Source organism: Quercus lobata, chromosome 11, assembly GCF_001633185.2.
Source record: "Quercus lobata isolate SW786 chromosome 11, ValleyOak3.0 Primary Assembly, whole genome shotgun sequence".
Classification (NCBI taxonomy): Eukaryota; Viridiplantae; Streptophyta; class Magnoliopsida; order Fagales; family Fagaceae; genus Quercus; species Quercus lobata.
In genome coordinates this window covers 35,128,893-35,189,840 of record NC_044914.1, presented here as the reverse complement: position 1 = coordinate 35,189,840, position 60,948 = coordinate 35,128,893, and the positions used below count along the sequence as shown (strand labels likewise).

At 32.1% G+C, this 60,948-nt stretch overlaps 2 protein-coding genes across 5 annotated transcripts; one reads left to right on the top strand and one right to left on the bottom strand.

Annotated features, from left to right (window-relative positions):
- Positions 1-13,939: 13,939 nt before the first annotated feature.
- Positions 13,940-15,394, top strand: LOC115966287 (U-box domain-containing protein 26-like). The gene has a single exon (XM_031085545.1). The coding sequence runs from the start codon at positions 14,116-14,118 to the stop codon at positions 15,367-15,369; it is 1,254 nt and encodes a 417-aa protein (XP_030941405.1). The 5' UTR covers positions 13,940-14,115; the 3' UTR covers positions 15,370-15,394.
- A 6,267-nt stretch (positions 15,395-21,661) lies between these two features.
- On the bottom strand, positions 21,662-25,433 carry LOC115968705. 4 transcript variants are annotated; one of them, XM_031088184.1, is made up of 8 exons: positions 25,228-25,433; positions 24,886-25,056; positions 24,398-24,531; positions 23,864-23,924; positions 23,611-23,746; positions 23,173-23,503; positions 22,552-22,680; positions 21,662-22,451 (listed from the first exon to the last, which is right to left on the bottom strand). In XM_031088184.1, the coding sequence occupies exons 2-8, from the start codon at positions 24,891-24,893 to the stop codon at positions 21,991-21,993; spliced, it is 1,260 nt and encodes a 419-aa protein (XP_030944044.1). In that variant the 5' UTR covers positions 24,894-25,056; positions 25,228-25,433; the 3' UTR covers positions 21,662-21,990. The 4 variants fall into 4 exon arrangements, with proteins under 4 accessions (XP_030944044.1, XP_030944045.1, XP_030944046.1 ...); XM_031088185.1 differs by having other exon boundaries at positions 24,886-24,963; XM_031088186.1 differs by lacking the exon at positions 24,886-25,056.
- Between the last annotated feature and the right edge of the window lie 35,515 nt (positions 25,434-60,948).

Below are 60,948 nucleotides of genomic sequence, written 5' to 3'. Positions count from 1 at the left end.
GGGGAAAGCTATGTTACATCAAGTTTGAAATTCTCATCAACATAAAAACTATAATATTTTGTTGATTTACTGTAAAAATGGAGAACATATTCCCTAAGCCACCAAATTTTTTTTAAAGGCATTTATACACACACATATATATATATTGAAAATATTTTGATTAAACTATGTTTAAGTTCTAAGAATGATTGATATGCTTAGCTATGCTGGGAAAAAATACACCACATTTTGAGTGTATGTATTCTCACAATTAGTGGGACCCACTCAATTGTGAGTGGGAGGAAGCACACATCCGAAACAAAGTATACTTCCTCCTAAGTTAGGATGTTACTTTCAGCCGACACAAAAATGACATAAATCATATAATAAGATTTAAATTCATGTTAAAAAAAAAAAAAAAATCATTAACCTCAGCTTTTCCAAAAAGTATAGCAACGGCCCAATTATTTCTGAGTTATAAAATTACCTTGGAACCTATAGTCTTTCTGCCTATTGAAAAGGCCTACTTTTAGTGGATTCAATTGGGCCTATTGAAAAGGCCTATCTTTAGATTTGACTCTCTAATCTCTAGGTTGGCTCAAACTTATTATATTTTAGGTTTGATTAATTGGTGTTTTTAAAGTATTTGTTAATGGGTTATTTTAAAAAAAAAAATTAATACTAATTTTATGATAAATATATAAAAGAAAACTGCCCAAAAAGTTAGTTAATTTTTCTTTTTGCTATAAAAAATTTCTTAAAGTTCTTTTAAGGTATCCGTTAACTTTTCTCTACATATAATTTTACTCAATCGCTTAACTGCTACCTTTAGTTAGGGTTAAGAGTCAAAACTCAAGAGTGTGGTGATTTTTTTTTTTAAGATAAATGAGAGCGTAAATCAAGGGCACTGATGCTTAAATAAGATTATGTGCACGGCTCAAGACACCTTAATTTCTTTATTTTTTAGCAATTCAAGGGTAAGTAAGGTTAGATTAAAATGTAAGAAGTTTGGGTTACACATTTCTGACCAAGCACTCTGATCAAAGACATTAATCTCATTTATTTAAGTTTGCTCACGCATTAAGTAATGGAATATAGATTTATAGGTATATAGGGGGAATCACTGACCAAAAAATTTTCAACATCAGTACATTTTTTTAACCTTTTAGTCCATGCATGTATCATAGCTTTTCTATTGTGGTAGATTTTGAAGTTACGTGTCTCGTGAAATAAAAAAAATATTTCACCAGTGAGATAAGATTAATTGACAAGCAAACACAAAGTTATCATCATGGCCTTCAAAGTTATGACCTTTTTCTAAATTTGGTTAGACATACTGAGCCACTGGATGCCTACTCTTTGGTTTCTTAAAAGGATATTTTTCATAAAAGATGACCTATTCACGTTACCAAATGCTTTTTTCTTTTTTTCCTTTTTCATAAAAGATGACCTATTCACGTTACCATATGCTTTTTTCTTTTTTTCTTTTTCATAAAAGATGACCTATTCACCATGTAACAATAAGTCAATTTTATGCTCTGGCTAAAGAGGTTTATTTCTACTGCTTTTCATTTAAGTTTGTATTTTGCTAGTTGCGAGTTTTGTTTAATTAGGAGATTTTTTTTAATGCTTTTCATTTAAGTTCATTCTGTTGCTAAATTTTTTTGTTATTCTTGAAATTATTATTATTATTATTTTTTGGTAATAATTGACTGCAATCTGCCTCCTGCGGTTTTGGAAGCTTGCAATACGTTTGTCATACTAGTTTTTAATTCTTAATTAAATTACAAGTTATCGAAAAATAAGCCAATGTCCTGAAGATAGAAGTTCATAAACCTTTTTTGAAGGGAAATTTTCAATCAGAAAAAGGAAAACCACAAAATTTTTTTGAGGTAAAAATCACAAATCCATTTGAGAAACACATACAGCCCTCATAAATCCCTTTGACGACATATTGTGGTTGGATGGGATGGAAATTGGCTCTAGCTTACTTGTATTTAGTTGGGGATTTAATCTTTGGATCTAAACTCGAATGAATGGACAGAATGTCATTAAGTCATAGGGCCACATTTTCAAATAACAAGACCAAAATAAGTTTTGAGATTAATTAGATGGCATTTTTAGGGTCATCCTTGAAGTTGTAGCCATAGAAATTAAAAAAAAATAAATAAATTATATATGACAATAAAGTTCATGTATTTCTATAATTTATTCTTGAAAACAATTTGTGGATGAACCTTACAAACATGATAACAACATGCCAGCTATAGTGTCTCTTCTCATGAACTGCTTTCTATTCACGTAGTTTTCAACCAGCTATTAGCTATATTTAGTTTTATTGTATTTGTGCCATGACCCAAAAAAAGAAACATGATGGAAAAAAAATCAAAAAATTGGTAATTGGTAATGCCCATGCACAGAATATAAATCTAATAGAAAACCTAATTTTCCTGAACCTCACGTACGTAAATAGTATATTTAGCTAGACTTCGAATATTTTCTATGAAAACATGTTTACAATAATTAGTGCATCTAGGTCTTCTAGAAGTCGCACATGAGTATAGTCTTTGTCCAATGGCAACTATTTATATAAATTATTTGTTTTTATTTTTTTGGTTTGAGAAAACTATAAATTATTAGTTGGATAATGAGTTCATTTACACAAAGGGCACCGATTTCTTCCGTGATTGGAGTATAGATTTCCCACTCACTTTAAATGCACATCATTATAAGATATGACATTTGGGTAACAGTCGCCAAGTTTGAAAGCAACACATATTTTCTTATCTAATTGGCTAGTACCTATGACCAGTCTCCCAATCCCTTAGGGAACATCCAATTATATGGCCAAATGGGGCCAAGAATTATAAAAATAAAATAGGGTAGCTTTATTTCATTATATTATGGTTTAAATACAACTAAGTTAGTGATTAGGATAACCATAGTAAACGTGGGGTTAAAGAGTAAACTATATCCTAAAGTTTGGGGTTTTTAGATTTTATATCTTAGAATTTCAAAATTTGAATTTTACCTTTTGAATTTATATCTCATTTGCATCAGTAATCTCTCTGTTTATATTTTTTGCTAAATGTCACATAAGTTTGTTATACGTGTTTAGCTTGTCCAATAAAATAATATCACGTTATTTTCATTATGCCATGTGGCATCATTTTATTAAAAGAACTAAACATGCATGGTAAATTTATGTGGAACTTAACAGAAAATATGAACATCGAAAGCTGCTGAAGCAAACAAATTGTAACCTTACGAGGTAAAATATAAATTCTAAAATTTCATTATGTAAAATCTAAAGACCTCTATACTTTAATGTTGTAGTTTGCACTTTAGCCTAACATTATTAAGTCCAATGATCTCAGTTAGCTTCATTAGTTGCAATTGGAAATCAAAATAGTGTAAAAAAGAGGAAGAAAAATCAAATAAGATCAGTCTATACTTCAAATAATTCACAATTTAACAATCCTTTTTATGCTAATAATTTAACAAAAAAATTGATGCCATACATGAATTTCACTAGATACGATCTTGTCAAGATATAGTCAATGTTTTCTTCTACATAAGCTAGTTCGGCTCTTTCTAGCTTGTTGAGGTGGATTTCGTCCTTATCTCTTTCATGCGTGCCAACCATGCCTTGTTTGGCTCACCCATAATAAGATAGAAAATGTTCGGCCAACCATTTCAAGGTGAAAAATCTATCCAAGAGAAATAAAAAGTGATGTTTAATAGTAATAAAGATTATGCATTTGATAAGAATAAGAATGGCTAGAAAATGGTCTCATATCAAATCAAAATCACTTTATATTTGGTTGAAATTTTTTATCGACATGTACACTTTTCCTTGTATCTTAGCTTTTGGGTGGAACTCTTTAAAGGCGACAGGGAGAGCCATAAAACCATATAGAAAAAGTAGCTATACAATATAATTGATATTTTACAATTTGTTAAAATAATAAGTTGTGAGGAGTGCAATATTATTTTTATATGGGTCTCATTGTCAATAACATTATTTATATTGTATACTAATCAGGAGCCAAAAAAATATTGTATACTAATCACAATATATCATCTTAACAACTATGAAAATTTTTGTGTTATTACTTATACGGTTCAACGGGTGTTCTTAAAGGTGTTTATTAATGAATCATTTTAGGAAAATTTTTATACTAATTTAACGAGAAATATAAATTAAAAAAATGTCAAAAAAATCAATTACTTTTTACTTTTTTCTTAAAATATTACTAAAAATATTTTCTAAATTAATGCGTTAGGGCATAGTTAACTCTTACCTTTCTTAGCCTTATTGAAAAAAAAAAAGGGGGAGGTTGACAAAAATGTTTGGTTATGGACCACGTCAGCATCACAATGAGAATGGACACGTGCTGGATGTGTGGACCACACACTTGGAAAGTAGAATCAATTATTTGATTTAGAGGACCACAAAAGATAAAAATCTTAGGCCGAATCACAAGGCCAACTAGGTTTTTCCCCTTTACACTCTAATGGGTGCCTTGAAAATTACTAATAAAAGTAAACAATAGAATATAAATTGTAATTTCTCCTAATAAAGGTAGATTCTAGAGTTTGAGATGAGCTTCTTACTAATATGAACTATGACATGAGGAGCTCCGTCATCCATCAATTAAACTGGTAAGATATAATCTCATTAAAGTGATTTATGAAACACTTTATATATATATATATATATATATATATGAAAATAGTTTGCTTTAATCGTGGTATGCCAAAACATGATTGGTGCTTCATTACAAGACATTATGTCATTAGAATATTGAAAATTTGCTTCAGTGGGAAACGAACAATCATATACACACTTCAAATGTTCATTTTGTAGTTATACTTTGGTTATGTAATATATTATAAATCTGGTTTAAAACATTAATATTATTATTTTCGTGTGAAATTTAATAAGTATTATTGTTTACTAAAAAAAAATCCACACTTTGAAATAGCTCACTAAAATTTCAATCCAACAAGTCCTTTTACTATTTCTTTGCATTTCTATGAATTTCTATCGAATCAAATTCAAGTTTCATTGCTATATATTGTCCAAACAACGCATGGAAGTAGTCTGTATCACTCTAATAAAATCATTGCTTTATGCATTTTTTTTTTTTTTTAACTGAAATTCATGTACTAAAGTCTAAAAGTCTAAAACCAAAGTAAGAAATGTGACAAGGACTCCTTAGATTATAGGGTTATTTTTCTTTCTCAGTGTGAACTTTAACAGGTAGTTGATTGTCAATTTGCAGACAAATGAAAAAGGAACATATGATGTCTGTATCATTGAGAAGCTTTTTTAGACGAGATTCTTAATTTATAACATAATGGGGTATATAAAAAAAATAAAAATTTACATTTGGGGAGAGAAATTCTCTCATTTGGATTCCGATGTGACCATTAAATTGATTATTTATCAAACATGATGAACTTATTATATGCTTTTTAAAGGATCTATCAACTCAAACCTAAGAAAATTAGGTTGAGGAATAATTTTTTTTAATATATATATGGTATAATTAATGTACTGTAGATTTGATTGACTATTTAATTCAGATTTAAATTTTTACAAAGATGACCATCACCCCATTACCCCAACATATATTCTACCTAAAATTGACTAGTGGCGATTTGGAGAAATTATTCTGTCTCCCAGTAATACCACACCAATTAGCTAATCAATTAGTTATGTGATTTTTCATTCCAATAATATGATAATGTTGAAATATTCATGTTGAGTAATGTCTTTTTTTTAATTTTTTTTTTTTTTTATAGAATTTCAATCTATGACATCTGTTTTTTATGATTGTGCTCTTTTATTATCAAATTAAGACATCAATCAAAATTATTATATTGAGCAGTGTGGTTAGTTAAATAGTAAAGATTTAAAAGTCTCGTATTAAATAATAATGATAAGACTAAGTAGTTAATATAATAAAAGTGAACTAATGGAGCTTACAATGAAGGAGGGAAGGAAGAAGAGGAGAAAGAGATAAAAAGAGGAAGATTTCCATTTAAATCTTTTTAAACAAAAATGAAAAATAAAAATATTTTAATTGTTTTATATGTTGAGAAAAATTAGCAAACGCCTAAAAATATTTGCTTATGAAATACTTTAAAAAAAAATTATAAGAAAAAAAAAAGTAACGATTTTTTTATATACTTTTTTATATTTCTTACACAAGTTATATTAAAAGTTGTATCAAAAATGGTTTATTAATAAATTCACTAAGTGCAACAAACCAGAGTATATTCTTTCTTCAAAAAGATCACAAAACCGTCCAAACTTGTCCCTTTTAAGTCGACTACTGTTACATTTATCATCAAACCAGCTTTCTAGGTAAATCATTATCCATTAATCTACACCATAGCACACCATACGATATCTAGATTCAGCAATATTAGTATCTAAATAAATTCTAATGTCATAGATGTTGTTGTTCGTGTAAAATAAATATATATAATAGAGGAGGCACACATATCTATGATATTCTCTCGAGTCTCGAAACTAAAACTGGTAAACCCATTGGATAATGTTCACTGAGGGGAGACTTGGAATTCCGTACGTAGGGTGAATAGCCAGCCACGGAGACAACACACTTACACACACAGCACAAACAAATACAGTGGGTATGGTCAAGACTCATGACTCAAGACTAATTTAATTATTACAATAAAAAAATGGTTGCGTATATAATTATTAATAAATTATATTTTATAAGAAATATAAAAAAATTGTTAATAATTATTTTATCATTTTTCTAATAAAATATTTCTAAAAATGGTTTTTATATCTATGTCTTAAGGTCATTGGTTTGCATTTTCCTTTAAAAAAAACTACTACTATATTGTGCAAGAGATCAGTTGTTTGTCACTTTCACACGTACTTACTATTTTTCTATTTGTTACAAATTATAAATCACACATGATCTTGCATAATAAACTAATTATCAATCACTTTCGTATAATCTCACTATTTTTTCTCTATTTGTCACAATTTATATATGAACATTTGTAGTAAAAGTCACAACTATCTAGCACAAAAAACAAGCTATTTGTCACTTTCAATCCACCACTTTTTCTCTACTTGTCACAGTTTACACATGAACAACTATAGTAAAAATTGTGACCATTCCTAACTAATTTGTGCAACAAATTGGCTACCAATCAATTTCTTATAAATCCACCGCTTTTTTTTTTACCTCTCACAGTTTACAAGTAAACAATTATAATAAAAGTTTTAATTTTTGACGCAGTATTAAAATCTTGTTCTTGTCAAAATAAGCAAACAAACGGGTCAAAATTTTATTTATTTTTTTAATGTTAGAAATAGCTGGAAACACGTGCGAGGTTGGAGAAGGAGCACGTGCATTGGGGGAAGAATATAGTAAAAAAAAAAGAGAAAAAAAAAAAATGAAAGTAGTGAGTGAGTGAGTGAGCGAGTGAGTTGTATTGTATCGGCAGGCAAGGTTGTCGGGTTGACCAGAGACAAAGAAGGTCACAGTGAGAGGGCGTGGCTCGTGGGACGCACTGTCTCTCTCTGTTAGTAACCCACGCGTGTGTGATTTGCGCCGCTAAACGACACCGCCTCCCTTCCCTCTTTACCTTTGCCTTTCCTTTGCTGCTTCTCTCTCTGATCAGTACCTTCTTCTGTTCTTCTCTGACTGTCTGGCCTCTGGATCTCTCTTTCTCTCTCTCTCTCTTTTTTTTTTTTTTTTTGGGTTTTGGATAGTCTGTCAAAGTAGGAGTAAAAGGTTAATAGGAACATTTCCCCCTTTAGTTTCCAATGGGGTTTAAACTTTAAAAACTTTAACTTTCAAACTTTAAAGCTGTCACGGTTATTGTACATTTGTACAACTGGTGGGGGCTCGGCATCACATATGAAAAAGGTCTTTATGAAAGTTTCTTATTTTTACAGGTCAAGTTCAACAAAGAGTTAACTTTTTTCCTTCTTCCTTTTTCTTTTTTTTTTTTGTTGAATTACAAATATAAAACATAAATCCCAGCTCAACAAATTGACAAGAATATTCATATGTATAGGAAAGAGTGTAGAATATACTCCTTTTTTTTTTATCCACGTCAATCTTTTATAGTAAACTTGTAAATTTACATTGACATTATTATTTTGTATTTAGTTAATTATTTTTTCTTTATGGAGATAAAAAAAGAAGGTAGATGGTAGTTGTGTGTACAGAAAGAAATAATTTTTTTTAAATTGATATTTTAATGAAATGTAATGTAAAATAAATAATCTGGTGTAGGATATTTTAAAAATTGAATATATAAAATAGAAAAGTTAAGTTTTCATGTTAAAATAAACAGAAATTTTTGCATAGTTGATAAGAATGTTCTATGTATAGAAACCTACAAAATTTTATAATTACTAAAGTAGCAAGTTATTATTAATTGATAAATAAAAGAAGATATTAGGGTTTGATTTATGTAAAAACAAATAAAAATTTATCAACTTAATTATTATGAAAAATATGAAAATTATAATGTTAATCATATTAATTATTCAAATTGATTGGAGGTCATATCAGACAGCTAGCTTCTTTTTAGTAAAGGCAGGAAAAAAAAAATCCAAATGGGATATCACATGATATAACATTTGAGTTCCATTCCACCCAATAAGGTTGGAAAAGCTTCACTCCTACTTTGCTTCACATTGATTCTAAAAATAAAAATAATGTGGGGGTGGAGAGTGAGTATATTATTCTTTCAAATCAATAATATCTTTTCATATTAAAATTACTTCAACCCAGTTCATAAATGAGGTTATCTAAATTTACCGTCTAACTCTGTCTTTCAAATTTACCATATGGTTAATACATGGAGTTATTTTTCCCCCTCTAAATTTAACATTTTAATCCTCTTCGTAGATGGAGTTTCCATATTAATAGATGGTGTATTTTTCTAATCCTGTGTACCAATTGGAAACCATCTTAATTTAATCCTTTTTAGACCATTGAAGAGTCTTTAAGACTAATGCATTCCAATAATTTGTCAAATACTTTATTATTTTTAAGAGATTAAAATTGAAAAAAAAAAACAAAAACAAAACATTATCTATAATGGTTGTTAGTTGTTACTCGATGGTGACCTATCAAAATGATTTAAGTCTTAAGAAATGTTAATCATTTATTTAGAGCATAATTAATTTGACCACAGTCGTCTGTTTAGCTCATCTAATTACCAATCATTAGCATCTAACCAATTATATTTTCTAAACTGAATCTAGAAATTTGATTGAAAATAACTTAACAACATAATACCATAATTTTGTTGTGTGTTGATTTTCTTGTTATTACAATATTACGTACATACATGAAAGAAAGGGTTATACTTAAATATAGTAATAGACAATGACATTTTCCCCGGTCCTGACCTTAATCCAGCTCTTAATCCTTCTCATCCACACAAGGTTATCATTATGATTATGATATTATCTCTTAACAACACTGTCATTGTGGTTATTTATTTATTTATTTTCTTTTAAAGATAGTTTTAATCTATGGTGTCTGCTCTTGATAATTGATATTTCTGATCAAATTAAGATACTAATTGATTTTTGTTGTAGGCGGGAATTGAACCCAAATTTCTTATTCAACAATAAAAAAAAAACTTTACCAATTGAGTTAACTAAAAGAGCAATGCACTCTGTTTGTTTTGGAGATGATGTTTTCTAGAAAATAAGTCGTTTTTCAAAAAGTATTTTTTATAAAACTATCTCATTTTTTAATGTTTAGTAGTAATTTTAAATGAGTTAAAAAACAATCTCTTAACTTCCCTTATTTAGCTTGTTATAAAATAAAGTTGTTTTCAAAAAAAAAAAAAAAAAAAAGAGTGGAAAACAATCTCTAAAAATAAGTCATATTTTTTTAGTTGACCAAAGATAGTTTTCTGGGTAAATTGCAGTAAACTCATCTGTGGTTTGGCCCCTTTTCACTTTACCTACCCGTGGTTTAAAACTTAACACTTTATCCACTTGAACTTCAATTCGTTTGCTTTCCGTTACCCACCTCACCCTCAGACGTTAGAAAAACATAATTTTATTAAAAATCAGAACATAACACTGATAAAAAATACAAACCATTGAAACTTTTCCTCACGAGCCCCAGAAATACAAATCCCTATTATGAATCTAATATTGAAACCCCAAAAACGCAATTCGTTGAACTCTCTATTTCTTTGTCTCACAATTTATTTTTCCTCTCTCTCTAAAGACTTGGATTAGGCCTTCATGGCTAAAAATCCCAAGTTCTCACCTCCCATCTCAACCACTTGCCACCACCATTAACGAGAATCAAACTGTATACACCATGGACAAATCGAAAGTTCGAAGCTCCGAGCGATTGTTACTTAATTGAACAGATCTGGAAGCTTCTATAAAGAATCAAAGATCTCCTCGTGTTAATGGACCTAGAAGATTCTCTTATACTCAAGAACCAACTCAACATCAACTCGTTGAACAAAATGGTATCAATTTGTTTCTCCGTTAAAGACCCAGTTTCAATTTCACTAAGGTCATCCTTTGATTTTAGGTTGTTACTGTTTGGGTCATTGTAATTACTGCGGTTTTCTATTAAAAAATTGTGTAATGTAATTTTTTGTTGTAATTGCTAATTTTTTTGGGTTGTTGCGAGAATGAAATGTTTGCTGCCTTTGTGGTGTTTGATAAAGTTTCTCAATAAACAAAAGATTCAAAACAAAATTCATTTTATACATATAAGCCACAAACTCAACTATTGGACCTAATAGATCAATGCTCAAAGTGTGATTCAAAACCCAAGTTGGAATGACAAACCTGAGATATTCTTTGTTTCATTTCTCCTTGTATTAGAAATAGTAGTACTATGAAGAGGAGTAGACTAATGAAACTGGGTGGGAACTTTCCTCTACTATGTAGTATTTTGGATGATGATCTTGGAGAGAAAAATGGTTGAGAGTTTTTCTTGAGAGGTGTTTGATTCATTTTCTTTTATGTTTTTGTGTTAAAATTTGCTTTTCTATTGTCTTTCATTACCAGGATTTCAATATTAGATGTAGAATGGGGTTTTTTGTATTTCTAGGGTTCGTGAGGAAAAATTTCAATAGTTCGTGTTTTTTATCTGTGTTATGTTTTGATTTTTAATAAAATTGTGTGTTTTCTAATGTTTGAGGGTGAGGTGGATAACAGAGAGCAAACGAATTAAAGTTTAGGTGGACAAAGTATTAAATTTTAAATCACAAGTAGACAAAATGAAAACGAGTCAAATCACAGATGAGTTTATTGTAATTTCTCCTAGTTTTCCTGAGGCTCATTTATTCTGATACTACCAATTACTAAAAAATATAAAATAAAAAAACTATTTTTACACAATATTTTTCATCAAAATAAATGAAGCGTTTGTTATCTTTTTTTTTTTTTTTTTTTTTTTTTTGAGAAACTAAAGCGTTTGCTATCAGTTAAGTTAACTGAAATTTCTTTGTGGGTATTAAATCTTTTTAAGAAATTATTTTGGCGGGTCACACATGAATGTCTATATAAACATTGTCGACTTATGGTGGGACCCAGTAGAGAGAGCCACTCGTCGAGAGACCACGGTGTGTTAATGTTATCGACAAGAGAAAAATTGAGCCCAAATAAAGAGGTGGAGAGACAACCTGGACCCGCACATTCCTTTGTAATCTGTTCATCTTTGACCTTTGACTACCCACTACCTAATAACAGACAATTGAAACCTAATTAAATATCATATCTACTTTGCATTCCTGTCCCTTTTATTTCACGATATCTCTTTTGTACGCCACGTTTTTCTTCATTCCCTTTTTCGTCGAGGGCTTCTGTGAAGTTTCTTTTCATTTGTGCCCTTGACTGTTGACTCCCAATTTAATTAAGATACAAGTTCTGAGATTTTTCTTCACTTCCTTTTCATTTTTACAGTTTTATATGAAGTTTCTTTTGATTTGTGTCCTGGACTCAAGAAACAAGTTCTGATATGTTTCTACATTTCTTTTTCTTTTTGACAGTTTATGTGAAGTTTCATTTCATTTGTGCCCTTGACTCCTAATTTTAAAAGACAACTTTTGATATTTTTCTTCACTTCCTTTTTAATTGATAGTTTAAGTTTATGTGAAGTTTTGTTTCATTTGTGCCTTTGACTCCCAATTTAAGAAACAAGTTTTGATCTTTTATGCGATTTAAGCTTTTATTATCCATGACTTGATTGCAAAATAGAGTGCCAAATCTACTATAATAGAAAATCATATTCAACTAGAGTCTTAAATGGCATGAATATTTTATATTGTTTATTATCTAGGAGAAATAATTCCTTTCAATTGAATCCTTTAATTTCTTCATATTTTTATCCGAATTTGTTACACATACATTTAAGAAAATGACTCAATAGAAAAGGATTCTTTCTAATTGAATCTTCTAATTTTGTTCCCATTTTTGACCGGATATGAAACACATGATATTTAAGGAAATGAATTAACAAGAGGATATCTTGTCCACATGTCTATACTTGATAATAAAACCTAATTTCTTATGATTTCACTTTTTAAATGTTTACTCACATAATAATTTTGTGGATCGATCAAAATCTCAATTAAAGTAGAGTTTGGTATATCATATTTTACGTATATATTTTGTTTAAAAAATAAACTAAACAAAAATACAATTGTATTTTTAAAAAATGGTTTTAAAAAATTATCTACTAGCATAAGGCAAAGACTAAGTACGTGATTTGCCTTTTATAATACAAGAAATAGCATAAAAGAAACTTTTACCATTGACAAACTTTTGTTATGGATATTTCTCAAAGTTCCTTTAGTTCTTCTTCTTCTTTTAAGTTTTTTTTAAAAAAAAACTTTTTTATTAATATATTAATTATAAAAGGTACTTTAAGTATATGTATGATTACATTTTTGGAACCCACTTGTCTATCAATTTAAACAAATGACTTTTAAATATTTTTACTTTTTATAAAGTAGTTAAAAGCACAAAGTATTTTTTCTTTTCTTTTCATAAAATTCAATCAAGATTTTTTTTTCTTCACCCAATTAACATATTTGAAGGGTTTCAAATTGAACAAAATTTTCTTGTCTTTTGGCCTTTGGTGCTTTTACATTGGGGAACAGCCCGTTGAGAGGTTGAGAAAAGTAATTATAATTAACTGATTTTTCCTGTTGAATCACGGGTACAGATTTATTGAGAATAGTGAAAGTTAATCTCTATTAAAAAGAAGGGTCAAAGAAAATAATTAGACAAAAAAAAGGTGAGTCAGTCAAGAGAAAAAAAAAAAAACAATTGATTACAAAAGATGAAAGTAGTAAAAAAAGAGTGAAAAGAAATCACAAACAATCTACATAACCACAAGGGCACCAGAGCAAAGACCACTCATAATTAATGATGCTCAATCAAATCTTAAAACAGTGATAAAATGACACATAAAAAGACACAAATTTTATCATAATTGTCTTAAGTGATAGGGTAGAATGAGTTGTCTATTACTTTTACTAGAATTTATCATTTTTTTTTTATCACTTACGATCTACTATATTAACAGTGGTGTGTTTTTTGTCATTCTAGATTTTGAATAATTAGTAAATATTTTCAAAGTATAATAATTGCATATTTTCCACCCTCTGGTTCATATCATAAATTAAAGATTTTTCCAAGATTTTTTTTTTTTTGGATTTTGTTAATACAGTGATGTAAACAGGAGTTAAGTAAGATTTTCAATTTTAGGCTGAAAATATGTAGGACCCACTAGTCGCACATTTCATTTGACCAACCTATATATATATTTTTTCCCCTTAACCAGGGTTAGGTCCTCAAGTTAAAATGGGCACCACACGTGTGGCTAAAAGAGTCAGATAAGGGCAGGGAAAGACAGGGTCTGGTCAGGTTAGTCCCTCCAGCTGTTGGGTATGTCCCTATGTTTTCTTTTCATTTCGTATAAGAGAAAGCAAAGCGTAACAAAGTTAAAAGAGAATTTGCAGAGCTCTCAGATTTAGCATTTCTTAGAATTAACACTTTTGGTACTATCAAACACACAACACAAACAAAACTCTTTCTATTCAAAACCAACCCACTGAGTAGTAATTTCCAAAATGCCTGGGAGTTTAGAGCCGTTGGATTTGGGGGTTCAGATTCCATACCATTTCAGGTGTCCGATTTCGCTCGAGCTTATGTGTGACCCGGTCACCGTCAGTACCGGTCAGACTTACGACCGAGCTAGCATCGAGTCTTGGGTCGCTACCGGCAATACTACGTGTCCGGTTACACGAGCTCCACTCACCGACTTTACTCTTATCCCCAACCATACTCTCCGTCGCCTTATCCAGGATTGGTGTGTCGCTAACCGCTCTCTTGGGGTTGAGCGTATTCCCACTCCCAAACAGCCTGCTGACCCGGCGCTGGTTCGCTCGCTACTCACTCAGGCTTCGTCCGAGTCCAACGCGACTCACTCGCGCCTCACCGCGCTTCGTCGGCTCAGGGGACTCGCTCGTGACTCGGACAAGAATCGTTCCGTTATTTCCTCTCTCAACGCGCGGGAAATACTTCTGCAAGTTGTGTTTGCCAATATGGACTCCGAGTTGAGCCACGAGTCGCTCGCGCTACTCGTCATGTTCCCGCTCGGTGAATCGGAGTGCGTTTCGGTCGTTTCCGATTCGGACCGAATCGCTTACTTATCGCGCTTGCTTTTCCATTCCTCGATCGATGTCCGAATCAACTCGGCCGCGTTGATCGAAATCGTAGTCGCCGGGACTCGGTCGCCGGAGCTCCGAGCTCAAGTCAGCAATGTCGACGAAATCTTCGAAGGCGTGATCGAAATCATGAAGAATCCAATCTCTTCGTATCCGCGCGCACTCAAAATCGGCGTCAAAGCCTTATTCGCCTTGTGCTTGGTGAAGCAGACTCGTACCAAGGCCGTCTCAGCCGGAGCAGCCGAGACTCTAATCGACCGTTTATCCGATTTCGAAAAATGCGACGCGGAGAGAGCGCTCGCAACAATCGAATTGCTGTGTCGAGTTCCCGCAGGATGCGCAGCCTTCGCGGCGCACGCGCTCACCGTTCCTCTACTAGTGAAGATAATACTGAAGATCTCCGACCGCGCAACCGAATATGCTGCGGGAGCTCTTCTCTCGCTCTGCTCCGAATCGGAGATGAGCCAGAGAGACGCGGTGGCCGCAGGAGTACTAACTCAGTTGCTATTGCTAGTACAAAGTGATTGTACGGACAGAGCGAAGAGAAAGGCTCAGCTGTTATTGAAGCTTCTTCGGGATTCGTGGCCCGAAGATTCTATCGGAAATTCGGACGATTTTCCTTGCAGTGAAGTTGTGATACGGTTTTGTTGTTCTTAGAATGAAAAAAAAAAAAAAAAAAAAATTAAGATTATGTTTTTTTTTTTTTTTTTTTTTTTTTGTCAATCCGGTCTCAATTTTTCTTTGTTGTTAGTATAAGAAAAAAATTGGAAAAAAAAATATGATAATTGAGGTTTTAGATTAGTATATAGTGAATTGTAATTCTGTATGTAATTTTGTATGTAAGAATTTTTGTTGGAAAGTTGAAAAGCAAATGAAAAGATAGATCTGTTCTTGTTTTTCTGCTTTTATTTATTATATTTAAAATTCTTTACTTAGTGGGGGCCATTTTGTTTTGTTTTGTGTTGTATTGATAGACTGATAATGGTGATTAGTGTGTGGTTGGTGGTTCATTTGTTTTGTGGAATCTTTATGCTTATTGGGTGTGGGATTGATATGGAGAATGAATGTTCATTGCCATTGCCACCACTTGTTGATGATAGACACTTCTACTAATAATGCAAATGGGAAGATATGGCATTATGGGGCAAAGAAAGTGTTTTGGTAATTGAGCAAATTGAGCAATATGCAAATCTAAAATCAAAGTTTTTTTTTTTGAATACTTGGGTTGGGTGTGACACATGTTTCATTGCTTGTTGCTTTCCCTGAATATCAGATTTTGAACGTTGAAGTGTTTGACTGGGATCCTAGATGTGAGGCTTTAAATTGGCCTAGTTGGCTGGTTTTGGAATTGCTGAAATTTTGTAGTACATAGATGATAGACGATAGACCAGCCCTGAACGCAATTAAATGCCATAATAAGCTTAGTTGAAAGTTAGAGGAGTCAGAAACGTGGGTCAACAAAAAAAAAAAGGGTTGTGTTCAAGTAAGATAACAGGAATGTTTTGTTAATAATTTTCCTACTTTGAAGTGAGTGTGCGTGAAATTATATCTGTATAGAGAGGTAAATGGAGGTGTTTGAGTTGGTTTGACCTAGGACTGACAAAGATTGATACACACAAATGCCCCGCGTGCAAGCCAGGGGTCTACAATAGAATTATGGCATATATGCTATCAAAGTAGTAATAAGCAGGAGCTCTCTCTCTCTCTCTCTCTCTATTAAAGGACCTACTTAAAAAGAGTGGAGCAAGAGTTTTTGTGGCTTGAAAATTTAGAAGATAAAAACAGTACTAGTCACATGTTTTTGGAATAAAACCATGGATTCACATGGCTTTGTTCTTATTCTTTTTTCGTTGTTGTTGATGGCTACTAGTGCTCACATGCCAAACCCAACTATGTTCCTACTCTAATATTAGTCACAAGAACTTCAACGTTTGTCTTTTGAAACACTCATGATATCCAGCATTTGGGACCCAACACTCTCAAACGTCCCTCTTTAACCTTTTGAATTTTGGCATATTGTTGGATTTTCCATTATAAGCTATTGATTACTGCCCCAGTTAGGTTCTTTTCTAAACGTTTGTAATTTGGTTTTATAGGGTAAAGTGTGATGAAAGTAAAGTCTAGTTTTCTGGGTTAAAAAAGTAAAGAAAGTAAGAAAAAAGCGTCACCTAATTTAGGTGGTAGTGGTAAAGGAGTTGGTGTAAAGAATACAGTTTAAAAGATGCAGAAGAAAATGAAAAATGTAAAGGAGTTGGTGTAAATAATAATAATCCATCTTAGGTGGATTATTATTATTATTTTTTTTTGGTGACAGTATATTCGAGTTTAGGGTTAAAAACCATCTTCATCTTAATGACAAAGAAAAACTAGGCTTTCTTTTCGTTTAACATAAATATTGCATGCTATTCTTGAAGAAATTTTTGCTTTTGTAATATACACATGAAAATGCAGAGCTTAAATTGCCACCGTCAATGGTACTCGATTACTCTCTCTAGGAGTCGGTGACAAGGTCAACTATTGTGAGCCACCGACCTCTAGTGAGAAGAGTTGGAATACCCTTGGATGGCAGAGTTTACATGCGCACGTGTGCCACTTTAAATTACATGAGAAAACTTGTTCATCACAAAAATTGTCAATAGTAGTAGCTGATGATGAAAGAATCACTTGATTCATATTTTAAAAACACTTGCTTATAAGAGAAATGGCTTAAGATCTTCACTTCAATAGATTACATGAGAAAAACTTTGTTCATCAGAAAAATTGTCAATAGCAGTAGCTGATGAAAGAATCACTTGATTCATATTTTAAAAATACTTGCTTATAAAAGAAATGGCTTAAGATCTTCACTTCAAAAGATTTCACATTTTGTTTTAGTGTGTCAATTGATTTAATTATTAAAATCTCTTGTTGTCGAATAAATAATTTGCGCACAACAAAACCCCGCCTACAATGGTAAAATAAATTTTAAGGGAAGAAAAATGATTTCCTTTTATTGTATTGCTCACAAAACCAATTTGCAATCACGAACTCATGTAAGTATATCCATTGTTTTGTTCGAATGGTGAACTTTTCTTGCTGTTGTGATGAACAACTTGGTTCAAACAAGTTGAAGTAAATCCCGAAAGGTGGAATAAGCAAAGAGAGGGATGGGTGAAATTGAACAGATTCTGCTTATAGGCAATTTGGGTTGGCGAGTGTGAAAGTTTATATTGGGACAGTGAAGGAAAATGGATCAAAGGATATTCTCCGTCTATAGGCTTTACTGCCGGTATTGGAGTAAAGAGATGGCCTTTGAATGACAGTTTTATATTGGTAGTAGACAGAAATTTCTAATCTGCATGATGAACTTAATGCCAGAATATTCCATCTAAGGCTTCATCAAAACCATTCTAATCATCTTATTGAACATCCCAACGATTGCAGGAACCATTCAAGACATTCCCCAATAGCTGCATTGATCATGCTTTTATAAACAAGTGCACTAACATTTTAGCTATAACGAGAGGTCATCACCAATACTCCCTCTATTCCATTTTATAGATATACATATATTCTAGTCAATAAATAAGAAAGATTAAGAGAAAAAAAAAATCATAACAGTAGAAACCACAAATTTTCTTTCTTCTAAAAAATAAATATGTATTGTCCCTATTTCTAATTCTCTAAATACAAAATAAAAAAAGGGGTTTAGGTTTTGTAAAAGATTATAAAACTTTTATGAAAGAGGACTACTTTTCTAGATTTAGAAATATATCCTTAAGTACACTCTAATTTAATGAATTATTGTGATGTCCTGTATTAGTATTATACTAGCTTGTAACTCCATGCATATACATTGTAGGATCACGATTCGTGGCGGACCGTAACAGTGTCGGGTTCGCACGTAAAACGGCCCTAACAATATCATTTGTAGAGCGTGGGTTTGAAAGGCTAGGCCTTGATCGATAGGCGGTGGGTTTTTCAGGGGGTTCATACAAGGTTAAATGATCGTCACCCCTAGAGTACTTCTCATGGAGGTGGGCTGGGAGGCTCTCGTTTCTTGGCCATTTTTTCCCAGCCCCTTCCCAAGATTACTTAGTTTTCCTTTTATATTCGCCTGTATCCATTTATCCTTCATCCACGTGTAGGGTCAATCTTTCCAAGGCTGATACTTGTCCCATCAGTCTATCCCCCCAAAGTCATTGGGGGTGGTTGTAAAAGCCAAAAAATGCGGCCCTGTCGGGTTCAGAACATTAAATGATAATAACTGCAGCTTTCCCCGGATATTTTAGATCTTTTTTCCGAGTTTCAGTTTTATACCATTTTTACCCTTCTTTACGAGGGGGAACTTTGGGTCTGCCGAGGACTGAACTACCCTCGGCGGTACCCAAAGTCTATTTTGTTGAACTTGGGCCATAATCCTCCTCGGCTTGGCCTATAAATCATTTACGCCCTACATACATAAATATACTTAAAGATATACAATAAGATGTATAATATAATTATATATATAATTAAAATACTACTGATAGTCATTTTTATATTTTGTTAACTCTTTGAAAAATTTTGTAAGGATATAATTAAGTATAAAATGTAAATTATCCATCTAAAAAAAAAAATATTGTGAAGCACTTTTTTTTTTTTTTTTTTTTTACAATTCATTTATTTTAGACTTTTTGATTTTTGTACTTAATAACTTATTTGAATGAATATTTATTATGTGGTCTCACATTTGATTCCAGAATTAAGAAATAAAACTCTTCAAAAATAAATAATTTAGGACATATGGCGCAAAATTGAAACTCTAATTTGAAATTTTAATTTGAGTTTCTCTCAGATTTACTTATTATTATTATTATTATTATTATTATTATTATTATTATTATTATAGATTAGTTAAGTATGTGTTGTGTGGGTGTGTGCTTAGTCCATCATTGAGCACAAACCAAGTCTACCTGAGTTTATAAACAACTACAAAGAATCTAAATTGTGACTAGACTAATCCTTTTAGGGTGTAACGCAAATGTGACTAATACTTACTCTTAGATCATCACAAATATATCAAAAGTATACTAGGTAACCACCTATAGGCTTGAAAATATTGTCCTACAATGTGAACCTTAACGAGGACGCCAGAGATATAAGAGAGGGAGATTATCATGCTACATACTGATATTGAATTATAATTAGGTCATTAAAAATATATCAAAGTCAACTAGGCAAGCACCTATAGGCTCAAAGATATTAGCCTACAACGTGAACCTTAACAAGGATGCCGTAAATTTAAGTGGGAAGAGATTATAATGCCACATACCAACATTAAATTAATTGAGAGTATTTGTTGCATGTGTATTTGTTGAGTCTCACATTGGGATATATTGGTTCAAATTTGGGCACTCTAAAGAACTACAAGAAGTCGTAATTGTGAGTTTGTGACTAAGCTAATCCTTTTGAAGTATATATCGCATATGAGATTAGCGTTTTTCTTAAATTGCTAAAAATATGATGTTAGACCGTTAGAGTAATAAGAAAAAAAAATTGATGCATTAATAATTTTACATTAGAAAGCTGTTAAAACTACTACAATTATACTACAAAACATGAAAAAAAAAAAATGATACATTAGTCATTTTACATAAGATAAATGTTAAAACAATCAATTTTACTAAAAAAAATTTACAAACTGACATTGCAATGAATGTAATTAATTTTATATTAACAACATAAAACTTCTTTTGTGAAAGAAAGAGTAGCTCTCGAGTTCCTCACAGCTTCTGTTTGTCCCCTTCCATAGCAACCTTGCTGATATTCTTACCAAACTAATGCATAAAACTCAGTTCAACACCCTTTGCAATAAACTGGTCATATTTCCATGAACTCCTCCCAATTTGTGGGTGAGTGTGAAATCAGAAAATCAAGACTCAGCCGTTAAACATGCAGAAAAGGAAAGACCCTTAACTACAAACTACAAAGGCAGTGTCGTGCCCTTGATCTAAACAAACGAAGTTCAATTAACCAATTTTAATGACACGTAACTGACTAACTGGTTGAAACCAATTTTAATGACACGTAACTGACTAACTGGTTGAAACCAATTTTAATGACACGTTAACTATCATTATTATGGGCCCATTAAATGAATGGACTACAATGAGAGGTTCAACTTGACTTGAACTAGTTGACTAATTGTGCCCAGGCCAAACGTGGCCTAAATATCAAGCTGGTTGCTTAGGTTGGGCCACAATATAGATGGTTGAAAATAGTCGTAATGAATATAATAACAGTCCTATTCTGTATATCTGTGATGGCCTGATATAATCGGCTGTGCCTAGAATGAAGATTTGCAATTACTCTCAACACTTGACAATCTAATTTTTTTAAATAATTTTTGTAGAATTTTTTTGCAGGTATCAAAATTTCCTTAAAAAGAGTTCACACAACACTCCCATGCCACTTTAACACAAAAGCAAAAAGGGTGTGAAAATTTCGGTTTTCAAGTAACATTGTATACAATAGCCTGCATGTTACACCCCAAATCTTCTTCTTGGCCTCCATGATTAAAAGAGCACTCGATAATAGATATTACACTCTAAACTCCAAATTATTGTTCATGTCACTCTCATTTTGTAATATTTTGCTAACTCTCTCACCTTAGTCTCCTCCTACCACTCCCAAAGTACCAGACCTCTGACTTCTCTTTTCAGCCACTAATCTCAATACCACTATTCCACTACTACAAGCATTAAACCTACTTTTATCTGATATAATTAAAACATTAGACGATAACACTCTACCTAATCTTGATTTTGATTTGCACATAGAAGAGCGAAAAAATTTTTAGACATGGACCTCTAACTGGTAAACATTCAGTATTAGATAAAATGAATGAGAAGGCAATACAGATATCCTTAGTTCTTTCATCATCAATTCATGCACAAAAACTCAGGAAATGCAGAGGCAATACAGGCAATTTAAAGACAAGCAAAATTTGGCTAATTTTTCTTATCAATGTCAATCTACATATGAAAGCATTTAACTATTATCACGCAACCTCTACAAGGATTTATATTTGTATCAATGTTTTGGAGAATCTGGGCTTTAACTCTTTGAGCACATCACGGGCATATTAATCCATGACTAACCATGTTGTGCAGTGACAAGAGAATCAGAGAGCAGAATAGCAACACAGGAGATGCTTTGTACATAAACAGACAGCTCATGCCCTCCCAACATAAGATCATGAATGACACTAAGAACAAAATTCAATGAAGTCCAAAGCATTGTAAGCCCATTCCCTGATCAAATTTCCTCATCATTATCACTTTCACCCCCAAACATAGCAGCCATTTTCATGGCTAGCTTTGCTGCCATTTCCCTCCTCTGAAAATCAGGCATCAATCTCAAGCTTTCACGCACATTCCCTATCTCGGACATCAACCGTTCCAAATCCTCTAATTCAAAAGGTGCACTCTCATCCACCTCTATGGCTTGCTCAGATGCATTTGGTATCACACCCTGGTCATTCTCATCCTGCAATGACGCCGTTGAAGTTGAAGGCTTTTCTTCATCAGATCTGGTTCCACTCTCTTGAGCACGTTCAACGACAGAGCTATTTTGAGCAACAAACCCTGCCATCTCTGAGGATGGGGTAACAGCATTTGCAGAAACCCATCCTTTATCTGTGTCATCCCATGGTTCAGCTGAGCCAGCAGAGAGGATTTCATACTCAAATTCAAAATCAGATTCTCCTGAAGATAACTCTGAGAAGAGGGGATGAAAAAATTTAGCTATGTAATTAGCAAATAAAAGTTCAAATTGAATAGCAATACTCTATAATTTTCTAGAAGGGGAGAGGGGAACCTTCTTTTTCAGGTAATGATGGTTCAGTTATCTTATTGCCAGATTTTAGAATCATTCCAGGCCACATATGAGCAGAAAGAGCACCATAGAGGCGTTCAACTCCTTGTGAATCACCATCAACTGATAAACCTGTCAAGAACAACTTCTTTATATAAGTTTGAACACAAACACATACATACATGTATGCACGTACGTATGTAAGAAACCACATAATCTATACCTAATTCAGTCCCTTAATATTTTGAAAAACCATCAAGTTATGTAGAGAAGACCCCATCATGCTCTTTCTTACTCCAATATAAAATAAACATGTAATTCCATCTACTATGTAAACCTCTTTATCAATATAAAAAATAAAACTTCAATCAAAATATGATGTCCATGCAACATCAAAAGTATGGTCGTCTTTCATATCATGTACAGTTTCTATAGAATTTATGGCTTATAGTTTGAAGTAAAACTAATAGTGCAAATTACCTTTATGACTGAGTAAAAATCTTTGAAATTGAGCAAGGTATCTCAAATTGCTCCTTTTTGTATACATGCTTAATTGCAACATATAAAGGCAATATAAGGAATGCAAAATAGCTAATTGCAACTAAAGGCAAAGAATGGGTTTACACTTGTCAAAATCAGCATTGGAAGCACAAGCTTCAATAAATTCAATGTTATGTTGAGTGCACCATTCCAAACAAGACCTCCTAATCTCGCACGAAGGTTCTTCGTCACCCAATAGACTACTTCCTTCAGTTTCTGAAATTCCATATTCAGTAGACTCTGCATAAGGATCAGCAGAGGAATCTCCAAGCTGCTTCTGCAGGTGTCTTCTGTATTCAGCATGAACTGGATGCCCTGGAAGGAGATCCACCTTGTTGCCAATGCATAATAATATTTCAAAATTTTGAATATCAGTGCGAGCTACCCAATCCTTAAGGGCAACAAGAGATGATAACTGCACATAACGAATGAACAGAGAGATATAGTGCATCAAAAAATCACACTGGCATAAAACATCAAAGAATTTGCAATGTAAAGATGCGAAAGGGGAAAGAGTTTAACATCATTCATGTCAAAAACCATGACCAAGGCAGCCAACTGGTTAAACATTGGCAATGTCCCAATAGAGAAGGCATCATGAAGATGAGCCATCCATACAGAAACGTCAGCCGTGTAGTACTTGGTGTTGATAGTCCAGCTGTTGATGAATATCTATTAAGCACCATTTATTTGTGTTCTAGCAAATCTTTTTAGATTAATAATAATAATAATAATACAAGTAACATAGAGTAAGAATGTTGAAGAAGAATGTTACCCATGGCAACAAAGTTGAGACGATGAATCAGAAGCTTCTTCAAAATCCACAGAGAGTAATCCTAAAATCAGAAGATGAATCAGAAGCCTCTTCAAAATCCACAGAGAGTAATCCTAAAAACAAGTGATAATATACAATTGAAATCATCCAAAATTAATCAGGCAGTGATTAAATTAGGAGCATTAGTAGATTGGTTATTCAGTTTAAACAACAAGTGAGTTCAAGGACTACTGAATGATGCAGATAAAAAGATAGATAGGTTTAAAACTTAATTGGCAAAAATATAAATTCGAATACAAAATCAATGAGCCACTTGACTAGAATAAAGAATATCTTGCAAAAGAATTAGCAGTTAGGTTAGTTATAGGGTTTATATTAGGTAAATCATTAATATTGATTGATTATAGAAGGAAGCAGTGAGATACATAGTAAAGATAAAAAATAAAATACCCAGATATATATATATATATATATATATATCATTATCATCAAAAGAAAAATTCTTTTAATTGAAAAAAGAAAAGAGGAACATACGGGAGAGGAGGGTCCGTTTGCCAACATTGGAGGATCCAAGGACGAAGATAGCGGGTCGATTCTCAATTTCAATCTCAAGAGAATTCTTTTCTTCTTCCCCCATCTTCACTCGCCCGTCTGTGTCTGTGGTGGCACTGTCAATTTGCGAAATGAAAATGAAATGATAAGCTAACTAACTGATTCTGGCTTCTGAGCTGGAGTTGGTTAAGATTAATTTTAGTGAATTCACAAATATTTCATTTTTTTTTATCAATTGTTTTCAAATCAACTAAACATGTGGAGGAATGTCATATTCTAAATCAATTATTATTCTTATCATTATTCCAAAAAAATGTAGTTTTTTTTTTTTTTTTTTAAATTATTATATAAAATTTATAAAAATAATAACCTTTTTCACCCTATATAGATAACCAAAGTACCAATACATTAAAGCTACAAAATTTGAAAGCAAAAATTAAAAGAAATTTCAATAAAGTGAAAAACTATACCTGGTCATACTGTTTCTTCTCAGACTTGGATTGCTTCAAGCAGGGCCGGCCCTTCCCTTAGGCGAGTTAGGCAATTGCCTAAGGCCCCCAAGTCCCAAAATTTTAGAAAAGAACCAACCGGGTAGTAGAGGATTTAGTTTCAAATGAATTACAAAAATAATCTGGCACATCCTTTTAACCAAAAAAAACAAAAATTTTGGTAAATCCTATTAAACATTGGTTCTAAACAAAATCATTGACCAAAAATCAACCAGATAAACTACAAATCCGATCTAAGAGATTAACCACAAAACAATCACAAATCAAAACAAATAAATCCACTCAAAACCCTAAAAATTTTACCTTTCTCTCTAGTCTCTGCTCTCCGCCTCTCTCTAGTCTCCAGTCTCCAGCTGAACCGCCTCAGCCTCTCTCTGATTCTCTGCTCTCCGCCTCTCTCAAGTCTCAACTGCTCACCTCACCCCACCGTATCAGGTTCTGAGGTTCAGGAATCAGGTATAAAATTATAAATATTTGGGCTTTTATTTGTTAAGAACTTAAGATAACTTTGTTTGTTTGGGCCCTCCCTGGCTGGTTTTGTAACTTTGTTTATCATTATGGCTGCCTGGACCCTCCCTGGACTGGGCGTTAAGTTTGGGCCATCAAGGTTTTTTTTTTTTTTTTTTTTTTTTTTTTTTTTTTTTTTTTTTTTTTTTATATTATTATTATTTTTTAAAGTCTGCATTTTTTTTTTTTTTTTTTAGTTATAGATAGGATTTGTTTTGTTTGTTTGTTTGTTCATTTTATTATTATTATTATTTTTTTTTTTGGTGGGTGGGCCTTATTAATAAGTCTTGTGTCAGTGTTATGGCTGTGCTTAAATTTTTGTTTTGCTTATGTTTATTTTTTTTTTCAATTTATGTAGCTTGAGATTGCTAAAAACTTGTTATTGTTCAGTGAAACTACAACAATACTTTTTATATAAATCAAGTTCTATTTCTCATTTGCTATACATTTGAAAGTTATTTTTTTATTTTAGTCTTTATAAATATATTGTTTGATTAGAAATGTCTACTAGAAAATATATATTTGGATATGAAAAACTTAAAAAAAGAAGAAAAATTAATTGAGTCTCAAAAATGATCAATGGATAAATTTGTTATTAATAATAAACAAAATATAACACAAAATTTAGATGAAAATATCACAAATGAGCAAAAAATTCACCAAAATAATTTAGAAGAAGATAATGTTCAATTTTGCAACACAACAAATCTTGATAATGAACTTCAAAATAATTTAGAAGAAAATGAAAATAATTATGAAAAATATAATATAAAAATATTAAATAAACATTAATTTAATTAACATATAAGTATAAAAAAATGCCCAATTTTTAATTCTCACCTTAGGATCCAAAATGTCTAGGGCCACCCCTATTTCCCTCTCATCCTCTTTCTACCTCAACCCACGTCACACCGTGCTCCATGGCTGATCACCAAGCTCTCCTTCTAAACCTCCATGGCCGGAGCTTTTTAAGCTCATCACCTCTAATCATGCATCACTACTGAAACCCAGCTAAAATCAAATCACGACTACCACCACGGCCAAAACCCAGTCAAAATCAAATCGCAACAAAAACCCAGAAGCCCACCAAATCACAAATCAAATCACACCCACCGAAATCAAAACACAAAACCTACAAAACAACCAAAATCACAAAATGAAAACACTGAAAGTGAACCCACCATTAAAAAAACATATATTGGTTTTGTTATTATATTTTAGAAGAAGAATCATCTTGTTGAACTAATTTTATATCCAAATTAATCAAACAAATAAATAAATAAACAAAAATCACACACCATAATCTGGTGAAGTCTCGTGAGTCATACTTTCACCTAAATGGATCGTCTGAGTTGAGAAGAAGAGATTTTTATAGTTTTTGGCTCGGCAGCACAATTTTCGATTTCCTTTCTTGACGTGGCTTTCGCTCGCTCTTCTCCTGTCAGCTTAGGCGACGTATAAAGAGAAATAAAAGGAAGAAGAACAAATCACTGCATAAAAAAGAAGAAAAGAAAAATAGTGAGAGAAGAAAGATGAACTGAGATAGCGGGTCGATTCTCAATCTCAATCTCAAGAGAATTCTTTTCTTCTTCCCCCATCTTCACTCGCCCGTCTGTGTTTGTGGTGGCACTGTCAATTTGCGAAATGAAAATGAAATGATAAGCTAACTAACTGATTCTGGCTTCTGAGCTGGAGTTGGTTAAGATTAATTTTAGTGAACTCACAAATATTTCATTTTTTTTTTTATGGCTTTTGTATCAATTGTTTTCAAATCAACTAAACATGTGGATGAATGTCATATTCTAAATCAATTATTATTCTTATCATTATTCCAAATAAATGTAGTTTTTTTTTTTAATATAAAATTTATAAAAATAATAACTTTTTTCACCCTATATAGATAACCAAAGTACCAATATCACACGTCAACCCACGCCACCCCTATTTCCCTCTCATCCTCTTTCTACCTCAACCCACGTCACACCGTGCTCCATGGCTGATCACCAAGCTCTCCTTCTAAACCTCCATGGCCGGAGCTTTTTAAGCTCATCACCTCTAATCATGCATCACTACTGAAACCCAGCTAAAATCAAATCACGACCACCACCACGGCCAAAACCCAGTCAAAATCAAATCGCAACAAAAACCCAGAAGCCCACCAAATCACAAATCAAATCACACCCACCGAAATCAAAACACAAAACCTACAAAACAACCAAAATCACAAAATGAAAACACTGAAAGTGAACCCACCATTAAAAAAACATATATTGGTTTTGTTATTATATTTTAGAAGAAGAATCATCTTGTTGAACTAATTTTATATCCAAATTAATCAAACAAATAAATAAATAAACAAAAATCACACACCATAATCTGGTGAAGTCTAGTGAGTCATACTTTCACCTAAATGGATCGTCTGAGTTGAGAAGAAGAGATTTTTATAGTTTTTGGCTCGGCAGCACAATTTTCGATTTCCTTTCTTGACGTGGCTTTCGCTCGCTCTTCTCCTGTCAGCTTAGGCGACGTATAAAGAGAAATAAAAGGAAGAAGAACAAATCACTGCATAAAAAAGAAGAAAAGAAAAATAGTGAGAGAAGAAAGATGAACTGAGATAGCGGGTCGATTCTCAATCTCAATCTCAAGAGAATTCTTTTCTTCTTCCCCCATCTTCACTCGCCCGTCTGTGTTTGTGGTGGCACTGTCAATTTGCGAAATGAAAATGAAATGATAAGCTAACTAACTGATTCTGGCTTCTGAGCTGGAGTTGGTTAAGATTAATTTTAGTGAACTCACAAATATTTCATTTTTTTTTTTATGGCTTTTGTATCAATTGTTTTCAAATCAACTAAACATGTGGATGAATGTCATATTCTAAATCAATTATTATTCTTATCATTATTCCAAATAAATGTAGTTTTTTTTTTTAATATAAAATTTATAAAAATAATAACTTTTTTCACCCTATATAGATAACCAAAGTACCAATACATTAAAGCTACAAAATTTGAAACCACAAATTAAAAGAAATTTCAATAAAGTGAAAAACTATACCTGGTCATACTGTTTCTTCTCAGACTTGGATTGCTTCAAGGATTGGCTTTCCACCTAAAAACCCAGAAAAGAAAAGCAAAAGAAAAACCCTTTTAATTTGTAATTACTAATTACACATATTTGGAATTGAAATCAATCAATGATAAATGTAAACCTAAAAGACTTTGTAGACACCAAAAAGACCCATTACCGAAAACACTTTCTGCTCTCTATGCTGATACAGTATCCCCATCACTCTTCTCAATCAATAATGATATCTCAAACTTCCCAAGCCTTACCTCAAAATAAACAATTCAACTTTTTTTTTTTTTTTTGTTTTCAAAAGTTAACTTTAAATTTTTAACAAACTGAATATAAACCAAAACCTAAAACCAATCCAACCAAAATACCAAAAAGAGAAAAGAGAAAACTTTACCAGTAACGGCCCTCTGAAACACTCTATCTCCGCCTTATGGAGTCTCTCTGTCTAGCGGCTCCGGTCGTCTGACACTGACTAGGTCCGGTGGTCTCTCTCTGCTCCTCACGGAATGCAAAATCTAACAACTCTTTCTATTTTTATTTCTCTCTTTCGATCTGACTTTAAGGTTATTGTTGTTTTGTTTGTGTTTTTTTCAACATCCATTTGGTTTAACGCTGTGTTTTAAACAACCTTTGTTTTTTTATTTTAATTAGAAATGCCACTATTTTCACAATAAATATTAAGTAGTAAATTGTTATGCGATGTTATCAGTAGATAAAAAAGTAATTTAATTTTTTTATTCAAATTAAAGTCAATAATAACTTATTACCTATAGTTTATTATAAAAATATTGTAAGAGTAATTTTTTTTTTTTTTAAGAAGTAGATAACCTTAATTTTAGGAGTTATTATTATTATTATTATTATAGAGTTTCAAAAAAAATTGTTATTATTATTAATAATCATAAAAAGAACAATAATTTACGATGTTAAATGTTGATATCAATTAGATGACTTTCGTCAAATTCTGAAAGTCTAAAATTTTGAGAAAGAACAACCCTTAAGAATAAAGGGGATAAACTAAAATTATGATGTATAAAGAGGAATTCAATAATCTCCCAAAAGCATAGTTTATAAAGAGATATTAGACTTTTAACATGTGGTATCCTTTTTATGATTATTGCTCATTGTCATTACATTAACACACCAAATGGTTTTTGCTTTCCTTCAAAAAAAAAAAAAAAAGAAAAAGAAAAAAGAAAAGAGAAAGGTTTTTGCTTAATAATATTCTAAAAATTAAAAACTACTTTCAATGCATTTTTTGTCATTATTATTATTATTGCCAACAAAACCTTATTATATTCATTAGATATACTATTTAGATGCAAGTAATTACAAATGTGATCATGTCGTATGTTAGATAAGAATTTTGAAATTATGTAATAAATTTTCGTTTAGTTGTTGTTTTTCAATAAAATAATATTTGTTGTAAGTTCATGTCTGCACAGAAATTCAACTAGTTTATTATTATTTTTTTAAAAACATTAAGAATCATAAATGTTAGACTTACCTATCAAAAAAAAAAAAATGTTAGACCAATGTTAGACCAACCCATCTTCAAGCCTCGCTCTCTCAACCTTGTCATCACCGCTACCACCAAGTCCCTCATGACAAGCCATCATTGTTGCACGGGCCACATCTCATAGCCCAACATTGTCGGACTGCTCTATTGGCTTAGCCATTGCTGTAAGCTCTCTCTCTGCCGTAAGTTCTCTCTCTCTCTCTCTCTCATTTTTTATTGATAAACTTTGTTTGGTTGCTGGAAAAACGAAGGGGGAAAAAACTTTGATATTGCTATTTTTTTTATTGATTTATTGGTGTTGAATCTGGCTTCTTTTTTGAATGGGTATTTTTAGTTGTTGGTTTTGAGCTTTCAGGATTTATTGTAATAAGCTGGTGGTTGTTTCAGCATTGTGAGATATGGGTGTTTTGATCTGAATCCATTCTAAAAACTATGGGATTTATGCATTATTTTGACACCACACCCAAGTTTCTTAAGACAAGGATGAAAAATTAGAAAGAAAAAAAAAAAAAAAAGAAAGAAAGAAAGAAAAGGGAAAACCATAAGCAAAGCTACTATGTTAAGTGAATATTTAATAATTGAAAAATGCTCCATATGCTTAGCATAAGTTAAGAAAAAAGACATGAAAATGACAACATATAAGAAAAGCATGAGTGATTTTTTTAAGCACCTATTATGATTTGCCTGTATCATTGGTGTTTATGCATATACTTGGGTAAAAACTCTTCCCTTTGTGTGCCTTATTTTCTAATTTGCTATGTTATCTTAACTTTTCATTTAGTTTGCAAACTTTCAATATGATTTTTTATAGGTTAAGGGAAAAAGAAAAGGCAAAATTTTGACAATTTTTATTTGGTAAGCATGAATAAGTGCACTAATTCACCTTATAAAAGCTTAGAGCGTTGTTTGTTATTGTAAGGTCAATCATATTGGCTTAAGGATGCATAGACTCAGATGTATGATACTATGAATGTTCAATTTGGCTTTCAATGAGTTGTTAATTATTTTCCTTCTTTTACCCCTCCTAAAACATGGTATTAGATTGTGAGTAACCATCAAAATTCAAGATTAATGTTTTACTTGATTTGTCCAAATGTGCAGCCGTGGAATGGTCAAATTTTGCTCTGCTTTGCCTGTTTCGAACTCTTGGTGCTCATTATCATGACAAATACAGTCTTTCATCATCAAAATCTCATTTCTTTTTACTATTTTTGCTTGTAGGCTGAATTAAACCTTATGCTTTCATTGGCAAAACATGGTTGATTTGATGCAAAAGACTCTTTTTTAAATTTTTGTAGAATTTGAACCACTTGAATTCTTATGCTTTCATTGGCAAAACATTGTTGATTTGATGCAAAAGGTTTTTCTTTGAATTTTGGTCCAAATCCTGTCTGAGCCACTTAAATTCTATGCAAGAAGCAAAACTGATTTGATGCAAAAGGTTTTTCTTTTAAGTTTTCATAGCTAAGTGCTTGAATTTGTAATTAACATATTACCAATTCTTAGAATTAGCACCATTGCTTTGAACTACTTTTTACCTTCTCTTTTTTTGGGTAGCATAATATTAAATAAAATATCTATTGATTTCAATTGATCTTGTTATTATGTTAGTATGCATCACATTATAAAATGGGTTTTTGAGTTGATATGTCAAAATGCTTGTGTAAAGAGGGTTAAAAACATTGAACATTTAGCTTATTGCATATAAAAGCATAAATATTTATTTTGACATACATAATGCATTTGATTTTTCTTTTTGTAGGAAATGAGTTGGAGCAACCTATCATTAAAAAAGGTCTGAAGACAAGGGTACAAGTATTGTTCTTAAAATCAAGTGCAAGCTTTATGCAAAGTTCTATGTACTAATTTTTGCTTATTTGTTATGAAGAAAAGGTTTTGAAGTATTCCATGTCCGATTGAAGATGATGTATGTTGAAGTTAGCAACATTAAATTCACTAATTTTCAATTTAAGTAAAGATTGAGATTTGATGTATTCTAGCTTGTAGGACAACTTGGACAATTATTTGCAAAGTTTTTAGCAACTTTGTGGATAGTGTTTGTAGTTGGCTTATGAAAATACTCAAACATGTTGGTTTTTATATTTGCATGTTTGAGTAGGTTTTAGTCAAACAGTGATCATATATGTGATATGTTATTAACATTATGAAAATATGTTTAATGAAGTTCTACTTTCTATTTAATTTCTTAGAAGTCTCATTTGAGGATGTTTGGGCCATTTTTAACTCTTTAATCTTTTTGCAAATTTTGCATTTCTCAATGAGGGTATTTCCATATCTTGAAAAGTAGTAGTATAAAAACTGAAAACATAGACATATATAGATACACTTTAACATAAATGGTCAAAGTTCTTGAATGATTGAAACTAGTATGTACTTGTGTTGTATTTAAAAATTATTCCCACTTATGCTTTGTTTTGAGGAAACCAAAAACTAAAGTCCGAAATCTGAAGGAATATGTATCGTTTACTTGAATATGAGTTCTCACTTCTCAGGGCATCATCAATAGTAAGGCAATTGTCTCAAGTTGAACAATTCCAATGTTGCATTACAATTAAAATTTGATCCAAAAGAGTAGTAGACAAGAAAAGAATTTGATCCAAATATGAACAAATTTTTTTTACAATGTACACTTTGATCACAACCATAATAATAAGAGTTCTATTGAAATACACTTTGATTACAATGTCTTAATAATATGATAGTTTTTCACTTGGTGTGTCTCTTGCTCCTTGACAATACATTCCTTCCATAGTCTGCAATTTTTTAGTCATAGCTTGATCACTTTGACTTGTCTCATGTTATACAACTTGCCCCACCCTTTCCTGGAATAATATCTCTTCATTATGTAAGTTCTTTTGTTATCAAAGCTCTAAAATACCAAGTTTTACGACACATGAAATGCAATCACCTGATGATGATTCAAAATGTAGAATATCTTGCACTTTGACAGTCTATCCCCTCAAGTAATTGATGATATAAAATAATGCAAGATGTATACCTATAGGCTATAGGAAATATCCAAAAAATGTCAATCCTTCATATACTATTCACAGTGGATTCAAAACCACTTAAACTTTCATGAAATTTCATGCTCTAACAATACCAAGCTTTGTTGCAAGAGAATCATTACTCACAATGTTAGTAGGATGGCTTGAAAATGCCACAATACTAAATATGGATATGAGGAAAAACATGCAGAAAAGAATCATTATGAATGTCATTGGCATGAATAGACTAAGACAATGACAAGTACTAGGCTATAACATATTTAGACAAGTAGATGAAAATATGTATCATAGAAAAATGACAAACAGCTTAGTGTAGTAGCTCACAGTGGAAGGTAACTTTGGAACAAAACAATTGGTGCTAGCAATTTACTAAAAATGTTTTCCGTATAATATGACTAACTAAATGTAAATAATCATACTGATCCTTGCCCTGATTCAATGAGGATGGAATATTAATTAGGACTTTTTTAATAAAAAAAAAATTGATAATTACACTACCATCCAATGGATTTTAAACCCACAACCTCACCCTCCACCTTACTCTTACATGGTGAGGAGATTCCTTTTAAGTTATAACTCATGGGCACCATAACTATGCTATCTTTGTTGTCTTAGATCCCCTACATAAGTTAATGGTGCTATGCCACATCTTTGGTTACTTGTTGAATTCTGTATGGTCATCTCCGTAGAGAACAAAATGTTCTCCTTTTAATGTGTATCACATACCATATCTGCAAATCAAGAACATTGATTTCCTCCATTTCCAAACATATGCCTTCTACTAATCAAGCCAACCACTGATCAGATAGAAGGCTAACTTACTTTAATACCTCATAGCAAAACCATCTCCATCGCAAACATTAAATCAACCAACTAAATTCAAGGTATCAACTATCCTAACTATTAATACGGAGCTATCAATTTATTAATATTGTGCTAGATGCAAACAACTAAATGAAAAGCAAAGATAAAATAGCAAATTAGAAAATGAGGCAAACAAAGGGAAGAGTTTTTACCCAAGTATATGCATAAACACCAATGATACAGGCAAATAGTAATAGGTGCTTAAAAAATCACTCATGCTTTTCATATATGTTGTCATTTTCATGTCTTTTTTCTTACTTATGCAAAGCATATGGAGCATTTTTCAGTAATGAAATATTCACTCATCATGTTAACTTTGCTTATGGTTTTCCAATTTTTTTTTTCTTTTTTTGATTTTTCATCCTAGTCTCAAGAAAGGTGTGGTATCAAAATAATGCATAAATCTCATAGCTTTTAGAACAAATTCAAATCAAAACACCTATATCTCACAGAGCTGAAACAGCCACCAGCTTATTACAATCAATCCTGAAAGCTCAAAACCAACAACTAAAAATACCCACTCAAAAAAGAAGCCAAATTCAGCACAAATAATTCAATAAAAAAAAAAAATAGTAGTATCAAAGTTTTTTCCCCTACGTTTTTCCAGCAACCAAATAGAGCTTATCAATAAAAAATGAGAGAGAGAGAGAGAGAACTTACGGCAATGGCTGAGCCAGCAGAGCAGTTCGACGATGTTGGGCTATGAGACGTGGCCCGTGCGACAACGATGCTTCTCACGAGGGTCTTGGTGGCAGCGGCGATGGCAGGGTTGAGAAAGCGAGGCTTGAAGATGGGTTGGAGGAGAGGGATTTTGAAATTTTCTAATCAGATGGGTTTGCTAAGAGTAAATTGTATATTTTAACCATAGTTGAGTTTGCTTGAGTCAAGGGTTTTATATTTAAGTTGACGTGGCACTTATTTGCTGACGTGGTGTTTAGGAATTGGCTGGCGTAAAAGTTATCTTTTACGCCAACTCTAGACGTAAGTTATTCTCATTTTTAAAGTACTTTTGACAAAAAGAAGGTACCATATGAGAAGAAAGTGGTAAATTATTTCAAATAGAGAAAAAAAAGAAAAAGTAATGGGATCTAACAAATTTTGTGGGCGGTTGCCTCAAATTTTATGATTATTTTATTATGTGAGTTTCATGACTTTTGAATTTTTTTTGTTGATATCTTTTTTTTGGTTGGGTATGCTTATTCTTTCTATTTTACAATATTGATATAATAAAAATTCATCTTCAAAGTCTTTTTAGGCTTTCTTTCTCGGGGAATTTTTCAGCCTTTTTTTTTTTATCATATATTTTTATTGGTTGAAAATCATTAACCTTTAAAAGAAAAAAAATAGAAGAGCCTTTAAGCACATACTCTTGAATTAGTTGCAATTTTTTTTTTCTAATCAGCTATCCTTTTTTTTTTTTAAACACTCACGTTAAAACCCCACATTGCCTTGCCATCCACTTTTTACTGCTTATATAAAAAAAAAAAAAAATTTATGAGACAAGTTTTTTTTTTTTTTTTTTCTTTTTTCCTAAATGGTTGTCTATTTCTTTTTTTTTTTAATAAAAAAAACCACTTATTTTTTTAGTGTTAGAAAAAAAAAAACTACATATTAGTTATCATATACGTGTTATTCTCATAACTTCCCACAATCATTTACAATAAAATAACAACCAAAAAAATTGTGATAATTTTTAAAGTACTTCTAACAAAAAGAAGAAGGTACAAAGTGGTAGATTATGTCAAATAGAGAGAGAGAGAGAGAGAAAAAAAAAAGAAAAAAAAAAAAGGTAATGGGATTTAACAATTTTTGTGGGCGGCTGCCTCAAATTTTAGGATTATTTTACTATGTGAGTTTTAGGACTTTTGAATTTTTTTTGTTGATATATTTTTTTAGTTGAGTTTGCTTCTTCTTCTTTCTATTTTACAATATTGATGTAACAAAAATTTATCTTTAAAGTCTTTTTAGGCTTTCCTAGAGAAATTTTCAGCCTTTTTAGCATATATTTTTATTGGTTGAAAATTATTAATTTAAAAAAAAATATATAGAAGAGCCTAATAGCAACGGTAAAGTGTAAATGATACAAAAAGCTAAGACCATATTTGGTTTGAGTGATTTTTATCACTTATCACTCAATTTCCATTACCCATAACTCACTTTTGTGGGCCCCACATCAGCTCTATCTGTTTAGCTTGATTTTTTTCTCAGTTTCTATCACTTATAACTCAAAAAAATGAGTTAAGTGTTGAGAATTAAGAACATCTTTTTTTCATCTTTCAAGGTATGAGTTAAATGGCATTTTGGTAAATATTAAAAAAAGGGACCCACCTAACGCCTTGTCACATCAATTCTCTATCTTCTTTTCTTCCTTTTTTTTTCTTCTTCAGTTCATGCTTAGTTCTCTCTTTCTTCTTTTCTCTTTTTTTTTTTTTTTTTTTTTTTTTTTTAAATATATATATATATATATTCTTTCTTCTTCACTCCACGCCTGCCATTCTTCTCTCTCTCTCTCTCTCTTTCTCTCTCTCATCCTTGCTTAGTTCATGTTTAGGCGAAAATGGGTAACTAGCAATAAAATTCAAACTATATAGTTAGTAGTTCTGGTTACAAAACTATATCATTTACTAGCAACTCGAGTCTTTGAGACTCGATTTTGACCTGTAAATCGAGTCTTTAAGACTCGATTTTTATGGTCTATTCACATCTGATGTGGCATCATATTCCACGTGGCGACTGCTTATAAATCGAGTCTTCCTATATATAACAAAACAACAGCACCAGCAAAAATGAAATCAAAGCCAGAAGGGGAAAAAAAAAAAAAGACGAAGACGAAGAAAAAATCAGACCCACCCAGGTCGCGGTGAACCTCAGGCCATGCAAGCTTGGCGGCCTGGGTCGCGCGAGCCCCAGGTCGCGCGACCTAGGCCGTGCGAGACTTGGGGCTCACGCGAGCCTGGCCGCACGACCCAGGCCGTGCGAGACCTGGGGCTCGCGCGAGCCTGGCCGCTCAACCCGGGCCGCACGACTTGGGCCGTGCGAGCTCTTTCTCTCTCTCTCTCTGATCTGATCCGATCCGATGAGGTGAGGCTGCGCTTGAGACTTGAAGTTTTTTAAATTTTTTTGGTTTATAAATCGAGTCTTAGAGACTCGATTTCCATGTGGTCTCCACGTGGAAAAAATATGCCACAGTGGACGAAATCAGAGCATGGAAATCGAGTCTTAAAGACTCGATTTATAGGCCAAAATCGAGTCTCAAAGACTCGAGTTGCTAGCAAATGATATAGTTTTGTAATCGGAACTACTAACCATATAGTTTGAATTTTATTGCTAGTTACCCATTTTCGCCTTCATGTTTATGAAGGCTTGTTTAGTCACTTAGTTGAGGCAGCTTAGCTTTAGGGTTTATACTTATACTTTGACATCAACTTTACTTGCAAGACCAGAGACGAGGCCAGGAATTGGAATTAGTGGGGTGACTTTGCTACTGACTATATGTAGCAGCTTTGGTATCCGGCTCTGCTGCTTAGCCGCTGAGGTTTTTTTTTTTGTTTTTGGTTTTTTTTTTTTTTGGTATCTTTGGTGCTTATTTGCTAGGTAAGGACAAAATTATTTTGTTTAAAATTTTTTAAAGAGCCAGATTGTTTGTTTTGGGTAAAATTAATTGATTGGGCTTCATAATATATTTTTACTATTGTTAATTTTTGTTTCTAGGCTAAATTTTATGGGTTTGTATATTTTGTTTTAAATTTTAGGTCTATAAATTTTATGGCTTTTGAAATGAGAAAAATGCTAGAGTTACAAATTTTTTTATAAATTGCTGATATGGTTAGTGGTTATTGTCATGTAATTTTATAGAAAAAAGAAATTGCTAAAAAAAAATTGCTATATGTATACTAATAATTTTTATAAAAACAATTGGGGAAACAATTTTTTTTTTGTTTGGGGGGGGGGGGGGGGGGGGGGTGTTGTGCGCCCATGTCCAAGAGTGGCATTGTCCCTGTGTAAGATGCTTCGCTCTTCAAGGTTTGTTGCCTTTGTTTCTTCCTTTCTTGTTATTATTATTATTTGGGCTCTTATATTTGTGCTCAGTGGCGGAGCTAGGGGGGGCATAGCCCTCCTAGCTTTTTCATTTTTTCCTTTAGAGAGGGTAATATGCCATGATTTACCCAAAAATATTACACCCTGGCCTCCTTCAAATTTCAGAATTTGGCTCAAATTGTTGAAGCAATCCAGTAATTTAATTGGTACAATTTTTATTTTATTTTAAATGATACATAAGGGCCAAAAAAAAAAAAATTTATGAGATGACCCATTCCTCAGCCCATGGTCCTCCAGTGGAAAAACACAAATTTTCCTTCTAAGACATTCCAAAATCCAAATTACCATATATCATCAAACAAAAATAAATAAATAAATAAATAAAAAACAAACAAACTAATCTGCATATTCCACCTTCCCATCACGCCACTAGTCCCCTGTGTCTGAGTACATTGTCTTTCACCGGTTCCGGGCTCCATCACCTAGAAGAACGCCAGAACCACAATTATTTGTTGCTTTTGTTTTGAGATACTGTGTGCTATACTGCTATACAATTGTGTTTTAATTTGTGGCTATTTGCCAATTTCTTTTTCTCTTAAAAAATAATTGTGGCTGTCGAATTTCTTTATTTGTTTATATAACTTTACTGTTTTATTTTTTTAATTTTTTAATTTTTATTTTTTATGGGTACATGTTGTTTTATTTTGGGTAGAAATGGGTATGTGTTGTTGATTACCTACTACTGTGTTATTGCCTGATGTAAAATGATAAGTTTAGTTTAAAGTAAATGTCATATATATTAATATTATATAAAATGGTTTTGTTTATTGTACATTAATGTATTTATATTTGGTTTTGAGCTTCCTTAAATGTTTGTTTTTATCTCACTGAGTTTACGCCATTAGCTAAAGTGTGAATAATCTATTAGCAAAATATCCACATTTTATGCAAACTTTAAAAGAAAAAATATTCAAGATTCGGAAATTGTAATTCAATTATTTATCTCAAATGCTGAAATTCTAAAATGATAAACTGCCAAAAAAGGTTCAAAAATGTGAATCTAAGCAAATAGATACTATTTCCTTAAAACTCATCCTAAATTTTGACAATATGGACAATTTTGAGTGAGTGTTTAACTATGAATATATAACTTTTTTTTTTATTTGATAATTATATTATACTTAGCTTGCCCCCCAAGGAAAAATTCCTAGGTCCGCCGCTGTTTGTGCTTTGTTTCTAGTTACTTCCCATTCTTTACTAAAAGCATAAAAAATAAAAACCCAATGTCAAAAATAACCATAAGGAAATGAAATTGAGAAATGTTTGCGCGTGTTATCACTCTATTACTGTTTTAAGCTATGGCCTACTGTTAATGTTAACAACCCATACAATAATTTAAACAAAGAATTTCTCACAGTTGGGTATTTGTGAGAATTTTCCAATCACCTTATTGTTGTATAGAATAAGGGAATAAAGAAGTTTGCTTGGTAATAAATGAGTTTGGTTCGTGAGACCTCGCGTGTCCTAATTTTTTCTTCTTCTAAGATTTAAATCTAATGTGGTGATGCAATTAAGAGTTGATGTGGCATGAAAAATAATTTTCATTGTTCTATTTACCACATCAGCATTTTTCATCTAAGAAATAACAACAAAGATTAAATTGACACGGCACTATAAGTATTAGGGACCAAATTGAAACATGGTGTAAAGTTTAGAGACCAACTTTATAATTTACCTTAAAAATTTTAAGACATGACTCTATATACATTTTTAACTTTGAAATATTTAAATTGAAATATAAAGAGGATTCATTTTAAATAAATTTTTTTTTTTAATTTTTTATGAATGAGACCTATCTCATGCTCAACTCGAACAAGCCTACTATGGGCTCATTAAACTTCAATCGCAACATAGAGAGACCAACCTTCTTTAATGCCAATTAAGAGACATTGAGAAGAGATGCTCAATTTATAGGAAAGAGAAAGGGAAAAAGCAATGACAACTAGACATGAAAGAAAGAAATGGAGAAATGAGGTAAGGAGCATTCAAACACTTCTTTGTCTTAGTTACAAGTTTGCTAACTATCAAAAATGAGTATGAAAATATATAATCACAAATACATAAATATTAATATAAACATAAGTATAAAAATAAAAATAAAAATAAAAATAAAAATAAAAATAAAAATAAATATATAAATAAAATAGTTAAAGGGAAAACATAGCCACAAATATTCAAGTCATAATGAACGTATTTTTTATATTAGAAATATAATTTTTGACAATTGCCTTAGAAATAAATTTATAAATTCAATATTATGTATGGATATTTATTAGGTAAGAACAAATTTTTGGTCTTTATATTTTGAGGGTATTGTTATTTTATTCTTTACCATCATTTTAGTAATGAAACCTTTTGATCCGGCTAATGGAATACTTACTTTGCACACGCATGACAAATAAAATAACAAAATATATTTAATTAACATTAAAAAAAGAGACATATCATCATTTCAATAGATAAAAAATCCACATTAAAAAACAACTTATTCTTTTTTATTATTATAAATTTATGCAGATATCACCATGGTAATTCGAACACCTTTACAAACACTTTGAAAAATATGGAGAAAACCATCTATTTGTTACACATCTAGTACAATTAAACCACCTAAGAATTAATATGAGTTAAGAGATAACGACTTTTATTAAAAATTTAAAATTGAAGAAAAACATATAAATATTCACAAAGAAATAGCCAAACTCCAAAAGATTTTTTGAAGTTGGATAAAAGGAATTACAAAGTGCTTTTGAATGTCAAAACCAGGCCTTTTCTTTTCCCTATTTAAAATGTTTTAAGTTGATTCAAGCTAATTCAAGAATTTATTTATTTAAGTCTTTCTATAATTAAGTTGATTAAAAAAAAAATTCAAAGTTGTGTTTTGAAACTTTCATGTAATTTCTAGTTTGAATTAGTCTGCCAATACTTCAGAATTTTATTTCTCATGGCTCACGAGTATAAGTTTACTTGTGTATGTGAGTGCGAGCATGTGTAAAGATACAAATATGAACATAAACATAAACATACATATAAAAAGATATTTAAGAAGACAAATAAAAAGGAAAAAAATACCAACATATTCACTATAATTTTATCAACCATCATTGTATTGTATACTCTCTCAAAAAGATTCTAATCTCAGATAAAATATTCTTTTTGTATCACTTGTATTGGAATTTTCTACTAGCTATATAAAAAGAGCAAAGAGCTCTATCTACAGTAGCATTTGGCCTAGTCAATTTGGTGGGCAAAAACGCATCGTTTCATGTGTTTTTTTTTGGGGTTGGCAATTAAGTTCAAAAGACAAAAAAAAAAAAAAAAAAAAAAAAAAAAAAAAAAAAAAAAAAAAAAAAACAAAAAAACAAAAAAACAAAAAAACAAAAAACAAAAAACAAAACAAAAAACCACAACACAACAGAACACAAAACTTATTTCCTTGTTGCTTAATTATTTCTTAAAATCAAACTCACCCACTTATCATTTGGCTCCCAAACTCATAAAAAACTAACAAGATATGATTTGGTTCACTAAAGTTCAACGTTTGTTGTGGGAAAGAAAAGCTCAAGTAAAATTCAAGTCAGACATGCAAAACAAAACAAGATTGGCTCTGAAGGCAAGGTGGTTATAAGACCGTCTTGACTTGGAAAAAAAAATAATTATTATATATAAATTTTAAAAATTTTATAATCTTTTTACACTTAAAAAATTTGTGACTAGCCTAAATTTTTTTAGGCTCAACATAATTAAACTTTGGACAATGTTTAGCAACAAACTTGGTTGTTTACTATGTCTACAACTCCACTCAATATATATTGTGAATTTTGACAAATTCACCATTGGATTATATTTTCTTTTTATATCCTCCATGCTTGCAAAATTTCAAGAAAAAAAAAATTAATAGCTATGTCATCAATCAAATATTTAAATTTTAAATTTTTATAGTCTAAAATTATACATAAAAAAATAAATTTATGGATTGAATAGTAAATAATATCTAATTGGCATGAAATTTGACATATGTTTTAAGAACATAAAGACATGTGCAATTTAACAGTTAAATTTTCAAAATATGTAGTCATCTTAAATTTTTTTTAGTGAGAATTGTAGCCTTAGGCTACAACTAGGGGTAGCAATTCATGTTCGCGAGTAGGGTTTGTGTAGTGTTAAGTCATGAGTACTCAACTATATGGATTGACCTGAACCCAACCTGTTTAATAAACATGTTAAGAATTCTCAACCCTAACCCGACCCGTTTATTAAGTAGGTCAACCCAACATGACACGTTTAGCCCATTTAATTAACAAGTCATGTAAAGGTCAATACAAATGACCTGTTTAATAACCTGTTTGATTAATAGGTCATACTTGACTTGAATAACCTATTATCACTTTCCATATATCTAAAATTAAAATACAATTACAACCATAAATATAATAATAAACATATAATTACAAAAAAAAATTAGGCAATAATAAACAAAATAATTATAACAAAATTTAATACATTTATAACCCAAACGAGTCAAATGGGTCAGATAGGTTCACATGTTGAACATGAACATGACCTGATTATTAAACGGGTTAGTTGTAGTGACTCGAATATGACCCGAACTCGTTTAGATTCAACTCATGACTTGTTTATAAACAGGTCAGTCATGTTAGATTTGCAGGTTGTGTCAAATTTAGCTACCCCTAGTTACAACTGAGTTTGTAATCAAAATTTATCCTTAAACTTTGGTCCCTTTAACATTATACTATGCCCTTTCAAAGAAAAATAGAAGGCCCAAGAAAAATTTTATTGAACTAAAATTTTGAAAGAGATGTAGTTTGCAGCATTGATAATGAGATTATCACACAACAATTTCAAAATAAGAAAATTCATAAAAGGAAATTGTAAGACTTCATGTATTTGTGTGTGTGTGTGTATTTTTTCAATATATTAAGTTATATTTTTATTAAATTTTGTATAATTTAAGTTTCTTAATGACCACCCTAAAAAAAATCATGAAGCCATCACTGAGGCAAAGAGAAACAAATTTCTTGTTATTCTGAGAGAGAGAGAGAGAGAGAGAGAGAGAGAGAGAGTTATTGAGATGAGTATGTGTGGTGATCGTGCAATTCGTACAGATTTGGTGAGATAAGGATCGGAGATAGAGGGAGAGAGGGTTGTAGGTTTATAAGTGGAGAGTGTTTAATTAAAGGATGGGAAGAGATTACTCTTTGACTTACTTTGGTGGAGATTGTAGGTGGGTGTGGGTTTCTTGGAAGTTGAGAGAGAGAATAGAGGGTCAGACAACAAAGGGTGCTTCTTTGTGGTTTGGCATTCTTATTCTTTTTTGTTTCATTACTTTAATTTTTAATTGTCTAAATATTTGATGAAGAAATATGTATTGGTTATTGAAATTTATATATATATATATATATATTTTATAAAAATGTTTTTATACAAACATGTTATTAAGAGCATTAGCATTGGGAGGTGCAAAACCCCCCAGTTTCTATTTTACATCCTCATAAGCCAAAATGATGCTTTACCCGAGTGGGTATTGCTAAAAAAATTTGACAATTGTGAAAAGTAAGGTTGTAAATATTCAACCTTATTGTAGCAGGTTGTTAGATTTTTTAAATAAAATTTTCTCTCTCTCTCTCTCTCTCTTTCTATATATGGCTTTCTTTTCTCCTCTCTCTCTCTCTCTCGCTCTCTCCACCAACACTCACGGTTTGGTGGTGACGAATGTGGTGGTTAGTGGGTATTGTTGTGTTTGATGGTAAGTGGGTATTGTTGTCCTCTTGATGAAACTTTTTCAATGACTACAATAAGCCGTTGTAAAAACTAGCTTTTTCGATGGCAAGTCTCTTCCATTGACAATTACTTGTCAAATAGTAACACATTTGTGACAACAAAATGAGTTTGTCGAAAATGCCTATGATTTTTGTCAAAAATGTGATTGTTTTTTTTGGAAGGAAGTGTTCCCGCCTTACCTTTTACGGTGGCATAAAAATTGTTTGTCGCTAGTAAAGTATTATTTACGACAACCAAAGAAAAACCGTCGGAACTATTAACACTTGTGATGGCTTTGGTACGTCGAAAATACAAAATATATTTTTTTTGCAGTGTTAGTATTTGCGACAAACAATCTTCCATCATAATTATAAAAGAGGGTATTATTTACGACTACAGAAGAAACTCCGTTGGCACTATTAACACTTGTGATGGCCTTTGTGCGTCGAAAATACAAAATATATAATTTTTATGGTGTTATTATTTGCGACAAACATTATTCCATTGTAAATAAAAAAAAGGGTATTAGTGACAGACATGAAGCCATCGAAAATGGTAAAATATTTTTTAGGGAAAATTCTCCCCTTAGTTTTCACATTTGTGACGATGTTTATCCATTGAAATTAATTTTTTTATTTTTCTAATTGAGTTTGTATTTACAACGAACATGCTAACCATCATAAATAGTTAATTTGCTTCAAAAGAGAGAATTAGATCCCTCCCAATAAATAATATTTGCGATGGACCTACGCCGTCGACATTGGTAATTTTTTTAAAAGGGGGAAATCATGCCCTTATTTTTCATGTGTTTGATAATTTTTTCCATCACTATATATTGCATTGTTATTAGCGACAGATGTTATGGTCGTCGTTAATAGTTAAAATTTTCTTAAGAAAAAAATATATTAACGATGATAAGGTAAATCTATCACAATAAAAGTGATTTCCAACATACATATGGCTGTAAAAAATGATTAAGCGAAAAGCACATTTTCGTCCTTACATTTTCACGCGATTCTCATTTTGGTCCCTATCTTTTATTTTCACCACTTTTAGTCCCTATTTAGAAAAACACCTTCCATTTTAGTTGTTTCCGTCAATGCCCTAACGGCAAAATCCTACGTGGCAGGCGAAACTATTAAAATAATAATAAAAAATTTTATTTTAACATTAAAAAATGCCACGTCAACTTTTGAATTAAAAAAATTAATTTATTAATTTTAACTAAATAAAAAAAATTAAAAACAAAAACAAAAAATTACATTAAGTGAGATCTAAGTATGTCTTGAACAAGAGTGTCAAGAACACAAATCTAGATCTAAGAACACAAAATTAAAATCTAAAAATCCAGAAACACAAACACAAACCCAACAACATTTTTCCCATGTTATCTTAGTAAACTATCAAGCTACTAAACTATACTAATAAAAACACAATCAATACTCCATTAAAGTATACACACTCGTTGCCAACATCGACAAGAAAAACCCATCGTACTTGCAAAAAAAAACCCACAAATTTTTCACTTCAAATTTCCAAAACCAATCACTCTCACGCTCTCAAACTCACTCACACACGCATGTGCAGAAAAGTTGGAGCTTGGAACTGACACTTTGAAATTGACGCCTCTCATGGCCATTGGAGCGAGAGTCAGGAAGGGGAGTCGGAAAGCTCTAGAGCGATGAAGAAGAAGAAGGAGGAGGAGATTTGGTCATCGGCATTTAGGGGGAGCAAAATCGAGATCGGATCTTTGATGGAGCAGTTTCGGTCTTGTCGGATCATGAATGACCCGAAATGTAGCGATTGAATTTTTTGTGGAGGAATTTTTTTTTTTGCTCCAAAAATCACAAACCCAAAGGGATGAGGCTCCATGCGAGAAGGAGGAGGGTCGGATTTGGGTTTTTTGGGTTTTCTGAAGATGGATTGTTGGGTTTGTGTTGGTATTCTTACTGATGTTTGGGTTTGTGTTTGTTGCTTTTGTGTTTGGTTGACAAGGAAGATCTGTTGTTGGGTTTGTGTTTGTGTTTGTATTTCTGGGTTTGTGATTTTTAGATTTTAATTTTGTGTTCTCAGGTTTGGATTTGTGTTCTTGATATTCTTGTTCAAGACACACTAGATTTTACTTAATGTAATTTTTTATTTTTATTTCTGTTTTTAATTTTTTTATTTAGTTAAAATTAATAAATTAATTTTTTTTTTAAATTTAGATACTGATGTGGCATTTTTTAATGTCAAAATAAATTTTTTTATTATTATTTTAATAGTTCTGTCTGTGACGTAGGATTTTGCTATTAGGGCACTGACAGAAATGACTAAAATGAAAGGCGTTTTTCTAAATAGGGACTAAAAGAGGTGAAAATAAAAGATAGGGACCAAAGTAGGAATCGCGTGAAAATGTAGGGATGAAAATGTGCTTTTTGCCAAATGATTATTTACTTTGAATGATAAATTTTCCTCAATTTTATCTTAAAACTCTAGAATTTTGTCTTAATTTTGAAAACAACAAAAAAACATATGAAAAGACCCTCCAGGTACATGAGGGCTATTTTGGTCATTTCAGAAGTAAAACGTATTTTGATCATTTTGGAGCTTTTAGGGGCACTTTCATCACTTTAGAATTTTATGGGTATTTTGGTCATTTACTGGCTTTGATGGCGTATTTTATCCATTTTGAATGGTCAGATTGTGTTAACAGGGTTTAATCAAAGTTTCCCAGTGGGTGGGTACAACAACATGTGTCCATCATGAAACCAAATGGAGATCCAAAATCTAACTATTGGATTGGTAGAATGTGGTGAAATATTTGTGTTTATTAATTACAGTGATAATTAGACAGTTAGATTGTGAGAACAAAGTAATCAAATCTTGCAAAACTTCGTCAAAGTCCATTAAACTTGGTCAATCTTTGGTCAAAATTCAAAGTTGGTTCTAAGACCGCTAGATTTGATCAAATTAGGTTGTTCAAGTATGTTTTAAGGGGATTCTGGGTATTGATTAGTGTTTTAATGTTTTCTTAGTTTTCATGCTTTTATCAGTTTCAAGTTTTAAAATGGCAAAGTCAAAAGTCATATGCAAATCCATTCGAGGTCATTTTGTAGGTTTTTAATTGTATTTTGTAGATCATTTTCTCGATTCTTAGTAATACTTATATAGTGTATAACTCTCTTAATTAGTAGAGTATTGGATATTTTTAGTAATTGAAGTTTCATTATAGGCGGATATGACACGAGTCCATCTTGTGCCATAGTCAGATTTAAAATTTGACCGTTGAATTGAAAGAGTAGGGTAAAATATTGGTTTTGATGAATTTTGAGCTCAATCAAACGGTTGGATTAGGAGAACATGACCAATCAGAATTTCTTGGTGTGTTAGAACAACAACACATGTCCATAATGCTCTAGACTAAAATCCAAAATCTGACTGTTGGATTGGAAGAATGTGGTGAGATATTGGTATTGGCAAAGTATGACATCAATTAGACGGTCAGATTGTGAAAAATGAGTAGTAAAAGTTTGCAAAACTTGGTCAATATTTGGTCAAACATGATCAGTCATCAAAGTTGGGTCTATGACCACTCGATTGGATCAAATTATGTTGAGTAGGGAGATTTTGAGTGGGTTTTAGGTATTGGTTAGTATTTAGGTTATGAGTGGGTTTTAGGCAGTTGCCAAGTTATCAATTATGTGATTCTAGGCAACTTGATATATAAGAAAAATATAGGGCAGAAAATATTTCTTGGAAGTGTTCTGTCAAATTGGAAGATCTTGTTTTTAGCCAAGACAAAAAGAAATTTGATCGGAATTCTCAAGTAGATTCTAATATGCTTGGCCAAACAGAGTTCTTCAAGGAGGTAACTTGATCAAAACAAAAGGAAATCAAATCAGAATCCCCAACTAGCTGAATTCTGAAGGCTCTTAGTAGATTTTGTGACATTCAAGGAAGGAATTACAAGGAACACAAGGAATTGCAGAAATTACCACAAAGACTTTACCATTACAGAAGAAGACAGCCACCAAAGTGTAGCATCTGTGGGATCATACACAACTTCAAAGTACAAGATTATAAAAAAAAAAATAATAATAAAAAGAAAAAGAAAAAGAAAAAAAAGAAAGACAAGTTTGCTTATATAGAATCCAAGAGTTTCAGGGGGTCAAGAGTTTTAGAGAAATTAAATGCTACTTGGCACTTTGCAAAAGTGAGGATATTCATTTTCTAGTTCCTGCTTCTTCCATTGTTAACTGTAACTAATCAAAAGGAGAATATATACTTTCTAATATGCATGCTAAAAGTAAAAAAAAAACACATTCTATTTCAGAAGTTGTCTAGGAAAAATTTAGTCATTTCTATGGAACATATCCCTTTATTTCTCAATGGACTACTTGAATCTAACTGTCTAATAATTCGCTTCAGAAGCCCTCGGTTAGGGTCTAGTAAAAGTTTCCTTGCTGCTTCCTGCTTTGATATGTTTACAAGTATGGAGGCAACATGTTCAAATGGATCATCTGGTAGATATGTAATGAAAATCTCAGACCAACACCGTCGAGTAAAAAAAGGAAATTTCAAATTTGCAAACCAAAAAAAAAAAAAAAAAAATTATAATACAAAATAAAACATTAAAGACAATAAAATTAGAACATTTTTAAACAGCAGTACTCTTTTTTTATGAAGTTCAATGAGAAAAAATATAATAATCATGTAATCTTTAACCAGAAACATAAGGCCCAAAAAATGAGGTCATAAAATTTAGAATTTTTAATACTTTCTAAGACATTGCCAAGATTCAATTGCCTTAAAACAATAACCTAGTGGTCCCAGAACAATCTAGAAACCCTTTTGTGGAAAAACCTTTATGTACAACTATGGTTGTTATTCTCTTCCATTGTTGTGTTGTGTACCAACTGGGAGTATTACCAGTACTCAAATCTAGTACCACCACATGGAACAAAGTTTATTCATCAAAAATCATATATCCATATGAAACAACTTGAGTTGAAAAAAAAATGTAATTAATGAGTCAATACACAATTGGGTTCAGCAAATTAGCATAATGCTAGCCATATCAAATTTAAAGAATAATGATAAACCAAATGATGGGTCAAATCCAATATTCAGCTATATTTGAGGATTTCATATACCTAATGTTAATCAAAACTTGAAATCATCAAATGCCTAATGTTTCCTATGTTTGATTGACATCTATATTCTAATACTGAAAGGTAACACTAGTGAAACATCTAGAAAGCCAAAAGATATGATGATATCTAAAATCTGAATATGCAACATGCCACAGAGAAACTGAATATGTGTTAATGTGAATAGGTTAATAACCAGAGAGAAAAATGAAAGAGGTTGAATGCTTATTGTTAATTACTACTACAATAGAAAGAGTACCAAACAGTTACATACACACCCATGGTAAGCATAGTTTCTGCCAATAAAAAAAAAAAAGGAAAAAAAAGTGCAACAGGTACATAATGAAAATTTGATTACTACAACACGAAGCCTAAGCAACCCTATCGAGACAATCACCTTTCCTTCAGAAATGAAATTGAGGATTCATTTAGTACTGCATCTCTAGCCACTTCAGTTGGATCTCCTTTTGATGACGTTGTGCTGCAAACATGTTCCTAGCCTTTTGGTTTCCCATGAAGAAGTAGGTGCTAAACATATGAAGGCGATCACCTGACTGCACCCTAGGAATAGTTAACACCATGTCCATAATTGCTTGAACCTCAGCAACTGCTGTGGAAGCAAATGGTGTATGAATACTTACACTTCTACTTTTAACAATAACATTTGAGATGTTCTTCAAAGAATCGGACATTTCTTGCACAACTGAATGCTTTTTTCTTGGTTTCTTGCAAATTCTCTTGAAAAGGTGGACACCGCTTGCCAAGCCTTTCCCCTTATTCACTGCCGGTCCTGCCCTCAACAATGATGGGCCTTCAACCTCCATTGGTTCAACATTCGCAGAGGGTTGACATTGGGAGTCAACAAATTCTTTGCTGCAAGTGGAGTCCTTAGACCCTTCGGTGCATTCCTTTGGTGTTTCATCACTTGTGTAAAATGCATTTTTCCTCGTTGCAACCGCGCCTTCAAATATGATTTCCATGGACTCAACATTCGGCAAACCTTTGTTTTTAAAGGTTGATGCCTTGGGACATGCCTACTTGTGTAGAACCAATAGTTAGAACACAATATAGTTGTAGATAGTTGAGTTTTTCACAATTATGTAAAGTGAATTAATCTCAAGCTTTCGGATCCACCACTCATCACTGGCCTCAATCTTCCTAGTTATAGGATCATAACCCAACCCAATCTCACGCTTAAAAACCTCCTTCCAAGTCTTCCACTATTTTCTCAAATGATCCTATTTGTTTTTAAACTGCATGTGAGTCACCACTTTTCCCATTTCACCCAACTGCTTAATCACTGTATCGACCCCTTCCTTTCTCAAACATCCTCCACTGCTCTTGCCGTCTAGGACTTGAGTAGCACACAAATCACAAGAAGCTTTTAGTTCCATTGGATCTTTCCACCCAGTTCTCACATTATTACCAGTGTCCTTCGATTTCCCTTTACCCATTTTTGCTACAACAGAATTCTACACTCATTGAGGCATTTCGACAAACAGTTCGTATGCATGTCATAATCGGTTACACTTGCCCACGTGAAAAATGCAAATTAAACTCACATAGTCCAAATACAACATAGGCATGAAGAGAAACCCACATACTAGTGTCATGGAAAACACAAAAACCACACACCAACAGATCAGAGAGTATGAGAAGTTAGACACAACTTACAAATAAATGCAGAGACCCACAGTGGCGGCAACGACATCCCAAGCGGAGAGAAGGTGGGCTCGAGCGAAGGAAGAATAGATAGTGGGTTCATTTGTTATCATGTGTCCTCTGTTTTGATGGTTTTTTGGAGTGAGGTGGGTAGGTGCAATTCATTCCAGAAGAGGACGGATCATTCACGTGCATTGATTCCATCTCTGGCACATTAGTCTTCTCAAAATCAGAATGACGTAGAATTGAGGAATTAGCTGTTAGAGACGAGTTGTTTGCACCATGTTGTTGATCCTCTGCTTCTATGTGTGTTTCGTGGGTGATGATCATATGGGTATAATACCAAAATGGTGTGTTCAGATGTGGGTCATGAGAACAGTACACGGACTAAAGAATTATTGAAACGGTGCGTTGAGGTCCAAATGTGAAACACGTTTTGGGCATTTTTGTTTCAGGTACTATAGCCGTGGGTCCCACAGACTGAAAACGTGAAACGTTGGAAACGCAATATCCAAACGGATACTTATGCTAAAATGCGAAACTCGATAAATTGAAAGGTATCGAGCCTGCTATCAAGGAGACAAAAAGTGGCCTAGAAGAGCTTAAGGTATTGATTAGGTATCGAGAGACATGTTGAAAATGCACTTTTCTTGAGCTGTTATTGAGCAAACTTTGTGTTTTCAACTTGATCTTCAATTACTACTTTAAAACACACATTAAAACTCAACAAAAGACATATAATTTGGCATGGTTTAACAAATCTAAAACATATGGATCTTACAAATTTGAATTCTATTCAATAGTAAAACCCTTTATTAGAATTTTGGTACATCATATTTTTTAAATTGTAGAATATATAGTATCATATACAAATATAATCATGCTAAATATTTATTACAAACTATCATAATTGTCAAATTTCAAGTTCAGACAAAAAAATAAAAAAATAAAAAATCATAGTATGTTAATTTTTTCTGTACATTGCATGGGTTACTGACTAGTCTATAATCTATAATATATAATAGCCGAAGATGTTTGACTATTGGTTGAACCTCTAATATTTTGTCATGTCACTTTGGTGACTTCATAATTTTCCTTATCAATTTTTTTTTTAAATTAATGAAAAAAAAAACCCTTAATGCAAGTAGTACTTCTAGCCAAATACAAATAACAACAACGCACATCTCTCTCCCACCATCCTTACTCCCTCCTATTTAAGAGAACCACTTCCACACTTCTAACACTACTCTGTTGTACGATCTTTGCATTGATTTAGTTTTTGGAGTGACTTGGGTTTATTTTGTCAAAAAAGGTATGTAATTTTTCTTATTGGGTTTAATGTTAACTAGTCGTAGACCTACGTGTTGCGCGTGATAATATTATTGTTTTAGTTATTATTGGTTAATAGTTGGTTTTTCATTTTCTTTCAAGTTAATATATTGACTTTAAAAAAATATACAATCTAATATATTAATTCAACAACAATAAGAATAATAATGTTGATTAAAATAATATGAGAAGAAAAAAAGTAAAAATAAAAGATATAGCAATAAACACCAAATTAATTATCTCTAAATAAATACCAAATTATTTAAATCATATTATGTAATATTATAATATTACATTCTTATATACTATCTTTATTTCTTTACAATGCAATATGATAAAATTTTACAACCAAAGTGAAAAAAAAAAAAAAAAAAAACCTCAAAACACAATTAAATCGCATCAGCCTAAAGTAGAGTTCTAAAAAACACAAAAAATTTCTCAACCTAAAGCAGAGATGCAAAATATACACACACATACATACATACATATATATATATATATATCACCAAAAATTGAGAGAGAAAGAGAGAGAAATAAGTTTTTTTTGTGAAAAAAAATTATGCATATAATGAAAAAGAGAATGCCAAATTTATACTAAAAGGATAACAATAAGAAGAAACAAAACAAAGGGAAAGATGAAGAGTGATATTAAGAGAGAGGGTAGTGGGGAGATGAAAATGTAAAGGGAAAGAGAAAGGTTGGAGAAAGTGTAAATGTTAAAAAAGTGAGTACAATTTAATTTATTTAAATTTAAATAAAATATTATATGTTTAATTAAAAAAAAGAAAATATAAATAAGTTAATTATATGGAGGATGTGATTGATTTTAAATATTGAATAAAATAAGATGAAAAGATTAAAAAAGTAAAAGTAATATATATATATATATATATATATATATATATATATATATATAGTTAGAACAATAATAAGGCGGTTGAACTAGTCAAACAATATATATAAAAAATAATTCAAAGTAAATGAAAGCAATTTAGAACCGTTCGAGATGGCGGTAATTCGTTCAAGGTGGCGATAGCAATAAGTAGTGTAGAAACTGAAAATACTTGTTATTGAAAATAGTACAAAACACTTACAGCAGTAGTAGTAGTTAATACAAGATCTCAGGACAGGTTGACAATTACAAAGCTTGAACTAGTCCTAGTTACAAGGTTTGTAGTGAACAAGGTAGTAGTAGGAACATGGAATTTTCTCTCTAAGAAGGCTTCGAAGGGAAGAAATTCTGAGGAAATAAAATTCTGTAATAAAAAGCTTATAGTTGATTTTAGTTTTTTACCAATTTCATCTTTTATCAAATTTTTCTTAAACTTATCCAAATATTCTTTTTGTAATTCAGGATTTTGAATTTGATTTATCAGTTGAATTATTAATTTTTCATCTTCTTCACTTTTAGTGAGAGTATTAACAGTTTTAACAACATTGCAACAAGAACCTCTACAACCAATTTTAATATTAGGAGAATCAGAAGAATCATCAACAGATTGATAGCAAAAATTAGATGAAGAAGAAAAATCATCTTCCAAAGAATCAGACGAGTTGTTTGATTCAAGGATTCTGAATAATTCTTCTTGCTCTTTATCATCAATATTTAACATGTTGAACTTGTTTTTCAACTTACCAGGTTTTTCTTTACAGTCTTTACTAAAGTGTCTAGGTTTACCACAGTTAAAACATTTACCTTTACCTGATCTTTGTTTATCATATCTTTTAGAAACATTTTTCTTCTTAGCATAGAAATCATTGGGTTTAACAAAGTTGTTTTTGTATTTTTTTTATATCTTTTATGGCTTTTATCATGTTTTTTACTCTTTTGCCCAAAAGGAGCAATAGGAGGCAAACCATATTGTTCACAGAAATTACCCATTTCATATTTAGCTTTTCTTTTATTCTTTAATTGGTGTTTTAACAATTTTTTATCATTACACATATTGATACCGAGTTTTTTAATAGTACTGAAAATATCACCATAGGTTAAATTATCATAATCAATGGAATCATTTTTACCCATTTATCACTTGAAATACCTTTTAGCTTTAAATTAGAGGGTTTTTCCAAATTCTTTTTCAAAAAATCATTAATCTCCTGATCTCTTTTTGAAATACTTTCAGATCCAGTAAAGGAATGTCTTCCTTCGTTGATCCTGAAAGGTGGAATGTTTTGAAAACTTATTTTAAAAGTACCATCAAGATATTGTTGAATATGAGTGAGATCTAGCTCATCAAAAATAGGTTTAGCACAAGGGGATTCTTGTTCCAACAACCAATCATTAGGAAGCTTAACATCTTGCCATTGAATCATTTTTGGAACTTGAATTTTAGCATCAGGGGTTGAACATTAATTAACATGGTTTTACCAGAAGGTTCTCTAGGAATCTTAGCACATGGGTTTATTTGAGTACCCAATAGTCTATAATAAATGCGATAAATCAAAGCAAAAGGCTTACTACCTTCTTCCATGTGATAACCAGATGAAGCAATGTTCAATGTCAAAGCTTTAACAATTTGGGATCATCCAAAGCAAGAGTAAGATCAGGATAATAGTTAAAATAAATAGGACCATCATACATAGAAGCATTAATCATACCAAGAATGCTATCTTTAAAGATTTTAAATCTAGCATCTCTTAAACACATAAGAACAAAAGCATTAATACCCTTTCGGGTGAGTGGTTTAATAGCAACTTGAACCATGCCAATATGCAAATAGCTGAATTTTTTAGTAGCAAGGAATTCATTAATATTTCTTTTAGAAAACAAGTAGCATTTTTCATGAACCTTTGAAATAAAGAATATTTGTTCAACAGTTCTAGCTTTGTAAGCAGAATAAAAAGCACTTTCAACAAAACTAGTTTTATAAACAGTTTTAGTATCAACTTTTGTAATATTCCAATTGCGAAAATCAAGGATCAACTCATTTACAATATCAGGAGGACAACTAGTCCTGGAGCTAATAGAGGAGTTGGATCTCCACAACCTATCCATACTATCCTAGGTTCAACACTCAGTTATCATGTTTTTCTCACAACCGTTGTTGCATTTTGTAACACATACCTTTACCAACCTTATACCTCTCATGCCCTACATGCCCTCTCTTGGCTCAAACGGGCCTTATAGTTCGGTTCTAGGAATTCCTTTATGACTAGGGTGGTGCCAACGACAATAAGAAGGGAACACAACAAAGGAATATCAAAGTTTTGGGTAGATATAGACAGAGAGACAGAGAACACAACCACACTATCACCGGCCAGAAAAGAGTGGCTCTGATACCATAAAGGGGGAAGGACACGAAGGTGGAGTGGAAGCACAGTAATAATATAGTGAAAGTAATGTAAATAAATAAGTTAGAATAATAATAAGGCGGTTGAACCAGCCAAGCAGTATATATAAAAAATAATTCAAAGTAAATGAAAGCAATAATTCAAAGTAAATGAGAGCAATTTAGAACCGTCCGAGATGGCGGTAATTCGTCCAAGATGGCGGTAGCAATAAGCAGTATAATGAATAGAAACTGAAAATACTTGTTATTGAAAATAGTACAAAACACTTACAGCAGTAGTAGTAGTTAATACAAGATCTCAGAACAGGTTGACAATTACAAAGCTTGAACTAGTCATAGTTACAAGGTTTGTAGTAAACAAGGTAGTAGTGGGAACAAGGAATTTTCTCTCTAAGAAGGCTTCTAAGGGAAGAAGTTCTAAGGAAAGAAAATTCTGTAATAAAAAGCTTTAAGGGACAACCCCCCCTTAAATAGGCAAAAATCTAAGTGAACAGTACTATGAATAGTAAAAGTGAACAGTGAACAGTGAACAGTGAAAGTTTCGGGAAACATGGAGAATCTTCTTTTCAGAACATCATCATCAGAGGTGAAAAACAATAGTGAAAGTGACCAAAAGTTTTGGGAAACATGAAGAATCTTCTTTTCAGAACATCATCATCAGAGGTGGAAAACAATAGTGGAGTTTTACCCATAAGTAAACAGTGTAGCATTTTTGGCTGTTGTGCAGGCCAGACAAATAGGGGAATCAACCCTCAATCAATCTTTTGCTAAATTATCAGTGTCTTCTTCATCATGACCAAACCACTCTTGATTATAGGGGTAATAAGGGTCTTTTGTAACAAAGGCTGTAGAGGACCGTTCATCTTCTGAATCAATAGCTTCTTTTTCTTTTGCAATCATTTGGATGAGGGCATACAAAGCATCAGGGTCCTTACAGATTTCATCCAAAGAAGAACTCTTCTTTTTGGGCTTAACAAGTGGTTTAACATTTTTAGCAGAGGAGGAAGCAGGTGCATCAGCCAGTTCAGCCTTTTGCACTGGGGTAGTGATTCTTAATGTTGGAGAAGCACTTGGGGATGGGAAATCTCTGGTAGCATTATTAATGATGGATTGGGTGTGGGGAAACTTATCCCACCACTTAATAGACCAGCATCGAGTGAGAACACCACCTTCATTAGCATATTGCCATTTTAGAATCCAAGGAACCTTATATTTCTTAATAAAATGGAGCAGGGGAGTGAACTTAGCTCCATGAGCATTATTTCTAAACCTTAGTGTAAAATTTTGGAAAGAATCCTTCAAGGGTGCAGGGAATATTTCAACACTTGAACCAAACTAGGACCACCAGTGGATGAACCATAAGGGGAATTCAGAATTGAAATCTTTATCAAAATTAACAAACCATGAATGAGACATATTTTCATTTTGGTGGAGCATGAATCTGAACTAGACAGTAACATAATCATGGTATGAATAGGGAATATGAGATTTTGGTAATCTTCTTGTGGTGGCAAGGTTGGGGCCCCACATTTCTTCAGAAATAAAATGATTCAGAAAAACACTGTGATAGATTATCTTAGTAGTGTTGGCCTTATCAATTATGGCTTTAATAGTTATTGAATTTTCATGGCGCAAGATATCAAAATAATATTACACAATTTTCTCACCATGCTCAGGGATCTAATAAAATCCTGGGGGAAAGTAGCTAGTAGCAAGTGAAAAGGGATCAGTAACGGAAGCCCTATTAGGCTCTATGGAAAACAGGTTTTGAACAGATTGTTTTTTAACATACTGTGAAGCATTGGAAGCTTTGGGGTAAACAGTTTTAACAGGTTGGTTAACAATGGTCAAAGCATAAGGATCATAAGGTGTGGCTAAGACAAAAGAATAATTAGGTTTGGGAATAGTACCTAGAGGGGTGTATTAGTTAACAATCTCCAGAGGAGAAACAGGTTCTTTTTTAACAAGTGGACCAGTAGTGGCAGGTGTCTTATCTTTCAACCTTCTACTTGCCAATATGACATTGCAGAAATTCACGGGTAAGGAAATCAAGGATGGTATTTTGAGATCCTTTAATATACTCAATATCAAAATCGAAAACACTTAAAATAGCTTGCCATCTAGCAAAAATATGTTTTGAAGCAATATTTTCAACATCTTTTTCAATAACATATTTAGCACTTTTGCAATCAATACGTAACAAAAACCTTTGGTTTAAAAAATCACTTTCAAATTTTGAAATACATAGTACTATAGATAAAATTTCTTTTTTAATAGTATTATAGTTTAACTGTGCATTATTCCAAATCCCAAAATAGAAACGAACAATTTGTTCAGGAGACCTAGGAGAAACTCTTTGTTTCAGAATACCACCATAACCAATGTTAGAGGCATCAGTTTTAACAATTTTGAAAGCACCAACAGTAGGAATACCAAGACAAGGCAATGTCTTAACATGGGATTTGATTTGATTAACAAGGGAAGTATGAATATCAGACCAAGGAGGGGGATTACTTTTTAGCTGGTCAAACAAGGGTTTACATTGTTTCCTCATATCCTCGTAGAAATTAGCAACATAATTTAATGGCCCAAGAAATCTTTGGAGTTGTGTTTTATCAATGATAACATCAGGAAACTTATCAGCAAATTTAATGGCTCTATCAATGGGACGAATCTGTCCTTCAAAGATGTCATAGCCAAGAAAACAAACTTTTGTTTTATTATAAAGTTGGAATCGAGTAATTGCAAAAAATTACTGTTCACTTTCTGCAAGGCTTGATTGATCGAAAATTAGACTCGATCGATCGAAGCTCGTGCAGAATGTTTTTTCTGCAGAATTTTCCAACTTAGCCTAAGCGCATATGACATATAGGGTTTTATGTTTTGCCTTAAGTATAAAAGGAAAAACCCTAGCAACATTTTGTTGTTGTTGTTTATGCTGTATGTGTGAATCTCTTGTGAGATCTAGAGGTGTTTGCTTTCATACACACTTAGGGTTATCAAGATCGAGATTGATGTCAAGAGCTTGGTGATCGTTTCAGTTGCTGCATAAAGAGCTTAAAGAAAAACATAAGTGGGAGTACTTGTGGTTGCTGTGAATCCAAGAAAGAAGTAGTCTGTGGACTTGGAGCTGTCACGTGGTCATAGTAGTAAGTTTTCTACTTGAGGTAGCAATAGGATATCAGTGGTCTAAGTCGCTATTGTAAAATTTCAATTCTTTCATAGTGGATTTGTTTTACCTTGAGGATAGCTAGGTTAAATCCTCCCAAGATTTTTTACCCGTTTGGTTTTCTTGGGTTATCATATTGTTGTGTTCTTTATTTTCCGCATTGTTTACATGATATGATCTACTTGTGTTAACCTAGGTCTAGATAATTTACCTAAGTTAATCACTTAGCTAAATAACTAGGTTAATCTATTTGTGTTTAAGGGGTCTAAAAACGTACAAGTGGTATTAGAGTAGGTTAGCTCTAGTATTTAGATCTTTTGATCTAAGAGTTGATCCTTGACCCCTGTTGTCATGAAACACGGTCACTCTCTTGTGATCCCACCTCACTTTGATGGGAATATCTATGTCTATTGGAAAGTAATGATGAAAGCATTCCTGAAATTTATTGATGAGAGAGTCTGGAATTCCATTGAATACGGATGGGAAAAGCCCACTACTTCAGTTAGTGAGTGCAAACTTCTCAGAAAGAAGCAGCCACTTTTAATAGCAAAGTTATAAATGTTATTTACAATGCTGTTTCTATGGAGGAATTCAAGAGAATCTCAAATGTTGAATTTGCTCATACTGTATGAAATATTCTCCAGATTGTGCATGAAGGCACAAAGGCAGTTAAGATTAACAAACTGTAGTAGTTAACTACTACGTTTGAAAGTATTAGAATGTCTGATGATGAATGTTTTGATGAATTCTATGCTAAACTGAATGATATTGTTAACTTTGCTTATAATTTGGGTGAAATCTATGATCAACCTAAGATTTTTAGGAAGATACTTAGATCTTTGACTGAGAACTTCAGACCCAAAGTGACTACCATACTTGAAAGAAAGGATGTGGACTCCATCCCTATTGATGAACTTGTAAGATCTCTCTAGTCCTATGAGTTAGACCTACCCAAGGAAAACAAATCCAAATCAATGGCTCTTAAGTCAGTTGATGATGTTGATGGGAATGGATTTGATGATGAATTCTCTGCTGCAAAGATTGCAAATCTTGCCAAGAACTTTAGAAACTTTCTTAGGAACAACAACAGAAGGACAAGAGGTAAAAACTATGTTGGACCTAAAAATTTTAGGAGGAATGACCCCACTAAAGCGAACAATATTGAAAAACCTAGAGAGAAAATAGGTCAAACCTCTAATAATTTTATGGGTCAACAATGTTTTGGTTATCAAAGGTATGGTCATAAGAAATCAGAATGTTCTACATTCTTAAGATCAAAGGGTAAAGCTATGGCTATAACCCTTAGTGATGACGAAGTTTCTGACTATGAGTCTGATAGTGATGAGGACGGAAACTTCATTGCTTTCACAGCTACTGCTGTAGTTGATGAAAGTATTGTGGTTGATGAGAACCCTTCTGATGGGGAGCTCTTTGAGAATGCTGATTTTCAAAAAGCCTATAATAAGCTTTGCAAGGTTGCTGCAAAGGATGCTATTAATGTTGATTTAGGTTTATAGAAAATTGCTTTCCTTGAACTTGATAAGAAAAATTTTCTCTTGAAAATGTTTAATGCTAATGAATTGTTGGATAAGGTGAAGAATAAGAACATGTTGTTGCTTGATAAAGTTAAGAATTTGGAACTTGAATTATTTGTTACTAGGGAACAAACAAATAGGTCTGCTAGTTCTAAACTTGAACACATGTTGAGTATTTAGAAATCTCCCTTAGACAAAACTAGTCTAGGTTTTGAAAATAGCATTTCTGTGCCTAAGACTCATTCTACAAACTTTGTTTCTTCTTCTGACCCTCACTTGAGTGAGATTGTCAAACTAGCAGAAGTTACTCCTCCTAGGAAGATTAGGGTTGACCTTGAAAAGTCTAAGCCAAAGAAACCTAACCCTCCTAAAGACAAGTTGCATGATAGACCTATATGGGTTTGTCATTTTTGTGGAAAGTCTGGACACATTCGTTCAAACTGTTTTAAGTTGCAAGCTGCTAAGCAAGCAAATAAGTCAAAGGTACCTGTGCCTCAAGCACAAGATCCCATGGTACTTATTGGTGAATTGTTAAAGGCTTTAAACCTTTATTCCAATCTTGGAGTTGCTTAGCATTTTAATATGAATAATAACTCCAATGCAAAAGTTGCATCTAAAAAGTTTTGGATGCAAAAGGCATGATCTAATTGAGTCTTTCTGCCTTGGTCCTTGTGCTTCGTCTCTCTATTCTTTGTGACCTTTTTTCTTTGCTATTTTTTTGTTTTCTTTGTTTCTAGGATTTGCATTGCATAACATTCATGCATTTGATACTAGATTGTTTTTGTTATTATCTTCAAAAAAAAAAAAAAAAAAAAAAAGGAAGAAGGAAAAGGAAGGAAAAATGTGTTTTACATTATTTCCTTGGACTTGAAATCAAGGTTGGCTATATTATCTTTACATAACTTTTTTATGTACCTTGTTTAGCTTGGATGAGCTTATTTTATTACACTTTACTAGTTTGAGCTTTGTAGTGCATGTTGTGTGGGAGTTGTTTATAGTTTTTAATCACTTGATCTTGATCTTGAAGTCAC

Excerpts from the sequence above, each read along its gene's own strand:
- LOC115966287 (XM_031085545.1), top strand. The coding sequence starts at position 14,116 with ATGCCTGGGAGTTTAGAGCCGTTGGATTTGGGGGTTCAGATTCCATAC.
- LOC115968705 (XM_031088184.1), bottom strand. Across the intron at positions 23,747-23,863 it reads TCTCAACTTTGTTGCCATGG|CTGGACTATCAACACCAAGT; the intron begins GTAACATTCTTC and ends ATTCATCAACAG. Across the intron at positions 22,452-22,551 it reads ATCATTACCTGAAAAAGAAG|AGTTATCTTCAGGAGAATCT; the intron begins GTTCCCCTCTCC and ends CCCTCTTCTCAG.